Genomic DNA, 72,089 nt, shown 5'->3' on the forward strand with positions numbered 1-72,089 from the left:
CTTCATTCATCAATGCTCCTTTTGACAGCAAATCCTTGTTTGGCCGTAAAGTTAAAGACACATTGACCAGGTGTGAGAAAGATGGGAAAAACCCTTTCTGCTGTGCTGTATGTTTTTCCACTCCGCAAAGATCCTTTTCAAGGAATCAACACAGCGGTGGAAGAATGAGGTTCAGGAAATCCCAGGGATCTTCTCAGAGCTCACATGGTGGTGGTTCCCCCAGGGGCATATGAGGGAACTCTAATGGGAGACACCACCCTCACAGCACAATGGACCCACAAAACAAAGGGTACAGAGATTCTTTCTTTGGTAAACCCTTTCAGTGCTCTTGAAAGGAGGCCCAATTATCCTCCTCTGGAGATGGTCGGTGGTTGCTGGTTCCTGCATTAGACAGCCTGGCTACATATAACTTACAATACATGGGTGCAGAGGATAATATTTGGAGGTTATATTATACCATTTTCCCTTCCTCTGTCCACTTACAAAAAATCCCAGATATTCCACACAGTCAAAGGGAACAAGCAGCACTACAAATTCAAAAGCTGCTAGAAAAAAAGAGTCATCCAGGAGGTCCGACCAGACTAGAGAGAATCTGAAATTTACTCAAGGTTCTTTTTAGTGCCAAAAAAGACAGGGGACTGGAGACCAATTTTTGGATCTCAGCAATCTAAAAACTTCAGTTTGGTGAACCAAATTCTGGATGGTCACAGTTCAGTCCATTCTTCCTTTTTTTTGGAACAGAGTAACTTGTGCTCAATAGACCTCCAGGATGTGTACTATCACACAAAGATGCACAGACACTCCAGAAGGTTCTTGTGCCTCTGGCTAGGAGCTAGGGTACTGCCCTTTGGCCTCACCACAACCCCCAGAGTGTTTACCAAGTGCATGGCAGTAGTAGTAGCTCACTTGAGGCTGCAAAAATTCTAGGTGTTTCCATATTTGGATGACTAGCTCATCACCACCACAACCATACATTGACTGCTAGAAGCAAGAGAAAAAGTTCTCCAAACATGCTCTTTCCTGGGCATAACCATGAATTACGAAAAATCTCCCCTAGAACCAACACAAACACTGGATTTCATAGGGGCTTCTTTAAACACAAAGACTGGATTTGCCTCTCTTTCCCCACAAAGGCTGGAGACAATCCGACTTCAAGTCAGGAGAATAATCAACAACAATGAAGTACCAGCAAGATTAGTTCTTCAGGTGCTGGGATCCATGGCAGCATCAGTAACACTTGATCCCTTGGCCAGATTTCACATGAGAATTTTACAATGGCTGCTTGCAACAAAATGGTCCATCCTTTATCTACCATTGGCAATTCCAATTATAATAAGCAGTGTCTGCAAAAGAGATCTTACTTGGTGGATTCAATCAGATCAAATTTTCCAGCGACATCCTTTCATTCCCCCTCAGCCTAAGGCCACGGTGTCTATGGACAATTCTCAGTTAGGCTGGGGGGGCATTGTCTGGGGAGGATGGTCCAAGGCACTTGGTCCCTAGTAGAGGCTAATTTCACATCAACATCCTAGAGATGAGAGCAGTGATTTTAGCATTGCAGGCCTTCCAAGATCCTCTTCCTTTGGGGATAATCGTAATTCAAACAGACAACATGTCATTAGTTTGGCACATCGACAAACAAGGAGGAACCAGATCCTACCCATTGTGTCGAGAAGCTGTCAGAGTGTGGCAGTGGGAGATCTCATCTAACCATTTTCTCATTAGCAATGCACATTCTGGCAAAGTCCAGTGTGATAGCAGACAAATTGAGCAGGCACATACTTTAACCTCATGAATGGTCCCTCAATCAGAAAGTGTCGGAAAGGATATTCTGAAGATGGGGCCAGCCAGGCTGTGACCTATTTGCTTCTCCCCTAAACAAGTGCAGCAACTTTTTTACCCTGATCCCCCCCAGAGGGGGAGTTACAAGGGATGCTCTTCTTCACAATTGCCCCCCCTGGTCTCTTATATGCCTTTCTACCAATTCCATTAATTCCCAAGTTCCTACAGAATGCAATCAGGTTGAAGAGCACAGTCATCCTCAATGCACTTTATTGGCCTTGACAGATTTGGTTCCCTTTTCTTTGGCCTCACCTAATTCAACAACCTTGGATTCTGGATCCAGCTCCAAATCTCCTGTCTCACCCAATGGGCATGGTTCATCTGGATATTCCAAATCTCAAGCTGACAGTTTGGTTTCTCCAATTCCATTAGTAGCCAGACAACCTATGCTCTCTTCCCCTGTCCGATACATACTGTTATCTTCTCATAAACCTTCTACACAATAGCTTTACTCTAGTAAATGAAAGACATTTGATACAGGGCACTCCAGAATGACATTGAGCCTTTTTTGGCTCTAGTTCATGATATTCTACTGTTTTTAGCTTCACTTTTCATTGAAGGGGCTTCAGCTTCCACAATGAGTACAATTAACAGCTATATCCAATTTTTACATCGACTTTCAAGGCTCCTCGGTTGCTTCTCACAAGCTTTTTAAAGCTTTTTTGAAGGGTACTCTTCTTTTAAAGCATCATTACAAAGATCCTACTCCTCCTTAGGACCTGAATTTGGTTTTACAAGCAATCACTCAGTCTACCTTTGAACCAGCTAATAAGGGTGATATTAAGTGCCTGTCTTGCAAAACTATTTTCTTAGTGGCAGTAACTTATGCAGGAAGGATTTCAGAGATTCAAGCTTCATCTTCTAAACATCCACACTTAATTTTTCACAAAGATAGAGTTTCATTCAGAAGCAACCCCGCTTTTCTACCTAAGGTGGTTTCAGAGAATAATTTTAACCAATGTATTAACCTGCTAGGGTTCTTCCCCAGCTTCTTTAACAAAAGGTGAATATTGCTTACATTTGCTAGATGTCCACAGACAGTTAAGATTCTGTCTTCACAGAACAAAAGATTTCAGGAAGGTCAAACCAATTATTTCTTTCCTTCTCACATACCAAATTGGGAAAACCAGTGACCAAAGTAACCTTAGCCAGATGGCTCACAAATTGTATCTGATTCATGTATATTAAGTTGGGAATTTCCTTGTCAAAACCCTTGTGAGCCCATTCAACCAGGGCCATAGCAACGGCAGTTGTATTCCACTCTAGAGCTTGCATGTATGATATCTGTGCAGCGGCAAATTGGGCTACTCTCCATACCTTTATTACATTACAAATTGGATCTGATCTCCAGGGGTAGAGCATCTTTCAGCTCAATGGTGCTTAGGAGCATCCTTCCTTAAGTCCACCTAGAATATAAAGTAGTCAGCAACTCTTTCCTGTAGGTTAAGGATAGAATGAAAATTGACAACATCAGATAAGTTATGGCTCATCATAACATTCCATCTGTGTTGTCCATTTTCATTCTTCCTCAAGTCCCCACCCTTGACTTCTGGAAGAATGGGTGATATATGAATTATTACTTTTTGGGTATATTTTTACAGTTCCAGATATAGTCACCATGAAAGCATTTGTCTTTTTCTATCAGCAAACTTGATCTGAGGTAATTGGGATAGGTGTAATGTGGGTAAGGGATGAGTTGAGAGTTTTTGGTTCCCACGAGCTATTGTAGCAGCCAAGTCAGTTCCGAGGATCGGAACCGAATCCCACAGGTTGAGAAAAAATGAAAATGGACTTCACAGATGGAACATTATGGTGAGTATATAACCTTTTTTTACCCTCATCCATGGCTTAGTGACTTTCTCAAAGAAATCCATTAGATTCAGTAGGCATGACCTGCCCTTGACAAAGCTGAATTGGGTCAAGTCCAGTGTTTGGAGGTTTCCTATTTCATCATTTACCAGATCCATGATTATTCTTTTCATGACCTTACATATCAGACTAGTCAAGTTTTTGGGTCTATTTCCCGGTTCAGTAAATGGTCCCCCTTTATGCAAAGGGATGTCTGCTGCTGTTCCCTACTGTGTCAAGACAAAGCCAGTCTAGAGCCTGTGGTTAAATAGAGATCCTAATGGGCCTGATACGTCCTGATTTAAGCTGTTTAAGAGGCAACCTGGTATATCATCAGGCCCCATTGAAGCCGTGTTTTAAGTTTTGAGAGCAAAGTGGTAACCTGTTCTTTGGTGATAATTTTCAGTGGAGTGGTAGAGGATATTTCTTGGGGAAGAAGTGGGGCTGAAATCTGAACTGAATTTGTGGTCCCACAGATCTGCTATATCTTCTGGCTGAGCATAGGTGATGCCATCTACAACTAATTCCACACATTGTTGGGTGTTGCCCTTAAGATTGCGGACATAACTGAAAAATGCCTTATGGTTATCCTTGCTTTGGAGGCTTTTTTTACCTGAAAGTCTGCATTTAAAGACTTGATTATTTCCCTCTTCACTTGTTTAAACTAATGAGGAACTTTCTGCTTTGTTGTGCACATTCCCTCTTACTTCTAGACAGGATTTTCTTTCTTTTGTTGTACAACCTATTAATACCAGGGGTCCACCAGGGTAGCTTGTTTTTACAGTTTGACCTGCATTTATTTTGGTATGGTACTTCTGTTATTATGCAATTGTTTATGTGGTCATGCAGGGTTTTTTTGTATGCCTTTGCATAACTTTGTGTTTTGTAGATTTGGGGGAGCTTGGAAACTAGCTACTCCATCCCTTTATAGGGGGTAATTTACCTTAGCTAAGTTCCTAAAGTTTTGGGGTTAGGTGGGGGGACTAGTTTTACCTTTATTTCATGGGAGACCTCTTTGTGATCTGATTTTACTAGTATGAGCATCACACTTGGGTGTTTCAGCACTCTCCTATATTTGTGAGTACCAGATCTAGGATATTTGTTCCATTAGTGTTAGTGCAGACTAGCTACACCAAGGCATTTGAATTTACCAAGTCAAAAAATCTTTGAGCCTGCATGTTGGTGGTTGTGTATGCCTCCCAATTAAAGGAGGAGTAGTTAAAAATCACCCACGAGTGTGGAATTCCACTGGATGGTGAGTAATTCTAGTAACTTCAGGTATGATGCATGGGTTTCCTGGTTCATGGTTGGGGACCTGTAGCTAGCAATAATATGATAATGGATTTTTCCCATGGTTATTTGGACATGGAGTAGCTCTAGCCTGCCATACTGTTTTTTCCAGCCTTGAGGTGTGCGTATCCTTTATGTAAATAAATGCACCTTTGCCTTTTGCTCTTTGATGTTCAGTGCAAAGTCACAATGTGTGAAAGACACTATAGCTATGCACTGCTGGACTGCTTTCCATGGCTTTGAACCATGTTTCAGTAACTGTAGAGACATCAGCATTCTGCAACGTGAGAACTTCCAGGGAGTGCAGTTTCTTGTTGAGACTCCTACCACTGAGCAGTACAGCATTAACTCATCCAGAGTAGATTTTGTTATGTTGGAAGATTGGTCTATTTAGCAATTCCTAAAAAAAGGCACTATAGGGGTGGATAATGTTTTGGCCAATATCCAAAAGCCTAGAGTTGTCAGGTAAAGACCATCCATGACAAACCAGCATGGCTTGTCAACCATGTTCTCCAAGGCTAATAAGTGTTGGACCCCTGTGGAATGACACCAGTAGATAAGCCAATTGCTAAAGTCGATAGTTTTCTGCTGGTATTGCAGCATCATCCTTAGAGATGGTATAATGCTGCTCAGTGCTAGGCTCATACCTGCCTGTGACACACATTCTGTGAGATCAATCACGTCTCTCTTCATATAGGCCAAGGAAGTACATCTCAGGTCATTCATATCCACATGGATTATGACTGAGCCATACTGGTACTTAGGGGTAACTGACCTGAACTTCTGGTGATTGTGTGTATACTAGGTAGCAGTAATTACTCTGCATGAGAGAAGTTCCTTGAAACATGAGGCTTATAAACGATCAGAAAAAGGCAAATTATACAATAGCTATGCTCTAAGGCCAATCACATAAGCACACAATGAGCTTTCCACCAGCAATTCTCAGCTCCAACAGGTGAAATCAGACCTCTCCTGCCACAAGAGTGCAGACTTGACCATCATAATGTAAAATAACTGTTTTAGAGCCCAAGTGTTAAGAAATCTCAAACAAATGCCTAATACTAAAAACTAGTTACAGTGTATTTCAGTGTAGAACAGCAGCCCTGGTGATCCCACCTGCAGAACGCTTAATTAAGTTGGCTATCAGGAGTGCAACATATGTGGCTCTGTAAAAAAAAAAAAACACTGGGCTAAGCGTCCCTTGTCTATTCTATTATTGTAATAGTGGCTAATAAGAAAGAGCTGATTGAGGATAAAGCTTCAGTTCATCTGCCCAATAAGGAATTTGGGGGGCCATGGACAGATTACAGAAGTGGGGGCATGCTTCAGGGCCATTCACACTTAGGGCCTTTAACTTCATCACTCAGAGGAATCACTTGCAGAGGGATTTAGCACAGCAGGCACTTACCACTCTGAAAATATTGCCTACATTAGACTCCAGGAAACAATTGGAAACTACACTGAATACAATGCCAAATATTGCTAAACTCTTCAAGTGGCTCATGCATAATGCAGCTGATAGAGTGCACAGGCTGAAGGAGCAAGCATTATAATCAGATGTCAAGCCTGGCTACACCTTTGTGATTTTACAGACAACTTTGTGAATGCTGTCTATGATGGATAATTCTTGTTTGGTTCTGTAAAAGAGAAAATGCAGAAGCCTGTACATGATGGAAAAATACTTTCGCCGTAGAGGTTAAATTTGAGATCTCTCAAAGATCATATGGCAGGAACCAAACAGGCCCCAAATCACCATGGTTTAAGAGAACCAAGCATCAGCCATTTGTGTCTGCTTCTTACAGGGGTTGCCAAGGCAGAGGTGGCCCCATTAATGGATGCAGACCCAGAGACTGAGAGGATATGAATAACCATGGTTATCACAAGCCCTTCTCCAACAGGCAAAGCCCCCATCCCTGAAGGGCTGCCTGACTGCTCTATTCTGGAGGCAGTTAGGGGGTCATTTATCCTTCTGCTCCCCTGCATGGATGTCTATCACACAGGATAAATGGGTATGAAGATGGTACTGATCATAGAATTGTTCTGCTAACAATGACCATCTAACTTTGATCAATTAGGGTACATGGGTTTTTACATGGCTAGACTTGCAAAGGCCCTAGGGCCATTAGCCTAGTAACCTCCTATGAACCTATATCTAAAGGTTATACAAGTCCCCTTTCCAGCCCCCCCCCAAATTAAAATATCCACCTCCAGATGTACCACCCCACCAGCTAAAGGTGTCCAAATGAGAACTTATCTCTTTGATCAAAAAAAGCGATTCAAGAGGTCCCCCAAATCAGACAAGCTCAGGATTTTACTTGATATTCTTTTTGGTTCTGAAGAAAAACAAAGAACTCAGGCCCATTCTGGACTTCAGTCATCTAAACAATTATGTGAAGAAGAACCATTTCTGGATGTTCAAAGTGCAGTGGATTTTGCCTTGTCTGCAGGCAAATGATTGCATGTGCTGTATAGATCAACAGGATGCCTTTCTGTTCATAAAAGTAGCCAAAGCATCTCCAAAATTCCTTTGATTCCACCTGGGAACTAGTCACCTCCAGTTCAGGTCACTGACGTTTAGTCTCACCACAGCTCCCCAGGTGTTCAGCATGTGCATGGCAATTTTAGCAGAACACCTGTAGCTACAAAGGATCCAAGTGCTTCCCTATATAGATGGCTGGGTCATAAGTGCCCCAACAAGGAATCATTGGCCAATGCCAAAGACTTATTGCATCAGGTCAGTCTGTCCTTGGGAATATCCATAAACTACAAAAAAAATCAATTCTTCAACCAATGTAGACCATTCAGTTCATCAGATGTCTCCTAGATACAACTACCTCCATAATGTCCCTTCATTAAGACTGAATTCAGACATTCAGGAGCTCCGTCCAAATTCTCCTCTACTCTAATTATCCTACAGCTGCCGTTGTCCTCAGATTTCTGGGACTAATGACATCATCTATTTTGATGGTGCACTTTGCTCATTTTCACACGAGAATCTGCAATGGCTTCTAAAGGCTCAATGTTCTCAGGTTTTTCAACTTCTTTCTATCCCAGTTATCATAAACAACCTCTGCAAGGAACAATCCATGTGAATCAGAGTGCTTCCCTATCCCTTTTTAAGAGCAACTTGGACCTATGGATGAATGATTATAAATTCACCCCAGCTTGGCTCCTATGTCTCTGATGGATAGAGGCAGTCAGTAAATCATCCCCTATAAATCAAATAGAAATTAAATCTGTGGGTTGTATTTGGGTTGCATGGCTAGGCTTTTAAGGGCCCTAGTGGCTATTATCCTAGTATACATCTATGAACCTATGTTGGCTAACAACTCCCTGCATTTCATCTGGGAGACCCTTTGTTCTACAGTCACCTGCAGCAAGAGTGACCACTGACACATTCTCCTTGGAGAGTGTGGCCATTGCAATGGGAAGATGATCCAAAGATTTTGCAGTTCAGAAGAGGCCACTCTTCACATCAATGGTTTAGAGATGTGGGCAGTCTTCCTTATGTTCTAGGAGCTACAACACTACCTTTTTGCAGGGGTAATTTATGTCCAAATGGACAATATGACAGTCACTTGGTACATCAAGAGGCAAGGAAGATCCAGTCTCACTTCTTATGCTGGGAAACTATGAGGATATGGCAGTAGGCAATTGCTTTGCATTGCTTTCTAATTGCATTGCACATTACTGGGAAGACAATTTGCTTTTCCAACTGGCTCAAATTTTCATGCAGGTTATAAAGCCCATTCTTTGGCTTTTCATAAACTCTGCAAAGCCTTTCCTATTGGAGTTTTCCTATTCCGGCAGAATCATTACCTCCATGGGCTCTCACTTTTGTACTGGAAGCATAAAATAAATCACCATTTCAGCCAGCATCCTCTGCACTCTTGAGGTTTTTGTTCTGCAAACATTATTCTTTTTCTTTTCCAAACACCTTTATTGAATTATCACTTGTGACATAGGGGCATTTACATTCATATAAAGATAATCAAACTATATTAACATAACAAACATTTTACTTCACATATATTGCTATATATCATATAACCTAAGCAATATTACATAAATTATTCAATTCCTGCCTTTTTTAAAACAAGAAACATATTTATTAAAATATCACTTACTACATAAGCAATCATACATTTATATTAATGAAAACAAACCACATGGACACAATCCTAGTTGCAAACATTTTACATCTCAAACCGTACTGACACACTCCCAGTTGCAAAGATTATACATCACTTATAATCTACCCAATCATTTTCAGTCAGACATTACATAGCTCATTAAGTCCTGCCTTCTTTTAATACTTATTCCTCCCCTGTATGTATTGTTCCCACAATTCTCATTTTTTCATATGTAGTTTGCTCCTACTCTTTTCTGAAGATCTCAGTTCTAGTTGTTTTATCTGTGTTACTATATTCACTACTTCTAATATAGTTGGTTTAGATTTTGATTTCCATTTTCCAGTAATTGTTTTTTGCAGCCTCATTATTAGACACAGCAAGGCCTTACCATGTCTAGGCAATTCAGATTCTGTATCATAGTTCAGAAAAATCATTTCTCTCGTTAGACCAATCTGACTACACAGTATCTCTGACAGTGCATCATGCAGGGAATCCTTAAAGTCTGCCAACCCACCATTCTCCCAGAACATATGTTCCCAATTACTTCTTTCTTCTCCTTCACACCTCCAACACTTATTGCCTGCCTGAGGAAAAATTCACTGGAGTCTACTTGGGGTATACAAATATCTATGTAAACATTTCCAGGCAAAGATCCTAAATCTTCTAGACTTTGTTCCATATTTTGGAGTCATACATATATCCTCCCATTGTTTCTTGCTGGATTGCTTATCTGATCTCTCTTCCCAATGTTTTCTAACCTCCTCTGATTGATTCTTATAGTTATCATGCAATATTTTATATGCTCTACTAATTATTCCTGTTTTCATGGTAGCTTCTGTTCTGGATTCTATTAAAAACTCTACCAGTGCTGATCTTTCCCCCATTTCTTTTTCTTTGCCTATACTCTGATATCAATCCCTGATAGGGAAGGCAATTTCTAACTTGCAGTACAAATATATTCTTGGCATCTTCCCATTCTATCATCTTTCCCTCTCTAATTATTTGCTCCCAATACCTTGATTCCTTTGCCAGTTTTTCCCAATAAATTCTGGCCCCCCTCTTGCCTATTGTCTGTATCCCTAATTGCAATTATCGCCTTTCTCCATTCCTGTGTTGGTTCAGTTCATAGAATACTTTCTGCTACTTTATGGATGACTATTCTGCATGATTATTGTTATTCTCTTTAAAGGCCTGTATCCAAAATCCCAGTCTCTCCTTGTTTCTTGAGCTTTCCCCATGTTTCATCATCATCCCTTTCCACTTTGAATTATAGTTTTCTGCTTGTGCTGTGTATAGGAGTCTTAACTGTATAGCTCTGAAATACCCCTTCAAATTAGGTAATCCCAATCCACCCTGTTCTACTGGATGAATCAGCTTATCCCACTTGACTCTTGCCATCTTCCCCTCCCGGATAAAGTCCTTCAGCGCTTTATTAATTGTTTCCCACAACTTCTCATCTGGTTGATAAAAAATACCTGACCTAATACAGAAGACTAAAGGGACTAAAAACATTTTAGCTGCTTGTATTTTACTATATATGTCCATACCTCTCAACTGTGCAGACTTTTGCATAATGTCCAGCTTTTGCCTCATATTTTTGGTCTATTTCTCATAAAATTTTGGTTTTTAGGCAAATCATTGATAAATCATTGAGGATTGTAGTCAGAAAACAATGACAGACATTTGAATTTCAGGCTTCATACCCTTCAGAAAACGTATGTTAATGCAATACCTGTTCTATCAACTTTTTAAGTTTGTAAGAGCAATATTTAAAAACTGTCTCTATTTTTGGGCCTTTGTCCCTCCATTATGTATGGCTTTGTCCAGATTTCTTGCTCTAAGAGGTTGAGAGGCATGTCCATATCCATATAACAAAGCTTCCATTTTTTCAGTTTTTGTATTATCTTTTTTGTCTCTTCTCACATATTCTTAGCTGTCACACTAGAATCATTTTTAATCCATACTCCTAAATATTTCATTTTATCATGTCCCCATAAATATGGGTATTCCTGAACCAGTTCATGTGTGGGTATATAATTTACCGATATTGCCTTTATTTTAACGTCATTAATTTTGTATCCCAAAAAGATTTGAAATTGTCTCAATATATTCCACAACACTGTAATGTCTTTTTCTGGATTTGTCAAGTACAAAATAATATCATCTGCAAATAAAGCCAGCTTTTCTTGACTAACATATCAATTATATCCTTGAATTTCTGAGTCCCTTATATTTCTTTGCCAGTGCTTCTAAATATGATGCAAATAATAAAGGGGAAAGAGGACACGCGTCTGTTTCCTCTTCTCAAGCAGAAATTATCAGAGATGACCCGACCCACTTTAATTTTCACCTCCAATCCCTCATATATTCTCCTAATCAACCTTATATATTTTTTAGGAAATGCAAATGCTTCCATTGCCCTGCTCATAAAGTTCCAGCTTACTCTGCCAAATACTTTCTCTACATCAAGAGTCACCAACAATAATGGTATTTTCTTACATTCTGCTTCCCTCTGGATCATCAATGTACTGTTAATGTTGTCAAATGTTTGCCTCCCCACCCCAAACCAGATTGATCCACATCTGTCAGTTTTGGCATTACTTTTGCCATTCTTTTAGCCATTATAGACATGACCACTTTATAATCATGGTTTAGTATTGAAATGGGGCTGTATGAAGCTTGATCTAATAGATCTTTACCCTCTTTAGGTATTAAAGCTACCACTGCTTTCTTCCAGGACGGTGGTACTTCTCTTCCTCTTAAGATAATGTTAAACAAAACCTTCCAGATTTTTATCATTTTTTTCCTCCTAGCTTCCAAACTTCCACATGAATACCATCTATTCCTGGGGACTTTCCTGCAGATTGGTTATACATTGCAATTTTTATCTCATCTCCTCCTAACTTAACTGTTAGTAATTGAGCATCATCTACCTCTAACCCTGGCATATGTAATTCTTCCATAAACATTTACATTTGTATCTTTTCTTGATTTTTATATTTCTCTGCTTTATAGAAACTCTCATAGAATTTCCAAACTATTTCTAATAACCCTACAGGATCTCTTGTTACCTTCTTTATTATAGGCTGCCTAAGTTTTTCGACACCCCTTTCTACTTTCTGATGCCTGAGTTGTTGTGCTAAAAGTTTTTGTTCTTTAGTGTTTCTATCAAAAAAACAGTTGCTTAACAGCAGTCTTTCTAAGCTAGTGCATATTATCAAGATAATCCCTTATTTTCTGCCTAGCATTCTGCAGTTGATCCTGTTCTTGTTCTGTTAGATTCCCCCTATTCTGCAATACTTTAACATTTGTCAGTTCCTCTAAGTAATTCTTAACCATAGTGTCCTTTCTTATATTTCCACCCTATTTTTAAACTCCACCTTATTTTTTTCCACTCCCTAGCTATATTTTCAGAAGAAATTTCTGTCTTCTCTACCTGCTCCTGAATAATCTCTACTACCCATTCTTTAAATTCCTCTCTTTTCAACAGATAGATGGGAAGCACCAATGTCTCATTTTTATTTCATGACCCTGTGTTTTTATATTAGCTATTATCAGCGTGTGATCTGAAATAGTTATTGGGTGGGTATCAAGACCTTCAATTAAATGCACATGTTCCTGTGAAATGTAAATTCTGTCTAGCTTATCCCAGTTTTTATATCTTGGGGAACAATGCGTAAATTCACTCTGAACTCCTATTAATGAATTCACATCTTCTGTGCCAAATATTTTCATAATTGTCTTCAAAGATCTACCCTCATGTTTTATATTTTCCTTTCTGGGCCCCCTAGACACATCTTCATTGCTGCAAATCAGTAATATTCCTTGCTAAAAACTGATTATTTCTCCCAGAATTTTCTTAAGTTCCATTATAGCAGTTTTAGGTGGAATGTAAATGCATGCCAGTGTAATCCTACTCCCTTGCCATTAGCCTTTTAGCACTACAAATCTGCCATTGTTATCTTTTTTATCTTCTTCTATCAGCATTGGAGCTCCTCTTGCAATTATTATAAGTACTTCTCTTTTGCTTTGCCTCAGGAATTCCGCTGAACAACCATCCTGAAAACATTTCTTTATCAAATTCAGTGTGTCTACTGTAACATAGCTATTTGTACTCTAAATTTGTTTAATATAGTTCACTACTCTTTCTTATTTGTATTTATCTGTGAGGCCATTTACATTTAAAGACATTAAAGAAAGCATCATTGTATTAAAAAGGTATTATTCCCACCTTTTATGTATAGCACTTTTTTGTGAAATGTCTAGTTTCAGCTTTTATGTCACATGCATACACTGTTTGGCAGGTTGAACTTTTATACAGCTGTTTCTTGTCATATACATTTAAACCTATGTCACATCTTGTAAAACTTTTTTTATTGAAAGCCCTCAAACAAACAAAACACATTCACACCTCCAATACCCAATAAAAACCTATTAATTTAATTTAATACTAAAATGCAAAATTATGTACATCTTCAAATATGAAGTTTCACCCTTGTAATAGGAACAAAAGTCTCAAACTTACAGCCACACTCACAAACTTGAGTTAACCTAAAAAAAGGTCATTCATGCTAAGACGCATGGTGCAGCCTGTGCTTCTAAGTGCTGATTGGTTTGTCTTATCTTTATAGCTCTCCCAGTTGGAAAACCCCTGAATGTTTGCAGATAACATTAACTACCTTGGGAAAGCCTCTGAATGCTTTCAGAGAACATTATCTCCTAGCCAATTTCCCTTTCTTGTTTTTTTTTTTCCTCTGCCAATAACTCTCCCGCAGACTGTAGTCAGTTTCTCTTTGTCAGATTGTCTCCATGTAGACATGAGAACCAGGTAGCTAGTATCTCTTTATCAGATTGTTTAAATGAAGACCAGCTGCAGAATGTTACTCAGCATACATGTATTTACTAGAAAAAAAGCCTCATAGTATTCAATGTTCTTTTTCATTTACTTGCTTTCTCTTAAAATGTGTTACTGTACTAAATCTAATGTCTTTAATCCAGTCATTTCCCCATGGAAAAATGAGAAAAAGCACATTATTTTTTTTTCTTCTGCTTTTTAACCAGGCTTTTTATATACACTGCAGTGCCTACATTTCTTAAAATTGAACAAGAAGAGAGAGAGAGAGGGATGAAGGGCGAAAGAAAAAAAACAGCAGCACCTGTTTACAATTCCCATTACACTTAGAAATAATGGAATAAAATATATTTTATAGCATGTAAAGAAAACCACATGGCACAAAATTGGGACTATTTAAAAAAAAATTACTTACAATACAAAACAGTACATATTTTCAGTTTATATGAAGCAAGGAGTTGGAGTGGATACCACTATATTTGTTCTCCAACAAGAGCTGACAGCATCTATTGAGAACTTGTCAGCACTGATTGAAGTGTTGACTGCACAGATTTCTGGATTGGGGAGGAATTTATCAGCTGTCCCTACTACCTTTGGGCAAAATAATTCTATAACACAAGGTTCGAATGCAAATCAAACTGCTTCCATCCCCCCCCAGGGCAGGGAAGCCCTATTTCCACATCAACATGAGTGAGCGGCTCTTCCATTGGCTGCAACTCTGCAGGAGGCGGGAATAACAATGGTGGTGGCAATGCAATGGAGACGGCTACAGCTTGTTCATTTTCCGAGTGGTTTAGGAATGGTATTCAGTGCAATTTTGGGGTGGAAAACAGCAGGCAAGTCCGAGGAACTTTTGATGAACAACTAAAAAAGGTTTGAGAAAGAAGTGACTAAGCTGTGGAAGCTTCAAATGGAAAACTGCTATCTTAGGGAATGTGTTCACAGGCAACAAATGCCCAAAGGATTTAGAACCTGAAATTTCAACAGGTACTGTTTATGGGTCTGATTTATATAATGAATTACTTGCCATGTTTAACAGGCATGGATGTGAGCTACTGGAAGTGCTCATCAGAGACAATGACAAGAAAATGGACAGTTTAAAAACTAGAATTGATGTTTTGAATGAAGCATTGCACAATGACTTGTTTCAAACTAAAGTGAATGAGTATAATGCTGTGTTGGTCAATAAAGATAAAGTTATGACTGGGTTAAAAAATAAAAAAGGAAAAAAAAAGAGAGAGATAAACTTGAATATGAGGAGGGTAGAGCCTACCCATTGCTTAACAGTAATATTACAAGAACGCTCAGAGAAGTGGACAATTACACTATGGGAGAACCTGGTATGGGTGAAGAAAATACAAATGAGGTAATCAAACAAACAGCCCCTTTAGATGTTCCTTTGAGGAGGTTGGAGTGCCTCCAGAACCGGCAACAGAATTACTACAACCAGGAGAGTATGGGGGAGGTGGCAATTCCCAGAATTTTTATTCCAACAGGGGCAGACCATACAGGGGGAGGGGGAGAGGGATGCCAAACAGATGGTAGGTGAGGATGCAGGACATGTTTGCACTATAGTTACGAATGAGTTTGGTGATTTTAAAATATATAACTATAGTGACACAGACATTAGTACATCATGGGTCAATCTATTTCAAAAAGGTTTGAATTTCATACCTACTAGAACATCTAGAATAGAAAGTTCTCTACTTGAATTAAAGTTGTTTGTTAGGAAACTTAACTTTAAGATGTACTTTAACAATGATAACAGATATATTAATACAGGTGAATGCAAAAAATCCAGTACATTTAACCCACCCCTGCACCCAACATTACATGTTTTTGAGAGTCTCTGCATGGAACAAATAAGAAGGTTACACTCCGATAAAAATAGGTAGGTTTTATATAACCTCTCTAATAGTGAAGTTGACTTATTAAATGAAATAGTCAATAATAATTTTATAAGGGTGATGAAACCATACAAGGGTGGGGGACTGGTTATAATGAATCAAAGCATGTATATAGACAAAATGCAACTACACCTGTTTATTGATTCCTATGAGGGAATATCAAGAAATTAATATTTCTTATAGGAATATTGATATTTGTTTAAATTACTTGTTACTAAACAATCAAATTTCTGTTGGTGAACATGGATTTTTAATACAAATATATCCACGCATCCCCACGATTTTTGGCATCCCAAAGATACATAAGAGTATGGAGGACCCCCCCTCCCCTTAGGCCAATGTGGATGCCAAAGCTTCAAAAACTTTTAATTTTGCAAAATTCATTGGCCATAATTTAAAACATGTTTTAGACCAACATTCACATGTACTAAAAGATTCCTGGGATTGTTTAAAAAAGGTACAAGGAGACATATATACGGATAACTTTATATTCGTCACCATGGACATAACGGATCTTTTTACAGTGATATCCCATGAGGAGGGTATCAATATGTTCTATGACTATCTGTGATAACTTCCCAGGCTGCATCCTACATGAACTCAGGCAGGAGCTAGCAGCACCATTAGGCACACTATTTAACAAAAGCCTGAGTAACAGCTTCTTCCCAGCTGAGTGGAGGACAGCTACTGTCATCCCTTTGCACAAAGGTGGAGCATCCACAGATCCAGGAAATTATAGACCCATCAGCCTAACTAGCCTGAATTGCAAGGCCATGGAGGGGGTTATCATGAACCTCATTAACACTGACATTGGCAACCTCCAGACACTTGATCCCACACAGTTTGGTTTTGTCAAGAGGAGGTCATGCCTGTTAAATTTGGTTGACTTCTTTGAGACAGTCACCAAGGCCATAGATGAGGGGAAGATGGTGCACACCACCTACCTTGACCTGGCCAAGGCCTTTGATACTATCCCCCCACTCAGGTATAATAGATAAACTCTCTCAACTAGGCATCAATCCATTATATTACCAGAAGGGTAGCAAACTGGCTCATTGATAGAACCCACCTAGTCGAAATAGGGGTAGCACCTCAAGTAGGAGACCCGTAACTAGTGGTGTACCCCAGGGATCGGTCTTGGGGCCTCTGCTGTTTGGGATATACTTCTCAGAGGTGCAGGCCAAATCTATTGGGCTATGGCTGACCAAGGTTGCAGATGACTGCAAACTGGGTGCTGTCATCAATTACTCTAGTGATGTGGACATCCTCCAAGAGGGTCTCACCCAAACAAATGATTGGTGCCAGAAACATGACCTCAGACTTAATGCCAAAAAATGCATCATAATCTCTTTTGGAGAGAATGACATCCACACAAATTATCACATTGATAATAAGGCACTAAGCATGCAATCAGCTGTGAGGGACTTGGGGAACCCAGGTTGATAGCAAACTGACTTTTAACCACCATATTGCTTCTGTTGTACTGAAAGCTTTCTACATGACCCACCTCATTAGTAAGGGTAACTCATCCAGGGACAAGGTAGTCATAACATCCCTATATTCTTCCCTTATAAGACTGATTATTGAATACAATGCCCTTTTCAGCATGTACCTCACAAAGCACATGCAGCAGCTAGAGAGACCACAGAGATTCCTCACCCAGAGAATCTAGGGCCTCAAACATCTATCCTACACAGATAGGCTGAAAACCCTGTTCCTCTACTCAATCTCCTACACACTCCTCAGAGGTGACGTCTGTCTGGCATACAAAGCAATCTCAGACCCCCACCCTGATGGGACTGCTGCATATCCACAAATCAAGCTCCACTTGAGTAACCTGGTCTGTGACATCAGTAGGACTTGGCAGGACAGATTTGTGTCTCAGAGACTTCCCCTTACGTGGAATAGACTCCCTCTCTCCACATAAAGCAGAGTTCCTCATTAAACCTTTTTAAGTGCAACCTGGATTACTGGATGGGGAACAGAAAATACACACTTGGGGTTCCATCTATGTCCCTGCTAGACAGTGGCATAGGGTACTGACTTGTTGGAACATGGGCTACATTCTTGGGTTGGCTTGTAAGAGCCCCAGGACCAATAGCCTAGTAACTCCCTATGATCCTATATCTTCTTTTTCTCTTTATGATTGTTCTAGCCATTTTTGCCCACTATCAGTCCCTTTGCTGTAAGCCTTGAGCCCTTATAAAGACCACCAGAAGGAGTGTGATCATACCAGAGGAAGACAGGTCCCCAGGCAGCCATGGAGGTTTCTTTCCCCCCTGCACCGTGTCTTCCCTTCAGCTTCTATTAGTTTTTTGGGGAACCACAGTTCCATCAGAGAAGACTTAGGCCCGACCAGATCAGTTTCACCCACCTATAAGGGTGGACCCTAAGTTTTCTCAGGTCAAAAAAACTATATGGTGTGCTCCTCTTTACCTGATGTTGCATCATGTTTAATGAGATGCATTAAGAATTTTTCTAATAATTTGATATCTCATACTGCCTTGATGACATAATGTCAATGGAACTTTCACAGCATTGTTGCAGTTTCTCATGCCCGATTCTATGTCTCAGCCTAAAACTAGTTGTTGTGTTGATGCACAGCTTGTTGTGTGTGTATATGTTAAATTTTCCTAATTTATGCCAGCACACTTGATTTCACTTGGTGCCAGCCACACTGTGGAGGACTGTTGATGCTTGAAGTGAACAGTTGTTTGAATTATATTGTGCCATCACTGGATGCTTCCAAGGCAATATCTGAGTAGCACAAGTACAAACCTTTAACTTTTTTGCTAACTCATATTTGTACATATTTTTCTATCTAGTGACTCCTTTAAAAAAATAAATAAATAAAGAACACATACTCTTGTTGGAGACAAATCCCTCCTAAAGAAAGTATCTTAAGTGCTTGTTCTTTATGGAGGAGAGTCAAAATGTAGATTGTTGCGAACATTCTGCAACTTTTATTTAAAAAAAATATATTTGTAAGCATGCAAGCAGTTTAATTTTTAGAGTATTTTAAGTTGGTTGCATTACTTGAGGGATACCCATGGCCAGTTCAGTGTGGAATGATTTTAAATATCTAAACATTTATACTTTGATAAAGCCTAAGGAAGCAAAGAGTTATATTTCCCAAATATGCCTTAAATTCCATGGAATTAAAAAAAATAAATAAAAGAATTATGAAGCCAACTCTTTCTGCCAGTAAGGGGAAAGTAGCAGAGACTGAGGTATGCCCAGCCTGTTATGGGGTCTGTATCCTCTGTTACTGGAGGCACTGCAGTTCATTACTCAAACACTGGAGGTATTCCCAGTTACTTCCTTCAATGGACCACATATTTTTGAGTGAAACTTTGGGAGATGAAGTACTCATGGATAATGCCCAGTCTTTCACAAGTATGGTTATTTTCATGGTGTCTGCAAATCCATCCATAATCCATTTTTTCCCATTTGACAATCATCTAGAGCCAGTGTTCACACTGCTAGGGGGCTACCAAATCAGAACTGAAATTTGGATTTCCAAACCTCAGACACCTCCTTCCCCAGTCAAGCATCAGTTTTCAGTTATCCTCAGAAGTAATCAAATAAGTACTTTACTTGTTTTTGTTTCTCCCCGTTTATGACCTTCCCAGTTTTGTGCTGGAGCCATGCAAGGATCAGATGAGCATACAAGTGAATGTTAAAGATAAGCCAACAACTGTGTAATGAGGACAAACACCAAGCTTGCGCTTCTTGGGAAAGGACACCAGTGGGTCAGATGCCAGGCACCAAAAGTTCAGCCTGCAGTTTGGCTACATGAGATGTGTAGAGGAATACTTTATTGCACTGCAGTAATGTACCCAGGCCATCTTAGCAGATCCTAAACCATCACCTAAGAGTAATGTGGGCCAAAAAGGGAAAGGGCATCCCACTTCTTCAATTTTTTGCAGGATCTAGTATATTCCAATCAAATTGGTGAACCACTAGAGATTAACATATGAAGAAGTTTTCTTTCACCAGGCTTATCCTCCCAAGAATGTAATATAATTACAAATCCTGCAGTAATCTGAATGTTACTTTTGACAAATTCTGTATTCTGCCTTTACTGACTTCTCCCAAGTCTGCCCACATATGCACACTTTACCAGCCTCTGTTATTGTTATGCAACTGGTTTTACATCAAACTCATCCTTTGGGGCTACATACCCATACTATTTATATTCAGTGGCATCCTTCCATGAGCAAGTCTTAGAGGTTATGCTAAAACAGAAATCAATACTCACAGGGTACCCAAACACAGAAATGGATCAAGCTGGATTAGTAAGACCTGTGCTGCATGACACAATGCATGTCCATCTGTATAAAAATAAGTATTCCAAAAATCCACTTGCAAATCTAATTTAATACTTCCATAACTTTCACTTGAATGAAAAAATATAGGGTGAAAAATACAAATTGTATTCCTAGGTCAGTTACCTCGACCGTGCCATTTACAAAGTAGTCAAAATAAATGGTATGGTAACTTTCACATTCTGTAGAGTTGCTGTTTCCTTGATTATTTTTTTAATATAGCAATCTAACTATAATGCATTGTTATAGGGTTTGAGTGGGTTAAGGAGACAGTATCTGTATTGTGTGTCAAGGTTGCATGAGGTTATCTGTGTGTAATATGTCATTGTGAGTGACTGCAGAATAGATTTTAAGGATGATTTCCCCTTACATTCAGTCGTGTGATCTTGGAGTTAGTGGGTGGGTTTAGACTGGGACAAATAGAGGGATAGCATATCCGAAGAACTCAAAGATCTCTTGGAAAATAAGGTAAATGGTCCTGCAAGCCACCTTCATGAAAACACTTAGCTTATGTGACTTGATGGATCAGTAACCAATGTATGACTTTCAATGCATCAGCCCCAATGAGTGACTGTCGATAGCGTACAGACACAGTTCTGGAAACAACTATGAGTAAGAGAACTATCTTACAATTGACCAGTCCTGTGATATTACTACAGCCTCTAAGGAAGTACAACTGTGATGTTGGTATATTTATGTAAGGTGGTGTGTGGGTGTAAAGCATTCCATGGGTGGGCTAGGGGTTGCAGAGGGCTTGCTCTCTGATAGAAACAGCTTTCTTAAGAAAGTCATCTGTGGGTTCAGTAGATGTATTTTTTTATGCATTTAAGTCTTGGGAGTTTACTGTCACTGGGGTGCTTATCAGCGTTTCATGGGGATTTGTTTGAGCTGTGCTCTTTTTAAGCTTTTGCATATTGATTCATTGTGTATCTATATGTTGTGAGTCTTGAGTTATCCTGACACTCAGCTTTGCACAAATTCATGATTAAGTATTTTGTTTTCTGTATATTTTATAGCTGACATTTTGTTCTGCATCTGGATTAGAAACTGTACTTGTGTACCAGTTTATTCATGAGTATGTTACACGTTATACCATTAGTGATAACAGGGTAACACAAGGTATCACACAAGTGCTCTGATGACTGATATCAGTTTGTTCCCTGGTTTGAATAAAAGCCTTGCTATATTTGGTGAAGCATTGCATGTTGTGGTTTCCTCCCACATTTCAGAGAAATGCAGATAGGTAATTTGTTGTTTTCCCAAATTGCAGATAGGTATATATGTGTGTGTTATTGCATGCATGTGTGTGTGTGTGTGTGTGTGTGTGTGTGTGTGTGTGTGTGTGTGTGTGTGTGTGTGTGTGTGTGTGTGTGTGTTTGAGAGAGATAGTATTTATAGTACATATGGAATTACTACTTTTAGCCTATAATTTGTACATTTTAGTGCTATTTTTCATGTCTTAACATTGCTTAATTGTCCAATGTATGGGTCAGATATTAAATGCAGTAAAATCTGTGCTTATTGAGAAAGATGTCTTAACCGTGTACTATAGCATTCATCAGAGAAAATCAATTCTAAATATAAAAGTAATGTAGTCAGAACAACATTACTTATTTTTCTGTTATGCATACAATTAGTAACTCTACACCAAAGGGTATAATTTATCTCCTTAATTAGATCTGTGAAAATAAAATATTAAGCTTGTGAATAATTGCTTGAAGTGAATATCTTATTTCATTGTTCAAAGCTAGTGTATTGAAAAATGCTGGTTTTCATTAAGAATTATACTAACCCTATGATTCAGAGAATTTATCATCACCAGTACTAACTGGTCTATGCAGGCCTGCCAGTTAGCATGACACCAATAAACTTTGATTTAGAGATGAGGTAAAGCTGCACCCAAGTAGCCCTGACCACTCTCACTTTCCTAATTACTTTACTTCAGAATTTTAAGATCTACAAGAAAAACCTAGCCAGAGCTAGAATTTTCACTGTGTGGTACCTTAAACCTCCTGTAATAGAGGCCCATAGGATGTATGCAAATTAACCCTTAAGGACATCAAGTGGTTTAGCTATATGGCTTTTGAATGTCCATGCCTTTTTACTTTTTCTTTTTAAGTCTTTATGGATACATTCAGACAAATAAAGCCAAACCACACATGTATGTATCCATAAAGACTTAAAAAGAAAAAGTAAAATGTCATAGTCATTCAAAAGCCATATAGCTGAAACACTTTATATCCTTAAGGGGTCATTTGCATACATCCCATGGGCCTCTATTAAAGGAGGTTTAAGCTACCACACACTAAAAACTCTAGCTTTGGCTAGGTTTTTCTTGTAGTTTTCCTAATTGGTTTGTCACTGTGATCTTTTTACTATTTGGTTCACAATCTTAAAATGTAATGATACTTTCTTAGTTGTTCTACTGCTAACATATACCATATTTCATTCATTATCAACCACTTTTCCTACTTCTAATATTTCCATAGTTAAGTTGCTTCTTTTTTCCATGACATTAATTGCTAGAAATCACAGGTAATATTACAGTATATCTTTGCTTCTTCTTTCCATGACATTAATTGCTAGAAATCGCAGGTAATATTACAGTATCTTTTGCAATGCTAAATCAGTCTTTGCTATATACAAGCCTGTGTCTGTTTCTAATTAATATTTAGCATTGCATATACCTATGCAGTCTATGATTTGCTTGGGGTTACTGCACTGGTGGAAACCATTAATGTTACGGATTTTGCAGTATGGTAGCTATATGGGCTAAGCTTCATCAGAATAAATACAATCTACTTTAAGGATTTGGACTCTGTTACCCTTTGAAAAAACTGAACACATAATACTTTTGATGATCATGGAATTAAAGACAGCTTTTATAAAACATTTTGTCAAGACTGGCTTTGTACAAATATATTATGATCAGGTTTCTGATATGGATGCCAAGAAATTCATATCAGCAGTGAACTTTGAGAGGTGAATTTTGGCATTCATGTTAAGAACATATAATAAGTGTTATGATCAATGAGACACAATCATAATTCCTTGTAATGCATGGAACTTTATCTCTTCCATGTACTACAAGTTACAGAAAAAATAGTAGAAGCACAACGTGTTTTACTGGTTTTCAAGGACTGAATGTCAGTAAATCACTTACAGCTGGCAAGCAGAGAGCAGACAGAAATAAAGTGTCCCTATGAAAAATGAATGGCTTTATAAGCTATTAGGTACGTTGTTCTGCCACAGATTTTGTTCGTAATTGTGACAAAGTGAAGTATTTAATAGCTTTAAAGGCTGTTTTGCCATCTGCTGCAGTTCTTTGCCAGTCAGCACTGTCAACTGTAAGCCCATAGCATGATACTCAGTCTTAACAGCTTGTATGGGTGCTTAACAAAAAATTGTTTAAGCACCTTTTTGATGACTGAAAGGTGCTTAACACAAAATTGGTTAAGTATGTTTTTGATGACTGAAAGGTGCTTAACAAAAAGTTGGTTAAGCACTTTTTGACGACTGAAAGGTGCTTAACAAGTTTGTCTTTCTCCTGTTTTTTGAGCACAGTCTTGGAGCTCTGTATACTGCGTTTGTTATGTTTCATTAATGGAGCTAGTTTCATCAAGTCACTGGCCCATCTATACACACACACAAACTTGAGGGGGTAGTTTGACACTTCATATTAACGACTTATAGACATATTATTTTATGACAGTATTAGACCAACTAAACCATGTCTTTGACGTGTGTAAGGATACCAGAGTGCCAAATGAAAAAAAAAAAAAAAAACTTGAGGGGCGTACCCCGATTTCTTTTTTCTCAATAAACTTTTTATTAATTTTGAAAGAACATTTATAAAGCAGTACAAAGAGTCATTGAACAATAATGTACAGACTTACATATTATAACAACTTTTATACATGAAGAAAAGAAAAAAAAACCTAGATTAAAACTGCAAATATCTAAAACATGAACAAAATATTACACAAACTACTACAACTACTATAAAATATGAACAAAATCAAAAATGTGTTGTATAAATGATAGTTTAAAAAAATAAAACATGTAACACAATGGGTAAAGGTTCACCAAAGTCTTCTTGCAAGTTGCATTTATAAATGAAATTATTTATCGGATAATAAATCCATAAGGTCTTCCCAGAGTTTTTTAAAATAAACTTTTTTCTTAGTTCCAATAATTATAAGTTTATGTACTGCAATGTAATTCAATGCCATTGCTCTAAAACCATTCCATGAAAGACTGGAGCGATCTAACCAGTTTAATGTAATATAAAGTTTAATAAGTGAGCAAATAAAAATGAGAACATGAAATTTTATTTTAGGTATTCTTAAATTAGATATATGGAGTAACGCCACTTCCCAGGAAAGGGTTGATTTCTGATATCCCATCTTTTCCAAACGTACTTTTAAAGAACACCATAATTTGTGGGTCTGGTTACAAAACCAGAATATATGTATAATATCAGCCTTAGAAGAAGAGCAACAGTTACATAAAGAAGAATTTTTAGGGTTAAATTCATTCAGTCTGGAGGGTGTATAATAGGCGTTATTAAAGATCATCAATTGAGTATATAAAAGTTTCTTAAAAGGAGATAACTCTAAAGTCCTTTTTATGGCAGACATTTTATCTTCGATAGTTAATGAGTTTATTTGCTTGTCCCAATACTTTGAGAAGAGACAGACCGAATCATGTAACCTACAATTTATCAGAACGTACGATTTAGATAACATTTTATCCGAACTAGAGATCGTATTCAAGATCTCCATTAGTATTTTAATGTCCTGGGACTTATCAGTAGTATTTGAAAATTTTATATATGTTATTTCTCTCAATTGACGCAACATAGCTGTATATCTACAGTTTGCTTTGTACAATTTCCTTGTATTTACTAATGACATATCTCTATATTTAATAATATCCCATACCAGAATATCTTTAATCAATGGAAAATTAGAAAGATCTATTAATAGATTATCAATGTTAAAATTTGGATTAAGATGTAAAGGTTGAAGATAGAGTAAAGCATCCTGTAGATTAATGGATTTTATTAAACTTTGAAAAATCATTATCTTAAAGTTGATGAAATCTTATACTTATTACAAGTTATTACAGAGAGAAATGGAAGAGACTTTGGATTAATTCCTTTAGTAAACATGTTGATGCCATATTCTCAACCAAATTGGAGAAACGTTGTATGTTTCTAAAGTTAAATTAGAAATCATTAAAAGTCTATTAGCACATATAATCTTGTAGTAAAGGTGTAAGTTAGGTAAGTTTAGGCCTCCTCTAGATTTAGGATAAGAAAGTTTTGTATAAGAGATTCTAACTGATTTTGGAAACCACATAAATTTAGCTAATTCCTTATCTATCCTAGAAAACATATTATTTGGAATATTGAGATCTGAAGCATAGAAATGATACAAAAGTCTAGGCAGCACATTCATCTTAATCACAGCAGCTTTAGAAAGCAAGGATAAGTTTAAGAGCTTCCATCTATGCAAATCTTGAATAATATTAGACCCAGCTTTTAGAAAATTATTCTGTAACATAGAATCATGGTTGTGATCAAAATGTATACCCAAATATTTAAGATTAAAGGAAATTCCAAAAGATGAATATGGAAAGAAGGTAGATTTATGATATGTCGGATTGATGGGAAAAATACTTGATTTTTCATGATTAACCTGATAATTGGAAGAATTAGAGAAGGCCTCAATTGCATTTATAATTTTAGAAAGATCTGTATTAGGACATTGAAAATATAAATTAACATCATCTGCAAAAGCTGAAAGCAATATATTATTCTTTAAAATTCTTGGTATAGAGTGATACGTATTTTGAGCTAGATACAAAAATAATGGTTCGATAAAAATATTAAATAAAAAGGGAGAAAGAGGACACCCTTGTCTTGTTCCATTTGTAATTTTAATTGTCTTGGACATCTTTTTGTTTACATATATGAAAGTAGATGAATTCCCATATAGTTTCATAATCATATCAATATAAAATATGGGAATATTAAAGTGGGATAATGTAAGAAATAAAAAGTCCCAGTTAACCCTATCAAATGCTTTAGAAGCATCTAATGATAAAGCATACATTGGATTACGTTCTTTCTTTGTCAATTGAAGAAGTGCATCCAGAGTTAAAGTGTTATCCCAAGCATGTCTATGACTCATAAAGCCAGCTTGATCTGATGAAATTATAAATGGCGTAACTTTTTTAAGTCTGTTGGCAAGTACTCCTGCAAAGATCTTTATATCTACATTAATTAAAGATATGGGTCTATAGTTATGTGGGTCAGCTTTATCATGCTTATTTTTTGAAATCAAAATTGTTTTTGAAGTGTTCCAATGCAAATCAGTAATACCATTGACAATTATGAAATTAAATTTTTTTAAAAGGATAGGAGAAATTATTAATTTCAAAGCTTTAAAGAAATTTGTAGTATATCCATCTGGGCCAGGAGACTTATCAGCCTTGAGATTAGAAATAACCTGATGAATCTCCTGAATTTTCAAGGGAGATGATAACATCTCTATTTGATCATCATTTAGGGAAGGAAATGTAATAGACTCTAAAAATTTAGCCATATGCAATTTAGATGGTCCAGATTCATTACTACAATATATTTCAGAGTAAAGGGAGTAAAACAACTGCATTATTTCTGCATCAGAATTATAAATATTGTTTTGATATTGTAACATAGGAATTCTCAAGGAATCTTGTTTAGTTTTAATGATTCTTGCTAGAGTTTTAGAAGGAATTTGGGCCCACTCTGAATATATAGCAATAAGTCTCTGTTCGTGTAAAGAGTGGTTTTGCTGATGTAGATCCAAAAGTTCTTTTTGAGTGTCCATTAATAGTTTTTCTAAATCTGAATCCGGTTTTAATCTCTGTTGTCTCTCCAACATCAAAAGTTTTGATTTTAAAGTAAGTTCTTTTGACTTATAGGATTTTTTAAAAAAAGAAGCTTTACTAATTAAATAGCCTCTCAGCTTGGCTTTAAAAGCCACCCATTGAATATCAAATGGTAAGTCTATAAGATGAAGATTAAAGTCAAAATCCACCAACATCTCCTTTGTATCTTTAATTATATCACTATTATTTAATAAGTTATTGTTCAATGACCAGTTGTTGCATGTAGATTTTAAAATCCTCTCTGAAGTAAATGTAATAGATAGAGAAATTTTAGCATGGCCAGAGAAAAATCTAGGATCTATAGAAAATTTGATATCAAAATTTGTGAAGGATTCAGATATCAGGAATAAATCTAACCGTGACCAGGATTTGTAACCTTTTGAATAATATGTATATATTTTCTCCTTAGACGAAATCTTACTGAAAGCTATTGTGTCTATAAGATTAAAATCAGCTATTAATTCACCAAGAGCCAGTGAGGCTTGAGTATTATACACCAAAGACTTACTTGTGCGATCTATTACCGGATCTAAAATTACATTCCAACCCCCCCCCCACAATAAAGTGATAATTTTGAAATGTATTAAGAATATTGTGCAATTCCATTATAAAAATTTGTTGTTTTGAACATGGTCCATAAATATTTAAAAATAAAACTGGTCTGTTAGAATATGGAAGAGTAGAAGTAAAATAACACCATCTGCCATTTAGGTCTGACTTAACCTCATTTATAGCCCCTTGAAAATCTTTTTTGATTAATATGGCTACACCCCTGGAGTTGCTACTATTCCCAGCAGCAATAATATTTCTTATCCAACTTTTTTTCAAATGTTTCGACCAATCTTCCACGTGTAAATGAGTTTCCTGCAAGAAATAGACATTTGCTTGTGCTTTAAACAAAAGATGCATCAGAAGTTTCATTTTCGCTGTATTGCGTATGCCTCTAACATTCCATGAATCTATATACCATGACATTTCGTTAAATTTAACATTGTATTATTATAAATCAAAAAGAAATAAGATTTTTAATATTTTCATGAGACCTCTGGGACTATTATATAAATAAAAAACATTAGAAATACAAAAAAGACATACATTGAATATAGAAAGGAAATGTGCATAACTTACATGTATGGTGAACCCATTTTGTTTTTTACATAAGACAATCAAATTTACCCAAGTATGAAATAAAGAGTATTCTCTCAGCCAAACCCCAGTGCCTAACCACCAATACCCCTTAAGTGAGAGAAACCCAATTACTAATAGTTCTGTAAATATTAAAATTCGTAGAAGAGATAAGTAAACCCCTAAATTTAATACCTTCCACAGTACTACATCTAACACTATTTTACATATATACAAAAAAAGAATTCCAACATTCAGTCATACCAGGCCCCTATCACACTGCACTAAAGCTCTCATATATAGTTGGGATAGAACATAAATAAATATGATGTATAGAAACTAATCTAAGATAGAGTCTATTTGACAAAATATATATGAATAGATTACATTAATTAAAAACAATTCTAACTAAAGAATATTTTAAGCAATTAAATATATAAGCTAACTGAATAGATTAATTACAATATTTCAGTAGTGTGATCTCTGGTTTAGTTCAAAAAAAGTTTCTGAAACATTACTTCTTTTTTAAAGCCCAAAACATGTAAATTCTAATTTTCATCATGACTAAAAAAATAACAGACTATATTAGACAGCATTACATAATACCCAGACGTAAAATGCTGGAATAATATTAATATTAAACAAAATACAATACATCGTAGCCGTCCTCAACAGTTAACTTCGTCTTAGGTCATATATTAAAATTACACAACTGACCCAATCCGCCATAAAAATTTTGAGAAAGTCATATCCTATGTTATTTAAAATTAAAAGTTGCATATATATTGGTAAATCAGTTTTAAAAGTGTTCAGTGATACAAGTAACTACAATATTTATTAATTTTTAGACAAACACTAAATAGATTTTCCCCACCAATACACCTAGATATTAAACCTTTTACCTTGTCTTTACCATTTATATCATGCACAAAAATCACCACAAGCATGTCACTCCATTACTCATTGCTTGAAAATACCATGTTATCAAATGTTTCATGTTTACCTTAAGGGTCTGTGAGAAGTAGCTCCAGGAAGCGTCCATCAAATCACACCTCCTATTAGGCAATAATCTGAGAAATCTTGCTAGCTAATGGCACGAGATATAGACCATCGAATAATCTAATATTAGTATATAAATTATATATGTTCTAGTGCAGATGCACAAACATCAAATCGCTCCTTTACAGAGGGATATGAACATGAAATAATGCGAACATAATGCGCTTCGCATATCTGTTATTAGATCAGCAAAAAAAAAAAGTACCTTAACTAGCTTCAGAACATATTATTAATAAAAGAAAAACAGTAAGCATGTCTAACTCACTATGTAACAAACCTACATATGACATGGCATTCGATGTTTCATGTTGCAGTGAGAACCAATGATTCACCCTCCGGAAAGAAAAAAAAAAAGTCATTTACTATGAATCCTGTATCCAGAGATGTACGAATAGTTCCATCTCAAGCTTGCATCCATTTTCTGTCTGTAGTATATATTATTTTAATTATTGTAAGATAACCATATTGCATTTTGTATGAATGAATTTACTGTGTCTTAGTGTTTTAGTATTTGGTAATTCTGCTTTAAGTTTAATTATGAATGATTAATTGAATGTAATTAAGATTAATTGATGGGTATATATATAAGCATATTGTTGGATGCACTGGTCTTTTCTGATGTAGTCTATTGGGAACGAAAACGCAATGTGTTGGTTTTAACAAAGGCGTTAATGTTTGGAGGACTGGTTGCTTTTGAATAAACACGTTTGTGCTGAACCTGGTCTCGAGCATTGGATTACACTGTGGTGTGGGCTACATCCGTTTTTTATCTGCTGGTAAAGTTCTGTCTGTAGTATAGATTGGCTACCTTTAATTTCAATGGTAAATAGCCACCAACAATGTCATTCGCTCAATAAGTCCCACCACCATGTTTTATCACGAACATCTTATATTTTATATCTTCGGAGTGTAGTTAAAAGCTTTGATAAAAGCTATTTTGGCTTCACTTGTAGAATTTAATGAGTATCTTGCCCCATTATGAAGAAAGATGAGAGTATTTGGGTACCTCATCTGAAATTTGATGCCTTTCTTAATTAATTCTGCACAAAAGGGAGCAAGTTTCTGTCTTTGTAACTTTATAGATAAGGGTAAGTCCTGAGCAAAAGTTAGTTTATTTTTATTCCAGATAAAATATTTGATCTTTTTTGCTATTTGAAGAATTTTGTAGGTATGTTGGTAGTTTAATAGCCTTACATATACTTGACGAGGCACTGTAACATCTTGTCTTTTATGTAAGGCATGATGTGCTCTCTCTATAATAAGGATAGATGTATCACCTTCTGACTGTAATACCTGTTCCAGTATTTGTTTTGCAACTTTAATTAAATCTTGGTTTTCAATAGACTCTGGAATACCTCTAATTAAAATGTTATTTCTTTGGCTTCTTGCTTCAAGATCAATTAATTTGGCCTGAAGTTCTTTAATTAGATCTGACTTGGCATTTAGATCTTCCGATACATTTTTAATGAGAAATTCATTTGACTGGGTTTTTTGTTCCAAGATATCCACTCTTTCCACAATTTGATCAATACTGGTACCAAATTTAACAAGTTGTTCAGAAAAATCTTGTATGGCTGTCTGAATAGGCTGCAGCGCTTGTCTCAGCTCATCCATATGGAAATTAGTTTCTTCTTTAGTTTTGGAGCCAGATTTTGTATTGTCTACAGACTGTTTATTTGTTCTCAGACTCTTTGAAGCTGTCTCTTTTTCTGGAGAAAAAGCAGATGACAGTTTTGCTTTTGTGGTTTGTGTTTCCATGGAATCTAATTCTTTTGCCATTTTCAAGCAGGTCTCCCTTCACGTAGAATTTAGGCATTGTTTTTTGTGAAAAATCAGAAGATATTCTCCACTTTAGTCCAAAAGAAAGGAAAGGAGACTGAATTTTACTACAAACAAACCACCAATTCCAGGCAAAGCAATATTCTGAGATTATTTATATTCCTCTTTCTTCAGAAAGACAAATTTCTGTATTTTTATCAGGAGAATCTTTGAAAGTAATAACTGAGGTAAGGAGCTCTGTGCAGTAGGTGCTTACCAGTCGGCCGCCATCTTGGAATCACGTACCCCGATTTCTCTTTAGAATGCATGCATCTTTCACTGTTTTCTAAAAAAAAAACAACTTATAAACAATGGGACAAAATATACACAGATGGTATCCAGATCTCAAGAACCAATGTCTGGATTCTGGAACTCAGGGAAAGCAACAGTAATCATCATGGCTATATAAGTCTCCAGTCTTTCTGATATATCACACGCTGCATAATGCCTGCATGTCTGACCCTGCCAAGAGTGAGATTTAGTTCCCTGAGAGTTAACTCACTAAAATCTTAGGTACTTATGTATTATTACAACCAGATTTGTGCGGTAATGCTTGTCGCTTCTCTTTGTGTCAAGTAGTACCAAGAAAGTATTAAAAAGCTCAGAAGCATGTTTTCTTTAATGTTTTGTGTTTTTAGGAAGGTTTATCAGTTAAATGGCTGAAAAAATAAGGTTTGAAAATAGGTTTCCCCTTTACCGCCAGCATCTCATATCAGTTAAGCAAGTCCCATTTACTTCAAATGCGTTAACAAATCCACATTTTCTGAGCTTCCTACATAGAAAAAATGTACAACAGTGACTGAGCAATCTATATCTTCTGAGCTTTCTACACAGAAAAACATTACAAGAGGGACTTAGCAATCCATATCTGTTGAGCCATAACACATAGGAAATTCAATGACATTCAATCAGCCTTTGCCCTGAGAATAGAAGCACCACAACATAAAAGCAAAGCAGCACTGTCTACTTCTTACAAACATTTGCAAACCTTTTCTTATTTTTCCTGACAAGCTTCTTTTCTAAAGTTTCTTCAGAACTGTTTGTAAAGCTATAAGAAATAAAGAGTTTACCTAACATAAATTGCATGGGTCCCGTTTCTTTTCACCAATACATCCAAAGAGAACAGGGTAAAGCTGAAAAACAATCCTTTCCACACAAGAACAGCACTAAAAGTAATCCTTTCCACAGTATGAAAGCAGCTAATCCATTTGAACTATGCATGTGTATAACATCGTACTCTAACTCCACACTCCTTTCAGGCCAGCATATGTATGCACGCAACCACTGTGATCGCTGAATTCAACGCCTGACATCTTTAAAGCAAGCTACCCACAAATCCTAAACTTTTAACCCTTAATCATTTTACAAACCCACCACTAATATCCTAGCAGACTTTTTAATAGTTTACCCTTCCCGATTACACTTATTTGTTGTTGCTTTAGAAAAAGATAAGAAAGCAAACCATGTCGCAAAATCTGGTTGCAATAATACGTAAGTGCCAAATCTTATTCTGAAAATTACACTCACTGAAACCAAATCTGGATGAACTTTAAAACTGCTTCCATGGTTTATTGCAGTCCCAAAGCACTTGATACTAATAATTACCATACCTATTAGCATACCTAAATTTGTGTAACTTATTTCACTATTCTGGAACTTAGAGATCCCAGCAAAATGACATTTAAATTTCATCATAATCTGTTTACAATGGCTCCCATGAACTTAGATTTCATAGTATACAGCTTTTGGAGTAAAGTTTAAGGTCATTTTACCAGATGTTAAATAAAGTGGAAGTGAAGGCATATAGAACAGGTCATTTCTTGGAAGATAAATGGTTTATTGGTTCTTACTCATGGAACTGTGCAGCTTAAAAATGTGAAGAGGAATACTAAAATATGTGTATACTTGCTGAAGGATAAATGAGTACATAACAGGAGTACATATGGTATGGTCAACCAAAACGCATACTTAGCTCTTGACCTGGGCATTGCTATGACAGACATATGACCTGGACTTGCCCCTATGGCTTTTTGTCCAAAGAAACTACAAGTCAGATGATAATTAAAATACTGGACAAATGAGGTAATTTATTCTTTAATCCAGCTTCTTGCATCAACATTGGAGCAAGTTAGATCTGAAGAGCACAGAGATTAAAGAAAAGACATTGTACTGAAGGAAAGATTAATTATCTGTAGGTTGACTATAGAATTCCATCTAAAGGAAGGACACACACAGCAGGATGACAGATGTGCAGTATCCCCTACAGAGCAGCTATTCATTAATCTGTTATTAAGCAGATAAATTAAGAGAATATTTGGTTCTTCATAGAACCAAACTATGAGGGGAAAAAAACAGATTCAACAGACTATTTCAGTCAAAGAGCTGCCATTTTATATGACATAATAAGATACGTGCAATAGAATATATATGTTCTGATAACTGATGCAGTGTAGTAGTAGCTGTTGTGACCAAAATTAGATAGTAATCACATAGTATAAACAATATGTGAATCAATGTTGTTACCTCTTTAGGAGTACATACCTAAGTACACCAGTGCCCTTGTGATGCACCAAGGCTATAGTGTTCTTATGAACAAACATTTTGTCTGCATGTTAATTGATACTTCACTATATAACTGAAATCTGTAATTTATATATATATATATATATATAGAGAGAGAGAGAGAGAGATGTGTGTGTGTGTGTGTGTGTGTGTGTGTGTGTGTGTGTGTGTGCGTGTGCGTGTATGTATCCTTTTCTGTGTAGCACTTTGGACTATCACAACAATTATATTACATATTTCTGTGCAGCTCACTTGAATTTTGTCCTTAAATGTTTTACGATGTGTAATGGGGCTATGACAGATCAGTCTTTAGAAGAGTGTCTGGTGTGAATTGGGTTGTTGGTATCATTACTTTGCTGAAAGACACTACTATTTTAAGGAAGCATGATATATTGCCATCCTTTCATTATTTTTATTCTTCAGTTTGGGTAGGCTGCTTGATGTATGATGAGGTTTAGACAAGGTGGAAATGCAGGCATATAGCAGAACTCTTGCTTTCAGCACATAATCTTGAAATTGGAAAACTTATTGCAAATCTGTCAAATACTTTAATTATTATACAGATTTAAATCACATACCACTGAAGACGAAAGAAATTTGTACAATTAAATTACAGATGCTTGTTTTTCTGTTTGGATTTGACTGTTGTGATTACTAAATAGGAATTGATAAGATGAGACATGTTTACTAAAAACGTCCAAAAACTAATAGGCACAAGACAAGACGAGCGTACACTGCAAAGTCCAACAAGGTTTAATAGCCGAGTAAAAAAATCTTACAGCAATCAGTAGTCCAGTAACTGCCAAGCAATAAAAAGTTAAAAACGATCTGGCTGCACAGAATCCAAGTCACAAAGTGTAAAGCGCTTTTCGTTAGGAAACACTTCTCCTAACTTCTTCAGACAATAGTGCTCAGAAAGAAAAAAATAAGTGTAAGTACTATCCTATTGACTCATACTTGTTAATACAATTAAGCCAATTAAGCACAGTCACATAATTTAAAGGTATAATCCTAAAATACTGAAGTCAAACAGTTTGTTTTTGTTAAGTCATTAGGTAAAATGAGTGCCTTAGCTTTATAAAAAAAACAAAGTTCTGTTGTCTTGTAATGGAACATGTATTAAATTAAAATCGTAGTTAGTTCACTTTACTTGTAAGACTGAAGACGAAAGAAATTTGTACAGTTAAATTACAGATGCTTGTTTTTCTGTTTGGATTTGACTGTTGTGATTACTAAATAGGAAGTCCATTAATTTGGCAATTAAGAGACATTGTAGTAGACTTAGTGTGATCCTGTGGGCATACTTCTACATTACAAGGTCCACAAGGTACCTGTTTCTTTTGGGTAAGTTTAAGTTTTGAAGTCAGTATAACACAGACATGTCTAGCTTTGCAAAGTGACTATAGTGCTGCTAAATAACTGACTTGTGCAGCTAAAATGAAAAAAAAAAAACACGAAGGTACTGTGTGAGCATGTAAGAAAATAAGGCAAGATGACTGTGTTTGAAAGCATATTTATCATGAGATGCGGGGTGTCAGTATCATGAATATTGTAAGGGCAGCAGTTTTCATGAGGAATTAACAGTGACATGGTTGTTTGCTATTTTTGTGTGTTAATATGGATGGACTGCCAGATGTGGAAGGTGTGTTAGAGATGGTTAGAGCACAGTCATGAACTAAAGTTCTTAATTGGAGATTAAAAGTACATACTACTTATGACATAAGCCTTTTAATAAATAAGTACATGACAACAGCTTGCGTTTTTCTTTGCATCAGAGAGTATGACAACTATACAGACAGATCTATTGATAAGATGAGACAGAACTGGGTAGTTAACATAGTTTTTGATAAGTTTTATTTATTTGAACTGAATTATAAGAATGAATTACCTGGAAGGATTTGAGACATCTCTCTTCCAATAACGTTTCTGCTTTTGCTACAATTGTTATTTGGAAGATTACTTGGAGCATGTGATCCCACCTACTCTGCTCTTCAGTCTAGCTTAATCTTTTCTGTCATAGCTTTCTTTTTTTTTTTTGCTTTCTGTTCTACATCATGACCATCAGCATTCCCTCTGTTGCTCAGCTGACCCATCTGATTACCTTGAAGTAGAATCCTATAGTCCATTTGTGCTCTTCAGAGTGGAATATGAATACAGAAACTGGCACAGTTCTCTATAATGGGGTTAGTGTTTTTCTCTTGTATCCCTGATGTTGCTCCTGAGGGATTTCCAGTTAATATTTCTAGATTTGGAAGTGCAATGGAAATAGCACTGAATTGCCACTTACTTTCACAGATGCCCCACCCTATTTGAAAACATACACCTCCTTTGGCTTTCTGTTTCCACAGAGGAGCTTTAATGGAACATGTGTTCCTGTACACATGCATCCATTTCCTGATCTGTGATAATCAAGTTAGCTTAACCCCTTTACTGTGCTTCTGCCCACAGTCAGCTCCTCCAGTGCTAGGACCATTAATCATTTCCAGGTTGTCTAGGTCACAGTCAGGGCCACATCACTTTACATCACAGAACCATTATCTTTTTCATTATAGATAATATTTCCTGACATTATGTCTCATAATAAATGATGAAAGAATATCCTTGATCTATTGAATTAACCGAGGTGAAGCAATTAGTCTTTATGCAAGTTATCTACTCCCCTCCCACTGTCCTACATCTTCTCCCAGCTATGCTAGACATATTATTTCACCCCTCACTTGGCCTGCATGCTACTAGACTCTCTATCGTTATCAATTTTATTTTGTTAATGTAGTTGTCCAGCTTGTCCAGGCCATTTTTCATCTGAGTCCTTAAGAGGAAAGCTCCAACACTGCAATGAGTTAGCAAGAGTGTAATACAACAGCAAAGTGCAGTACATTCAACATAATTAAGTTAGGTTAAGCAAAGGAGAAATACATAATCACAGTGTCGGTCATTTAAAATGGCAGATAACTGCATTAAAATCAATAATATAATTGTAAATGAGTTCAACAACTGTAATGGAATTCATCATGCTAGTAACTGCTTTAGATCTTCACATGGTGACTGAAGTGATATAAGGTAAGAATTAGGAAAGGAGAGAGTGTGTTAGTCAGGGACTATCCTGTTATAGGGTTCTTCATCCATTCAGTGAACTAATATTTTCTGCTTGAGCAATCCACCTTCCTGGAGCCATCTCACCTGTTTTCATTCCCCATCACTTTCTCTTATCTTCAATCTTACCAACCTGTCTTAATATAAACTGGTATGTGCATAATGTATATCTGCTTCCTGTTCACTCTCCCATTGTGCAGTTATCATGCACTTTGAGCTATTCTCATGTTACAGGCCTTCTGTTTCCCCTCACCATTTTGACAGCTATGTGCTATATGCCCTCCAGATCAGACTAACTGCTTTTTCTTTGCATGGTTGCCAGATATTAACAAATGTAAATTTTCAGTTTTCCCATACAATGGCAGGATTGCAGCTTCTGTGAAACCTGGCTATTCTACCATCCTGGTTATTTCTTTTCTTATTTTATTTATTTATTTATTTTCTTACTTTATTTTCTGCATAATAAACCCTATTAGTACTGCTATTTTACACATTACTTAATACTTTATCCTACAGTGACTGTATGTGTGAACTCGCTCACCTACTCTGCCTTCAACAATATTCTGAAACTAAATCATACAGATCTCTGTGACATTATTCTTTCTTAGTTTAGCCTTTGATCAAAATTTCTTCACAAACTCTAACATTTCATTAAAATAACAATTACCATGGTAATTGAATCTGAATATCTAGTCCACTATACCCATTTGCCAGCTTTTGTAATAACACATAGATCCTGCTAAGTAGCAGCTTATTTCAAGCCCACCCCTTTTAAGACTTGTCTTATATTTGTATTATAAACTTGAGTTCTATTCATGAAAATATTTATAATATGAATCTATTGCAGAGTTAATGAAATTGGATTGGTCAGACTAGTAGTAAATATAAATCAGAACCTCAGATTTTATTGCCTGAACAAACTATTTTGCTACAGAGAGAGTGGAGAAAGAAAACAAAATAGATTTCCTAGTAATATCCTTAGTTTCTTGTGCAAAAAAAGGGGAGGTGAAATCTTGACAATTTAGGCCTTTGCTATGGGTTGAGCTTAGGAATACTTCCTAATTATGTTAGAAAGACAGACTTCATTTAAGTGAGTCAAGGATAAAAGCACTAGAAATAATACATGATGCAGGGATTTGCTGATAAGATATGACTTTATGCTAAAGTAAGCACTTCATAGGTTCATAGGATGATACTAGGCTATTGGCCCGGAAGCCCTAATAAGCCTAGCCAAGAATTTTGCTCATGTTCCCTCAATGTCAGCACCTGTTTTCCCTGTCCAGCAGGGACACAGGTGGGATCCCACGGGTATATTTTCTGTTTCCCATCCAGTCGTCCAGGTTCCTCTTAAAGAGGGCTAGAGAGGTACTCTGCTTGACATGGAGAGGGACACTATTCCACAGATGGTGAAGTCTTTGGGACACAAATCATCTATCCCAACAACAAGTTATATTAATGTCACAGACCAGGTTAAGGCCTTGTGTGCGGGTTGCATGAGTGGAGTTTGTCTTACGGATATGCAGCAACTCCATCAAGGCTGGGTCTGAAATGGCCTTATATGCCAGACACAGGTCACCTCTGAGCAGTCTGTATGAGACTGAGTAGAGAACCTCTGTGGTCTATCCAGCTGCTGCATGTGCTTGGCAAGGTACATGCCAAAGGGGGCATTGTACTCGATAATGGGTCTGATAAGGGAGAAGTACAGGGATGTTATGACCTCCTTGTTCTTGGATGAAATCTCCTTATTTATGAGGTGGGCCATGTAGAAAGCCTTCCATACAAAGAAGGCAATGTGGTGGTCAAAAGTCAAGTTGCTATCAACCTCGGTACCCAAGTCCCTAATGATTGATTGCATACTTAGTATGTTGTTATTAATGTGATAATTAGTGGGAATAACATTTTCCCCAAAGGGGATAATGATGCATTTCTTGGCATTCAGTTTGAGGCCATGCTTTTGGTGCCAATCATTAATTTGGGTAAGGCCCTCTTGGAGGATGTTCACATAACTAGGGGAAATTTAAGACAGCACTCAGCTTGCAGGCATCTGCAAACTTGGTCAGCCACAGACCACTGGTTTTGGCTTGCACCTCAGAAAAGTATATCCCAAACAGTAGAGGAACCAAGACCGATTCTTGGGGTGCACCACTCATTATGGGTTTACTACTAGAGGTGGCTTCCTCTACTTTGAGTGGGTTCTATCAGTGAGCCAGTTAGCAACCCATCTGGTAACATATGGGTTGAGCTGGGATAGTTTATCTATTATGCCCGAGTGGGGAATAGTGTCAAAGGCTTTGGCTAGGTCAAGGTTGGTGGTGTGCACCATCTTCCCCTCATCCATGGCCTTTGTGACTATTTTAAAGAAGTCGACCAAGTTCATAAGGCATGATCTCCCCTTGACAAAACAAAACTGTGTGGGATCAAGTGTTTGGAGGCTGCCAATGTACCTGTTTATAAGGTCCATAATAATGCATTCCATGGCCTTACAGATTAGGCTAGTTAGGTTGATGGGCCTATAATTACCTGGGTCAGTGGACACTCCACCTTTGTGTAGAGGGATGACAGTGGCTGTCCTCCATTCAGCTGGGATGAAGATGGTGCTTAGGCTTTGGTGGAATAGGAAGAGTGTGAGGATAGCACCAAGGATTAAATGCTGGAAACTGAAAAAGGGTAATTGAGAGGTGGAGTTCAGGGAAGAGTTAAGACAGGCACTGGGTGGCAGTGAAGAGTTACCAAATAGCTGGGTAACTACAGCAGAGCTAGTAAGGGAGATGGCTAGAAAGGTGCTTGGTGTGACATCTGGAAAGAGGAAGGAGGACAAAGAGACCTGGTGGTGGAATGAGGAAGTACAGGAGAGTATACAGAGAAAGAAGTTGGCGAAGAAGAAGTGGGATTGTCAGAGAGATGAAGAATGTAGACAGGAGTATAAGGAGATGAGGTGCATGGCAAAGAGAGAGGTGGTGAAGGCTAAGGATAAGGCATATGAAGAGTTGTATGAAAGGCTGGACACTAAGGAGGGAAAAAAGGACCTGTATCAACTGGCTAGACAGAGGGACCGAGCTAGTAAAGATGTGCAGCAGGTAAGAGTGATAAAGGATAATGAGAGGAACATACTCACAAGTGAGGAGAGTGTGTTGAGCAGATGGAAAGAGTACTTTGAGGGGCTGATGAATGAAGAGAATGAGAGAAAGAGAAGGTTGGATGATGTGGTGATAGTGAATCAGGAAGTGCAATGGATTAGCAAGCAGGAAGTAAGAACAGGTATGAAGAGGATGAAGAATGGAAAGGCTGTTTGTCCAGATGTCATACCTGTGGAAGCATGGAGGTGTTTAGGTGAAATGCAGTGGAGTTTTTAACTAGATTGTTTAATGAAATCTTGGAAAGTGAGAGGATGCCTGAGGAATGGAGAAAAAGGGTTTTGGTACAGATTTGTAAGAATAAGGGTGATGTGCAGAGCTGTAGTAACTACAGAGGGATTCAATTGATCAGTCACAGCATGAAGTTATAGGAAAGAGTAATGGAAGCTAGGTTAAGAAGGGAGGTGATGATTAGTGACCAGCAGTATGGTTCCATGCCAGGAAAGAGCATTACAGATGTGATGTTTGCTCTGAGAGTGTTGATGAAGAAGTACAGAGAAGGTCAGAAGGAGTTGCATTGTGTCTTTGTGGACTTAGAGAAAACATATGACAGGGTGCCTAGAGAGGAATTGTGGTATTGTATGAGGAAGTCGGGAGTGTCAGAGAAGTATGTAAGAATGGTACAGGATATGTACAAGGGTAGTGTGACAGTGGTGAGGTCTGTGGTGGGAGTGACGGATGCGTTTAAGGTGGAGGTGGGATTACATCACGGATCTGCTCTGAGCCCTTTCTTATTTGCAGTGGTGATGGACAGGTTGACAGAAGAGATCAGACAGGAGTCACTGTGGACTATGATGATTGCAGATGACATTATGATCTGTAGTGAGAGTAGGGAATAGTTGCAGGAGACCCTGGAGAGGTGGAGATATGCTCTAGAGAGAAGATGAATGAAGGTCAGCAGGACTAAGACAGAATATGTGTGTGTGAATGAGAGGGAGGATAGAGGAATGGTGAGGATGCAGGGAGTAGAGGTGGTGAAGGTGGATGAGTTTAAATACTTGGGATCAACAGTTCAGAGTAATGGTGAGTGTGGAAGAGAGGTAAAGAAGAGAGTACAGGCAGGATGGAGTGGGTGGAGAAGAGTGTCAGGAGTGATTTGTGACAGATGAGTACCAGTAAGAGTGAAAGGGAAGGTCTACAAGAGGGTAGTGAGACCAGCTGTGTTATATGGGTTGGAGACAGTGGCACTGACAAAAAGGCTGGAGTCAGAGCTGGACGTGGCAGAGTTAAAGATGTTAAGATTTGCACTGGGTGTGATGAGGGTGGACAGGATTAGGAATAAGTATATTAGAGGGTCTGCCCAGGTTGGAAGGTTTGGAGACAAAGCCAGATAGGCAAGATTACATTGGTTTGGACATGTGCTGAGGAGGGATGCAGAGTATATTGGGAAAAAGATGCTAAGGATGAAGCTGCCAGGTGACAGGAAAAGAGGAAGGCCTAAGATAAGGTTTATGGATCTGGTGAGAGAGGACATGCAGGTGGTTGGTGTGACAGAGCAAGATGCAGAGGACAGGAAGAAATGGAAACAGATGACCTGCTGTGGTGATCCCTAACGGGAGCAGCCAAAAGAAGAAGAAGAAGTCTAGTAGCATATACATATATACATACTAGATATATAGGAATAGATATTTGTTAGTTCATTGGTTCATAGGAGATTTTTAGGCTTATGGCTTAAAGGACAAGCACACCCAGAGACTCAAAACACATGTTTATTTCATCATGGTTTGGTGTTTCCTACATTTTAACACCACTCTGGGACTATTTAGAGCATTTTAGATATTGTTATATGCAATTTCTGACTCTGACCACATGGGGTCTGGCATCTTGAAATAATTTTGACTGTTTAGTCTACCTCTAAGTATCCCAGAATGCATTGTTTTTCTATAAAAACTTGCATCGGATCTGCCACATTTTCCCTAAAGCTCCTGTCAGTGCACTGATTTTACAGGCATTCACTGCTCTGTTATAGTCACCTACTTTTGGTTAAAATGTTATCCTTTTTCAATGACTACTTCAAACACAAGCAGTGCAAATGCTACTGAACCGAACTGAAAAGTGCATTTTATTGCTCTTTCTTCTTAGAAATGCTAACTTGATTTCTTTTGTGAAGACTGAAATCTAGTTCATCAAGGTATCTCCCCTCCCCTTTCACACTTACCTTCCCTAGCTGTCAAAGAGCTAAGGGTAATTTGACACATAGCTGGCCTTAGGCATAGGCCAACTAGGTGGCTGCCTAGGGCACCGCTGCAACAGGGGCATTTTTCCAGTATTTATTTGGTGTAGGTAGACCAGGATGGGGTCACCAGATGGTGTGGTAGTGGGTGCCATGGAGCCCTTTTGCCTAGGGCACCAGTTGACCTAAGGTCGGTCCTGATTTGACCCATTATCTGCATGTGATTGACAGCTCAGTGCAGGTGACCAGACTAATGTACTGTTTTCTTGTCAACCTTTCCTTCCTTACAGTGGGAGACTTTTTTGTTGCACTCATCCTGACAAATTTAGAACCAAGCTCCATAGCACTGGGAATAATCACTGTTTTGCAAAACATCAAACTCCCATTTATTTTTCCTTCCTGTTTGGTTAAATAGCTAACAAATGATGCACTATAAACACAAAATATTTCACAGACTTGCATGACAGCACCTACATACTTTTTTAAGTGGTAATTTAAGAAAATTACGGTATTGCATACTTCTTGTAATCTGATGTAGTGTTGTCGATTAATTGTGACAGACATCTGATTCTTATGTAAAAACATGCAATTAATGTCTACGCATGGTCATTGCAAATTTATGTTCTTAGTTTTTGCAGCTGTTACTGTGCTTCTGCTGCACTTTGTCACATATCGGTAGGGCTCTTCAGAAAAGTGAGATTATAGTTTGACATTTTTGATAGGTTAAGAGTGGGCTGGCAAGGCAGCTCTGACATCACAATGTGGCAGGTCCACTGGCTCTTCTATACAGCAGGCAAATCAGACAGGGATTACATCACTTTGGGGGAGGAAACTTCCCGGTAGCTAGAGCAAGAGCTTTGGCAAATGTGACGTCATCATTTCAGAGCCAACTAGAGGTTTTTCAACTTGGTTTTCAAAGTGATAGTAAAACAGTACGGAAAGGTAGGAAGCCTAACAGGGAAAACAGTTGAGTGGATTAGTTTTTAAAGCTGCATGGGTGATTTTTCAAGGCTGTATTAACGAACAGGGACTAAAAGAGACAGCAGGTTGAGCAATTTGCTTTAATATCCCGTTATTGTCCTTTAACAGCCTTACAAGCCTAGCCAATACAACCCAATTCTACCCAATATTTGGCCCCTAGGGGCAAAAGAATGGCATGGGTTTGTATCTATGCCTTGTGTATGTTACAGATTGCCTCTGAATAAGGGACATAGGCACTACCTCAGGTGTGAAATTGTGATTTCTCCATCCAATCATCTAAACTACATTTGAAGAGAGCCAGGGAAGGGCTCTACTTAACTCATTCCCTCCAGTACAGCTCTTTTGAGTGTGTACCATTAACTCCCGGTGGGTGTGGCTTGAGCCTTTAAAAAATTAAGTTATCACCTTACAGTTCTAACAAATACTCATCGACAGAGGTCAACTATCAATGCAGTTGTGTTTGCCATCATGTATGCTTCAAGATAAAATATTCTGATACCTTGTATGTAGCATAATTTTGGAATTATTAATGCAAATATGAACATTCATTATTTGATGCCTAGAGGCACAGTAGGAGGTAACTGGGGAAATGCCTGGAGGAATCCTGTTCCAAAGAAGGAGCGATTTCTGAGACAAATATCTGTCTCTACAGCATGTTTTGTTTGAATGACTGACTAATTTTAGATCACTAGATCAGGTGACACACATGCTGTTTGACTTGCAGATATGTAGCAGCTCTATCAGCGCTGGATTTGTGAGTGCATTGTAGTTCAGGCATAGGTAATTCTTTAATAGTCAGTAGGAGACAAAGTAAAAGGCTAGAGATATTAGTCTGTCCACATAGAACATGTTGCTTACACCCTGTATTTTCTTTGTGATGAACCTCTTAGGGCATTTCAGCTGCTGTAAGTACTTAGTCAAGTATATGCCAAATGGTGCATTGTACTCGATTATTGGTCTAATGAGGGCTAAGTACAGCGGGACTATAATTTTCTTGACTTCCTCACCACTGTGGACACACGGTGGTCAAAATACAGGCGACTATCTATCTGTGTACCTAGATCTCTTACCTCTGAGTCTATTGTTAACAGTGGGTGTGCTATTGATGTTGTAATTTGCAGGGGTATTTGACTTCACAAACTACATGATAATGCATTTTTTGCATTTAGTTTTAGGTCATGTTTAATGTTGCAATTTGCAGGGCTATTTGACTTTACAAAGTGTATGATAATACTTTTTTGCATTTAGTTTTAGGTCATGGTTCTGGCACCAAACATTTCTTCTGACCTATATCCTCCTGAAGGATATCAACATTGTTGGGGGATTCTATGATTGCCCCCCAGCCTGCAGTCGTCAAAAAACTTTATCATCCAGAGGCCTTCCACATTAGTCTTGACGTCAAAGAAGTATATTCTGAACAGGAGTGGTCCCAGCACTGGGCTCTGTGGCACACCACTAGTAACTGGCCTCTTGCTGTATATAGATTCACCCACTTTAGCCACATGTGTCCTGTCCATGAGCCAACTGGCTATCCACCTGGTGATGTAGGTATTTATGCTCAGTCTTATGAGTTCATTTATAATACTGGAGTGCGGAATTGTGTTAAATGCCATGGCCACGTTGAGGTAGATGGTATGTACTGTTTTACCATCATCCAGGGCCTTAATGACTTTCTCAAAGAAATTCACCAGATTCAGTAAGCATGACCTGCCCTTGGCAAAGCCAGATTGGGTCAGGTCCAGTGTTTGGAGGTTTTCTATGTTATTATTTATCAGGTCCATAATTATTCTTTACATGGCTTTACATATTAGACCTGTCAAACTTATGGGTCTGTAATTTCCCAAGTCAATAGATAATCCATGCATATGCAAAAGGGATGAATGTTGCTGTTTTCCACTCTATTGGGACAAAACTAGTCTAGAGGCTGTGTTTAAGTAGATATCCTAATGGGCCTGATAAGTCCTGATTTAAGCTGTTTAAGAAGCAACCTGGTATTTCATCAAGCCCCATTGAAGCCATGTTTTTAGCTTTAGAGACTGCATTGACAACCTGTTCTTTGATGATATTTGGCGGTGGAGTGGCGGAGGGTATTTCTTGTCAGAGAAACAGGGGTGATGGGGAGGTGAAATTTGAGCTGAATGTGTTGGCCAGCAGATTTGCTATATCTTCTGGTTGAGTATAGGTAAGTTTTTATGGTTACTTTGAGTATAGGTGATGCCATCAACAACTAATTCTGTACATTGTTAGATGATGCCCTTAAAATTGCAGACATAACTGGAGAATGCCTTATGGTTATCCTTAGCTTTGGAGGCTAGTTTTATCTCACTGCTTTCAGAGATTTGACTAGTTCCCTGATTCACTTGTTTAGACTAATGAGGGACTTTTTGATCTGTTCTGCACATTCCTTCTTACTTTTAGACAGGATTTTCTTTCTTTTGTTGTACAGCCTATTAATATCAGGGGCCTGTCAGGGTGGTTTGCTTTTGCAGTTTGATCTAAGTTTATTTCGGTCTACTACTGCTGTTTCTATGCAGTTGTTTATATGGTCATACAGGGCTTTTGTGTACATCTTTGCATAGGTTTCTGTGTTTTCTGGATTTGTGGGAGCTTGGAAACTACCTATTCTGTCCTTAATAGGGAGTAGTCAGTAATTACCTTAGAGAAGTTTTTAAAGTTTTTGTGGTTAAGTGTGGGGAATAGTTTTACCTTTATTTTAAGGGAGACCACTTTGTGATCTGATCTTAACAGTGAGGGCATTATACTAGGTGGGTGCAGCACTCTTCCATTTTTTTTGGTACCAGATCTAGGATATTGGCTCCACTAGTGAAGTCAAGAAATCTTTGGACCTGCATGTTAGTGGTCATGTATGCCTCCCAACTAATAGAAGAGTAGTTAAAATCACCTATGAGTACAATATTGGGCTGGATGGAGAGGAATCCACCTCCAAAAGCTGACCTGTAACTAGTGGGGTTCCACAGGGATCAGTCCTGGGACATCTACTGTTCAGAATCTATATCTCCGAAGTACAAGCAAAAACTAAAGATCTGTGGCTGACAAAGTTTGCTAATGACTGCAAACTGAGAGCGGTCATAGAATCTCCAAATGATGTCAACATCCTACAAGAAGGTCTTACACAAGCAAATGATTGCTGCTAAAGTCACAACCTTAAACACAATGCAAAAAAAAATGTATTATCACCCCTTTCAGTAAGGGCTATGTTTCTGATAACTACCACATCAATAGCAATACCCTAAGTACGCACTCAGTGGTGAGAAACCTGGGCACACAGGTTGACAGCAACCTTACCTTTGATCACCATGTCTCCACAGTGGTAAGAAGGGCATTCCATATTGGTCATCTTATAAGTAAAGGTATTGTTCCAGAAAAAAAGAAGTTATAACCTCCCTGTACTCTTCTCTCATCAGGCCAGTAATTGAGCACAATGCCCCTTTTGGTATGTACCTATCCAAGCACCTGCAGCAATTGGAGAAACCACAATGGTTCCTCACAAGGAAAATTCAAGGTCTTCAGCATCTCTCTTATGTGGATTGGCTGAAATCAGTGTCACTTTATTCTGTTTCTGCCTTATGTATAGGCAATTACTGACCCTGCTTTATTGAAGATGCTGCATATTTGCAAGTCAAATGCCACACAGGTTACTTGCTCTAAAGACCTTAACTTGGTATGTGACATTAATAGAACCTGCTGGAGGAACAGATTTGTCTTCCAGAGGCTACTACACTTTTGGAACAGACTCCCACTTTATGTCAAACAGAGCACCTCATTAGTCCTCTTCAAACGCAGTCTGGATGATTTCATGGGTAACCATAAATTCACCCCAGGGGTTCTACCTGTGTCTATCTTGGACAGGGGCAATAGGTGCTGATTGTGGAAACAAGGGTAACTTGACTAGACTTATAAGGGCCCTAGGGCCATTAGTCTAGTAATTTCCTATGATCCTATGAACTTCAGGTATGATGCATGGGTTACATGCTTCATGTTGAGGGACCTCTAGCTTGCAAGAATATTGTCTTAGATTTTTCCCATGTTTAGTTGGACATGGAGTAGCTCAAGCATGTCATATTGTTTGACCAGCCTTGAGGTGTGCTTATCCTTTACATAGATAGACACACCTCCTCCTTTTACTCCTGTATGTTTAGTGGGTGGTCGGAACGTATGAAAGGTGTTGTAGCCATGCACTGCCAGAGTGCTTTCCGTGCTTTGAACCATGTTTCAGTAACTACACAGATGTCAGCATTCTTCACAGTGAAGCGAGCTTCTAGGGTGTGCATTTTCTTGTTGAGACATCTAGCATTGGGCTATAGCACCTTTAGATTGTCCTGAGTAGCTTTTGTTATGTTGGAAAGTTTGTCTGTTTGGCAATGCCTAAAAAAGGCACTATAGGAGTGGATAATGTTTTGACCAATACCTGAAAGTCTAGAGGTGACAGGTAAAGACCATCCCCGACAAAGCAGTGTGGCCTGTCAACCATGTCCTCCCAGGCTGACAAGTATCAGAATCCTTTGGAATGACACCAGTACCTAAGCCACTTGTTAAAGTCTATCATTTTTTGATGGTATTGTGGTATCATCCTTGGAGATGGTAGAATGCTGCTCAATGCTAGGTTTATACCTGCATGTGACAAATATTCTGAGAGCTCAATCACATTTCTCTTCATATAGTCCAACGAGGCACATCTCAGGTCATGAGTCATACTGGTACTTAAGGGTAAATGTCCTGAGTGTTTGTATATTCTGGTGGATCCTGGCCTTTAACAGACAGCTAACAGTATCCTTCTTATTAGCCTAGTAAAAAGGACAGCAGTGTGTCTCACAATGGAATCTCCTATGACCACAATATTGGGGTGTGGGTTTTTCTGCCTTATGTGCTTGGTAGATGAGACACAATAAGATGTGGCTTTATGTGTTGTGATGGGAATTGTCTTGTTTGTCTGCATGTGGAGTTTCTGAGTACTGCCCTTGAGAGGCTGTTGATGTTTGGTTAGGTACACATGAGCACCTTTGCATATGTGGGTCTTTGTGTATGGTCTTTTGTGGGCATGGTGAGTGATGTGTGTGAGATGCTGACAACCTGTTTGTTGCTTTTGGTGTCTGTGTGTGAGGGTCTAATCTCCAGTGTCAATGTGCAACTACATCTCTCATATACTGTATTTGTCTGTTCAAGAATTAAGTGGTTGCCAGTGTACACAAGGCAATTGCTACATTGCCTCAGGATTCCGATGTCCACCAAGCTGGAAGGAGAGATAGCAGGAAAGTGCCCATCTATGGTTGCAGGTCCTAATGTGTGCTTGCAAGGAATAGGAATGGATGGTGTTTGTAACCAGATGAGGGAAGGGTGCTTAGATGGTGTAAGCTGCAGCTAACCTAACCAGCGATGCTGCCCAATTCCCAAACCAGATGCTCTCTGAGCAGCAGTAGTCCTGGGTGCTATAAAAAGATAAGGAAGAATAGTCCTAACTAAATGTGCAAATGTTGCTCACCATGCAAACGAGTTGCCCCTTGAGTAACGTAGGACTGAGGTAAAGTTCAGAGTTGTTTTTTTATAGGCAATTTCAACTTCTGGTGATTGCATATCTACAAGACACCAGTACCACTGTACAAAAAGCAGCTTCACACAAACCAAAGGCTTATATATGATTAGAAAAAGGCAGGTTTTACACTAACTATGCCCTAAGACCAATCAGGTAAGCACACAATGAACTCTCTACTAGAAATTCCCAGCTTAGACAGGTGAAATCAGTCCTCTCCAGCCACAACAGTGCAGAACACCCTTAATGTAAAATGACTAGTTTTGAGCCCAAGTGTTAGGGAACCACAAAAAGGTGCCTAATACTAACTAAAAATACTAGATACAATGTATTTCAGTGCAGCACAGCAGCCCTTACAGCAGTTTGAAAATGCAATTTTAAACTTTAAAAAAGTGCAAGGAAAGAAACAATAAATAGCACAGTAAACATTCAAAGTATAATGAAAATAAACAATGTTTCTACATATTTGCATCTGTACAGGACACTGGCATGGCAGACAGCTAGGTGCAAATGTGCCAGATGTATACCAGCACTGGAAATACAAAAAGATAACTACTGAGCTTTATGGCCAGTAAAACAACTACACTTAAGAGCCATTTTGTGTGCTTCCCAACTCAGACCAGGCAAACACCTATTGCCACTAGATGAATAATTCCAGTCTTCCTAATGTAAAAGCACAGTAAAAGAGTTCATAGGTTCATAGCTTCATAGAAGGTTACTAGGCTATTGGCCCTAGGGCCTTTATAAGCCTAGCCATGTTATACCCTTGTTTCTGTATTGACCAAGTTGTATGGTCTATATTTACAGCATGAGTCTATGATCAGCACCGACTGTCCTTATCCAAAAGGGGCATAAGTGACACCTCAGGGGTAAATTTATGGTCTCCTGTCCAGTTGTTTAAGTTACACTTAAATATGGTCATTGAGGAGCTCTGTTTTATGTGAATTGGGAGTTTGTTCCAGATGAGTGGCAATCTCTGGGAGACATATCTGTCTTTCCAGCATGTCCTGTTAATGTTGTAGGCTAGGTTAGGATCCCTAGAGTGAACGAATCTTGTCCCATTAGACTTGCAGACGTGCAGCATTTCCATTAGGGTAGGATCCAAGACTGGTCTATAGGCCAGGCACAAGTCACCTCTCAGCAGCCTGTAACATACAGAGTACAGTGACAGGGCCTTCAGTCTGTTCATGCAGGTCATGTATTGAAGGCCCTAAATTTTCTTGGTGAAAAACCTATGAGGTGTCTTCAGCTACTGCAGGTGTCTGGTGAGGTACATACAGAAGGAAGCATTGCACTTTGTTAGTGGTCTAATGAGGGATGAGTACAGGGGAATTATCCTTAGCTCTGGATATGATGCCCTTACTTATGAGATGTGCAATATGGAAAGTCTTCCTTAACACTGTGGACACATGGTGATAGAAGTTAAGGTTGCTATCAACCTGTGTTCTCAAATCTCTCACCATCGGGTGTGAGATAAGGGTGCAATATTAATACTGTAATTTGCAGGGACTTCCCCTTTGCCTAAAGGGATGATATATTTTTTTGTATTTAGTTTAAGTCTATGCCTTTGTTACTAATCATTTGTCTGTGTAAGCCCTTTTTGTATGTGAACATTATTGGGGGACTCAATGATTGCACCCAGTTTGCAGTCATCAGCAAACTTGGTAAGCCACAGGCTATCTATTTTCATCTGGACTTTTGAGAAATAGATTCCAAACAGTAGGGGGCCCAGCACAGACCCTTGTAGTACACCACTGGTAACTGGTCTGCTGGTAGAGGTGGAATCCCCAACTTTGACTGTATGCATTCTGTCGGTGAACTAACTGGCCACTCATCTAATGATATGGATTAATTCCTAGCTGGGTGAGTTTCTCAATGATGCCTGAGTGGGTGACTGTATCAAAAGCCGTGGCTAAGTCAAAATAGGCTGCATGTACTGTTTTGCCTTCATCCAGGGTTTTGGCGACATTCTCAAAGAAGTCCACCAGATTTACTAAGCATGATCTACCCTTAATGAAGCCAAATTGAGCTTGGTCAAGAGTTTGAAGGTCACCTATGTCTTTGTTGATAAGGTCCATAATGATTCTCTCCATGGCCTTGCAGATAAGGTTGGTTAGGCATATGGGTTTATAGTTACCAGGGTCGGTTGATGGACCCACTGTGTGCAAGGGAATTATTGTTGGTGTTTTACACTTTACTGGTACAAAGCCAGTACTTAGACTGTGGTTGAAGGGAGTGCCAAGTGGTTCTACTAGGTCCTGTTTTAGACCATTTAGTAGGCAGCCTGAGATGTTATCCAGTCCCATAGCGGCTGTGTTTCTGGCCATGAAGAGTGTGGTTATGACCTGCTCTTTGGAGATATTAGGTAGAAGACTGGTGACAGGTATGCTTTGGGGTATGTCTGGTGGGGGCAGGGAGGTGAAATTTGCCCCAAATCTGTCTGCTAGCAGGTTGGTGATGTCCTCAGGATCAGTATAAGTATTCTACAACTAATTCAGCAGAAAGCTGGGCCTTCCCTTTTAGATTTCTGTCATAGCTAAAGAATGCCTTGTGATTATCCTTAGCTAGGGATGATAGTTTAGCTTCATAATTGGATTTTGAGGACTTTACAAGATATCTGATTTGCATGTTCAAGCTGTGGAGGGTGTCCTTCCTCTGCTGAGTCAGTTCCCCCTTGCTTTTAGACATTAGTTTCTTCCTCTTGTTGTATAACCTATTTATGCTTGATGTCCACCAGGGTGGGCTGTTTTTTTTTTTTTTTTTTTTTTGTGAGGAACTTGTTTTGATCCGTTCAGGTACAGCTGAGTCTATACATTTATATAGGTGTTTATACAGGACATTTGTGTACAGCTGTGTATAGGAGTCATTGCTGACAGTGGTAGCAGGGGGTTTTAAACAATTTATGCCATCACTTAGGTGGCTATAGTTTGCTTGGAAAATTTTTTCTTCCTTTTTGCTCTTGAGGGGGGTCGGGTATGATCATTACTTTGAACAAAACTGATTTATGCTCAGACCTTACCAAGGAGGGCAACAGACAGGGCATAATACAGAGACCCCCTATGTTGGTGAGTACTAAGTCAAGGACAGTCGAGCCCCTAGTGGGGCTGCAGACTATCTGTTCCAGAGGGTTTGTATTAACAAAATCCAGGAACCTTAGGCGAGCATGTTTGTGCTCATATATGACTCCCAATCGATGGAAGGATAGTTGAAATCATCTATGGCCAAGGCTGTACAGTGAGTGATTAAAGTAGGTCCAAGTAGGCAGATTGGTTCTCGTGGCTCATGGTGGTGGACCTATAGCTAACAATGATATAGAAGGGGTTTTACCTACAGTTAGTATGACTTGGAGTAGTTTTAAGGAGTTGTACTGTTTGACCATTCTTGAAGTGTGTTTGTCTTTAATGAAGAAGGATACACCTCCTCCTTTGATTCTTTCATTCTGATTTTGAGGTATGAATGTGTGGAAGGCATTACAGCCTTGCTTGGCTGGGGTGCTCTCTATGGCCTTGAACCATGTCTCTGTGACTGCACAGACATCGGCATCTTCAAAGGTAAGGAGTGCTTCCAGTGAGTGCAGTCTCCGATTTAGACTCCTAGATTTAAGCAGCATAACTTTGAGTTTGTCTCTAGTGGAATTTTTATGTTGGGAATTTTGACATTGCCTAAAAAAAGCACTATGGGAGAGGCAAGTAACTTTGCCAGTAACTGAAGCCAAGAGGCGACAGGTGAAGACCATTACTGGCAAAGCAGAGTGGTCTGTTGACCATATCTTCCCAAGCTGACAGATATTAGATCCCCTCTGGATTGACACCAGAAGCTAAGCCAATTGTTGAATCAATCATTTTTTGTTTATACTGAGGCATCATCCTGAGTGAAGGTAGAATGCTGCTTAGGGTTAGGGACATACCAGCATGGGACACATAATCTGAGAGCTCAGTTGTGTCTCTCTTCATATAGTCCAGTGAGTTGCATCTCAAGTCATTCACTCCAACATGGACTATGATAGAGTCATAATGGTACTTGTTGAGAGACCTGAGTGCATGTGTGATCTGATGGATCATGGCACCTGACAGGCAACTGACTGTGACATTCTCCTTGTCCAATCTAGTGAGGGGGGCATCTCTGTGTCTCACTATGGAGTCGTCTATGACCAAGAAGTTTGGTTTTGAGGTGTTTTGCCTTAGGGGTTTATTGGCTGAGGCACTGCTGTGTGTATTATTATGTGTAGTGGATTCTGCAGTGTGTGCAGCAGATTTGCGCTTGGGAGGTCTCTGATCTTTAAGTAGGCTTCTAGCAAGTATCTCCAAGTATGTGGGATTATGTGTTGTGAGTGTGTTATGTGCAAGAGGTGAAGTGCGTGTGTGCTGACAACCTGTTTGATATCTGGTTTGTTGTTATGCTACCACAAACCAACTTAAACTTAATGAAAGGGAATAAGTAATTCAGATAACAGCAGTGTACTTTAAACAGCTTATAAAAGTGTGACTATTCAATAAAAGTACTTCATTTTGTAGAAATGAGCCAAGAGCCACTCAATTGTGCAGAATTTATAATGGTACTAAAAACAAGGTAAGCTGATTAATATGCCCTCCAACCAATACAACAACTACATGCAGGAATCTGTAGTGTGTTTCCCCAGCCTATACAGACCAGACTACCACCTGCTGCCACAAGATGGAAAATCCTCTGTCCACTTATAACAATACAGAAGAGATCTTGGTAGAGTGTAAAACTATGCTACTTTAACCAGCTAGACAGATAATGAATTCAGAGGAAGTAAATCAGAAGAACAGACAATGAGAGGCAAAAATAAGCACAAGGAACGGCAAATAAATAATTCAAGATATCAAAAGCAATGTAGAAAGAGTGGAGCTAATAAATATTAGTTTACAGTAAGGGTGGGCAGCTTAAAAATCACCAACTTTAAAAAGCAGATCAAGCAATGGGAGAGTGGGTAGGGAAAAATAATCAGAATGGAGTCACTAACAGTGCTAGTAGTTTTTGCAGGCTTTGAGTCTTATCAGAAAAAAACAAGGCCACAGATATACTCTGTGTATATACGTATCACTGAAGAAACAAATTACCTAATGTAAAAAGTATGTGAAATGCACAGCCTGGGTAATTTAAGTGTCTGTATCTCCAAATAGCAAAAAAAAAAAAAACACCAGGCCAAGCAGATTTCTCAAAACAGAAAACAAAATGGAACAGTTAAAACAGAAAGTAGCTCTATCAGTTTAAGCAAATCATAGAAAAAAGGAGATTACTTTCTCACAAGCAGGAAGTCACCAATAGTGTGCTTGCAGTTTTTACAGGCCTTGAGTCTTATCAGAAAAGACATCAGTCATTAGAGTAACATGACATTACAACAAGTTAAGTACATTATTTGAATTATTGAATAATTTGCCATTATTTGATGTATATATTCATCATATAACTAACTTTGCTGCATCTTAAAAATGTCATTAGTGTGTTCTCTGGGGTCTGTGTTACATTACCAAAAGTTCAAATCAGCAAAAATCAATCCAGAGAGACGACAACACCAAAACTGCATAAAACCAAACATTTACTTTCTTGAAGTTTAAAATATTGCAACAGCGGCTGCGCATGTTTCGCAGTGCTTGGAGTTTCTGAATGGAGATCGCAGTACAGCGAGGATCAGGAAATGTACCCTTTTACTCACTGTAGTGCAATCTCGGAGCTGGTGTATATAATTTGCAGGGAGAGTTGGGGGCAGGGGGCTTGCCCTGCTGCAAAAATGTAAGAGAAGTTGTATTTTTGTTTTTTGTTGAAGCAATTGCTGTTTTAATATTTTAAACTTTGGGAAAGTAAACATTTTGTTTTATGCAATTTTTGTGTTGCCATCTCACTGGATTGATTTTTGCTGATTTGAACTTTCAGTAATGTAACATAGATCCGTTCTCTGAGACTACCTTGCTCATAGCAGCAACATGGTCACTACAATCAGGCCACAAAGGGCAAACACATCAAAGGGCAATTTCATGTCATCATTGAAATGTACAGTAAAGGGGGAGATAAGACAGCCTGAAGAGGGTTGTAAGCAAGCTAAGGAAATGGACAATTTCTTCAGGGACGGCACTCATTTTACATTTTTTTTCCAAGAAGGATAGAAAGGAAGAGTAGCAAGAAGAATGTGAGGGAATGAACAAAGGAATAGGGAAGGTACTAGTGAAAGACAACTTATATAAAACAAAGAACAAGATAAACATGAAATATAGACACAAAAGGTAGGGTAACACTGGAGAGACACAGACAGGCTGAGGAAAGACAACTGGGGATGGGGATGGCTGGACTACAAACAGGGTATTGGATTGAGACTCAAGAAAAGGGGTCATCATGACAGGGCATTGCAAAGGGTATGGTAAGCCTGTTAGACTGGCTGAGAGTAGAAATAATTCAAAGGTCAGTGGTATCTCTGTGCGGGTCCTGCCTCTTGTGACCCAATAAACAGGTTAGACTGGCAGTACAAATCTGTTAGTTACACAAAGGGATGCTCCAAGGTGCCAGTGTGAACAATGAGCTATCATACCATCACTACCTTCAACACTTGATAATGGTTGATCCAGGGGAGCCCTTCTTGAAGCTTCCAGCTGAGACCCATCTGTTCCCCTCCTCAAAGGTACTTGCTGATGGCTCCAGCAGCCCCTTCAGGTCACCTTCTACAGGGGGACCTTCATCTTCCTATTGAAAAGTAGGCCTAAGAACAGGAATGTGGGCTGGTGTTGACCCAGGTGTCCAATGTCTCACCTCTTCCTGCACTACTGTTTACCCTGTAGAAAGTGAAAAATATGAAGACAGGAAAAACAACACACTGGTACACATTTTTATGACACATTCATCCATACCTTAACTCATTACAGCCGGGTGATGCCTGTAGGTGCTTTTGCAGTTACATCCTACTAACGTCTAGGCATCAAATATTGCTTGTTAATATTTGCATTAATAATTTTAAAACCATGCTATATACAAAGTATTAAAATGTTTCATCTTAAACACTACACAAAGGCAAACACAACAGTATTGATATTTGACTTTTGTCTAGTGCAGGTAAAGAGATATTAATTGCTGTTCATGTAATATTCATTTATATTGTCAGAAATATGTTTTTTCAAAATATCTTGACAACTAAGTAGCAAAGACAGAACTGCTTAGCCTCATATGAAAGCTGTCAACTATATCAGCAAAATGCTACTAACAATATATGTGTAACGAGTGATTGCTGATATATTGTAAGTTGTTTACAAAATATTATAATAATAGTAAGTATAGTTATTGTAAGTTATAAAATCCAGTTTAAAAAAGAGAACCTGAAGAATATTACCACTATAAAAATATTTTGTTCATAGGTTCATAGGTAGGTACTAGGCTATTGGCCCTAGGACCTATACAAGCCTAGCCAAAAAGGTACCCTGGCTTTCGCCACCCAAGAAAATTATTTTCCTGTGCCCTTGTCAAGCAGAGCCACAGAAGTGATCCCCAGGGTGAATTTCCTATTACCTATCCAATCATCAAGATTTTTCTTGAAGAGTGCTAATGAGGAGCTCTGTTTGACATAGATAGGTAGCCTGTTTCAGAGTATGGGAAGTCTCTGGGACAGGAATCTATCCCTCCAGCATATTCTGTTTATTGTGGTGACGAGGTTTAGGTCCCTAGAGCATGTAGCTTGGAGGGATTGGGATTTCTTTAAGTGGAGCATGTCCAACAGCTCTGGGTTTGATCACCTCAGAGTAGGCGATATGCGACAGAGTAAAGCTGGAGTTTTTTGAGACGGTCTGCATTGGGCATCTGTTTGAGGCCAGTAATCCTCTTTGTAAGGTATTTCTGCAGCCTTTCCAGTTGTTGTAGATGTCTTGTGAGGTACATACCAAAAGGGGCATTGTACTCTATAATGGGTCTAATGAGTGATGAGTAGAGTGGAACAATGACCTCTTTTTTTCTGGATGAGAACCCTTTTATGATGAGGTGTGCCATGTAGAAGGATTTCCTGACCACTGTGGTGATGTGATTATCAAAGGAGAGACTACTGTCTACCTGTGTCCCAAGGTCTCTTATCACACTTTCCCTGTTAAGTAGACTACTGCCTATGTGGTAGTTCATGGGTACAGAGTTTTTACCAAAGGGGATGACAATGCACTTTTTGGCATTGAGCTTGAGGCCATGGCTTTGACACCAGGCATCTGTCTCAGTGAGGCCCTTTTGTAGGATGTCCACATCATTAGAAGTTTTGATTATGGCTCCTAGTTTGCAGTCATCTGTGAACTTAGTTAGCCAAAGATCTTCTGTATTAGCCTGTACTTCAGAGAAGTAGATAGCAAACAGGAGAGGACCCAGGACTGAACCCTGTGGTACTCCACTTGTCACTGGTCTGACGTCTGATTTGGAGTCTGCTACTTTCATGGTGTACATTCTGTCAGTAAGCCAGTTGGCAACCCATCTTGTGACATAGGGATTAATACCTAGTTTAGTGAGTTTATCTATAATTCCAGAGTAAGGGGTGGTGTTGAACGCCTTGGCGATATCTAGATAGGCTGTGTGAACCACCTTGCCCTCATCTATGGCTTTGGTGACTGCTTCAAAGAAGTCTATCAGGTTTAGGAGACATGATCTGCCTTTTACAAGCCCGAACTGTGTGGGGTCCAGAGTTTGGAGATCTCCAATGTCTTTGTTTATGAGTTCCATGGCCTTGCAGACCAGGCTCGTCAGGCTAATGGGGTGGTAGTTCCCGGGGTCTGTCATGGCTCCCCCTTTGTGGAGTGGGATAACCGTCGCAGTGTGCCATTCAATTGGCACAAAGCCTGAGGTGAGGCTATGACTGAACATGGTACTTAGGTGGGGTGCCAGTTCATTCTGTGGTTTGTGTAGAAAGCAGCCTGGGATGTTGTCATGTCACATAGATGCTGTGTTCTTGGCTTTGGAGAGTGAGGTTTTTACCTGTGCAGCCGTGATTTGTGCTGAAGAGTTTACCATTTAAACTTCTTTAGTAACACCTATGGTTCCAGAGGTATGAGCATTTTTTTGAAATGTGAGGACATAACATGATTCCATCAAAAAGCTTGGGCTGTGTCCATTGGAAGTTACAGTACAAACTTCTAGAGCTGCATTGGAGGGAATGAATTAAGTAAAACATAAGTACCTACAGCATCCCAAGATCCTGTTCCGCCTTTATGGCATGCCTCATGATTTCATGCTATCTCTGTCAGTCTGTAAGACACAAAATAAACAATAGTCAGTACAATACATCACTGCTAACAGAAGGCAAGAAGAGAAAAGTACAGAAAGAACAATGCAGTGTAAACCAATAACAAAATGCTTACAAGAGAATTATGTTTTTTTTTCCTCAAGCTGTGCTATCCACAGGTGAAGCAGGCCAGGTTGGAAATTCTGAAGGCCACTGTACCTATGCTGGTACTGCTCATCAGAACAGGTGATACAAGTGGTGCTGCTCACTGCTCTGCCAAGCTGGTATCAGGCATTGATCTTATACTTGGTGGCATCATAAACTCCTAGCAGGTGCTCGCTATAGATCCATGTAGCAGGTACAGAAACATGTTCATTTACCTGCTGCAACAGATGGGAGCCCTGCTATTACTAGTGACTGAAAAGGTCATGTTTACTCTACAGGTCAGAACAAACTGGAAAATTGTAGCCTAATGCATGTGGCGTCATGTCAGGACACTGTGATGTACAGCACTGGGCAGTGCAGGTTCATAATCCAGTGAATTTGTAGCACTTACAGGCAGAGCTGTCTGCTACATAGTGTCTGTATATGAGCAAACCACACACATGACATTCTAGCCAAGGAATGGGCATGGAGGCATGGTGGTGTTGACTGTGACTGATAGTGCATTAAGTTACAGCAGTGATTCAGAAGTGATCATGCAAATCTCCTCATTAGCAATGATGGGCAATGTAGGTATTGGAATACAGAAGTGGATAACAGTCTATACTGCCACCTAGGCATACTGACAGCAGACAAGAGAACTAATAATGGATCACAAAGACTGCAGGGTGCATACAAGCAAAAGGCTCATATACTAGGAGTGGAGTGGGTGGGGTTTTAGAGTACACTTGTGTGACTTTACTGTTCTTCTTGTGGGCAGGACTTATCCTGACACACTGCACCATCTGTACACAGACCTCCACTCCTGCAACAGAGGGTATAAGGCCTTCTGCAACAGCGTATCCCCATACACTGCCACAAGGGTGCTGAAAACATGTGGGCAGTGGTACTGTTCCCATTGCTGCCTGCTGTATAGCACAGCATGCAAAGGCTGACAGCATAGTTGCACATGGGTTTGTGGCAATCTAACAGAAGCTGGCTGACAACACTGACATCACTGGTGTCTGCCAACGACAGCTATGTATACGTATGCTGTAATGTACTTGTGCTTCCCACAGGTGCACAGGTCTTGTTATGAGAATGAAGGAATGGCAACATATGTAAAAGTTCACCACAACTGAAACAGAGGTGTTAGTACAGGCCCTATGCACACATGGCACATATGTCCTTCACAAGGACAAAGCAGGCAAGCTATTCTGGTACCAAGTGTGACAGGGAGTTGTGCAAGACATCAGTGCTGTTGTAGGCCAGAATAGGACTACAGTGTTGGTGCATTACAGGGTCACCAGCGTGATACTGATTGCAAAGGCCAAAGCAGGATATTGCTAGAGAAATGTCCACCTCAGGAGGACACATAGGGAACTCACAGAGGTAGAGGAATTCCTGGCCTCCCAATCTGGGGCAGGAGACAGACCACCTCACATCAAGAAGTGTCTTGGATGTGGGATTTGTGCTTGTAATGACTCCATGAGTGTTCATGGAAGATGTACCAGATTAGTACTAACCTGCTGCAGTACTATTATACAATGTCCTGTTAGTGTGAATGTTGTATTCAGCACAACACACATGCTTATGTGTCTGCCAGGTATACTGTGTTTGCAACTATTACAACCTACACCATAAGATATATATGTGTTCATGGGCTGATCATATTATTAACATGTAGCTGTATGTGTGCCATGTTTTGATGGAAGTGTCTCAAAGGTTTCAACAGCGCAACATGTATATTATCTTTAAGTCTTCACAAATCCCAATGGAGGAGGGTCTAGCACAATGAATAGTTACATGCCTGAAGTTAACAGGTCACCGGAGGATAATGATGATAATGATGATGAAATCCAGCATATGGAATAGTTAGGTAGGACAATGACACTGTCAGCAACACTAACATGGGGGGGGTGGGTGCACATACATTCACGTTGCAGGAGGGGGAAGTATCATTGGCATGTGCTGTTTTAACACCGGACACCTTATCCATTTCAGCCCCACATAAGATACATATAAAGCACAACTGCAGATGACATGTATGAAGCATATAGCCTCTGAAGTGCACGTTCCCACCACAGGGGAGTGGCATGTTAGTGGCCATCATCACCATAACTCCAATACATTCTCTGATCAGGTTTTCACCTTTGGCATCGGTCAGTAGATATACAGGTCAATGTTCCAGGCAGAGAAAGCCACTACATACACCACAATGTAGATGATGAGTGTGCTGCATGGTCTGAGTAAGAATTAGTAACTATTGCAGTAGTTGTGTGACATCCTGCAATGCATTCAGAAATGTATGGCATATATAGACTTGGTGAAGCATATTTGTTGAAGTCACTGGAGGGCATATTCACATATATTGCTGCCTGTATGAGGAGGTTGGAAAGCACACAGCCAGGCTGTGCAAGGCCTGGATGCATTAAGCACAGCCACAAGCTACCCCTACACAAATAGCAGACTGCATCAGTGTGACTTCTGGCTATGGCTGCTATCTCCCTTCATGTGGCACTCAAACATGTGACATGGCTGACACTCTTCCAGTTTCATTGCAGGGACACCCCAGCAAGCCAGCAGCTCTGAGTTTTGCAGTACCATAACATCCATATCCCCTGCTGGTCTACTGAGAATATTGCCTAGACATGGCTGCTCATGGGACATACTGATCATTTATTGCCTGCTCAGAATGAGGGCCAGTGTGGAATTCCCACAGATTCTCCTACAGTACTACAACATCAGACAGGATGCTTCCAGGAAGTTCCAGTCCTAATGCCATAGGGTCACATGGTACACCTGCTCAGACTCTAGAAGATGTGATCTCTGATTCCTTCCAGCCACATAGCCATATGCAAAGCTGTGATATCCACCCCCCCAAATTAGCATTGCTATCCCCTGTCACTTTGCTTCACCCCAGCCATGCAAATGATAACTGTGTCCTCCCAACCCCTTTGGAATTTGTGGGTATGTTAATGTGTGATGGACAGCATGGTCAGTCAATATATGGAATGCGTAGTGTTGGTGTGTGAATACATGCATCAGTTTTTAGTTTGCGTTCTCAATGTCATGGCCCATAGTTGGGGGTGACACTTTTTTCTCACTGCCACTATGTATTGAATCCCTCTACTTTGCATGGGGTACCATCATAGTCAATTCCTCTGATGATTCCTTACCCAACTCTTCCTCCATCACTGTCTGGCAGTAGCTTGATGGTCCCACTCTATAAATGTTTTCATAGCACCATATTCTGTAGAATGGTGCAGACCATAAATATCTTACCGCAGGCCTCTGAAGCAGTATGTGTGATCAGATGTTTATAGGCATTAGAAGCCAGCCATGATATGTCCAAACACATGATCAATTATGTTCCATATCTGCAACAGTGCTATATTGTATGCCATTTCCACCATGGTCTGGAAGCTAGTGGATGGGGTCACCAGCCATGATTCTTGGGCAAAAACGGCATCACCTGCGACACACAACAATGAACATATGTATGAGTGGCTTGCTGCCTATGACCATGGAAACAGTATTTCCAGGCCTCTTTGGCTGGCACTGTGTGTATGTAAAAACTAGAAAACCCATTGGAAACTGACCCCCCCCCAACAAAACACAGGTATGGACAACATATGCCACATGTTTGAATCATGGGAAGCACCCAGGCGATATCCAGACACATTATATACAATACCCAGTACATTGCACATCACCTGGAAGTTAATGGAGTGGAAAGCCTTCCATCATGTAGTGTACGGGGAAAATGACAGAAATGTGGGATCAGTCAGAGGGCCCTGGGACCTAAGGGAAATTGGCTATGGAACTCAAATATGTTCCTCCACAGGCTGTAGCATCAGATCAGGGAACTGGTGTAGAATTTATGAGGCCAATGTCTGTGAAACTCTTAACATATCAAATTGAAATCCACAAAAGGAATTCTTAGGGTGTAAAAACAAGACTGAAATATAGGCAAAACATAACACTACTCTTGCCTTGTATACCAAATAAAGCAATTACATAATCAATTAACAACAACCCCCTCCTACCATATTAAAAGCAGCTCTTGCTGTTCCATTCTCTTCTTAAAACACTTTTAATTAATAGCTCAGTTAAGTCCAGGAAATATAAGAGCATTTGATAAAATTTGCCATTTCATCTCACAAAAATTCAATTTATCTGACTTGTTTCCATTAAAATCATCAGCACATAATCAGACACAGGACATACAAATGTCTTAAAACCAATACATTATAGAATGCTTACCTAAAGCATTGATTACATATTTAGTTTTCATCGCATAATGATGTTCATAAACTCACTTCCTGAAAGTACTGTTAGTTTTACTTATGTAATTGGCATCACATGTCACACACTAAGTTAACTGCACAATGTAAGTGGAACCACATGTAAAAAAAAAAACAGGAGTGGCATATGTTATCTGAGCTGACACAAAAAAAGTTGGATCTGTTTGAAATGTATTTACAGATGGACCATCCAAAACTTTTGAATGCACCTTTTTTGCCAACCAGCAATGTCTAATCCCTTTGGGTTGATATTCTAAAATGTCTATGATGAAATAAGGTGTGTTTTCATCTACTTTAAAAAGAGCCTTGTCCACAAACTTAGAAATAAGTCCCAGTTTGGAGGCCAGGAAGGACACTATAGGTCTAAGGGGGGCAGTCAATGTTTTTGTGAATTCTGGGTATAACAAATAACCTTCCTATTCTAAGTTTGTCAACAACCACAAATCCACATATCTATATGCTTTTATAGTGCATTTCTTTTGAACCTTCTAATAAAAAGAAATGTCATCTAACATTTGAAGAAGACGTTTTTATAATCAATGGTATTCATAACCACAGTGGATCTCCCCCTTTCATCTTTCATAATGTGAATTTTATTATTAAGGGAAAGTGCTTTTAAACACTGTATTTGTTCCAAAGTCATATTGAAATATTTCTTACTCAGTCTGTCCATCATAATGAAAGACATTATGGAAACATATAGATATGTGCATTCATGACTATTGGACACGTGTACAAATAGTATTATTTCTGAGATGATGTATGAATCTTTCAGTGTTGTCAAATCTAGAATATTGTCTCCTATCATCATAATGTGAGTGAATAACCTGTATATCCTGTTAATCAGAATAGCTAATGACTATCTCCATGACAAATGTATGTATTTATGAATCATACCATCATGTTTGGTTTTGTCATTTGCGTGCATAATGGTTGTCAATAAGATGGCACATCTCATTTGCATGCCATTATGCAATCACTAGCATAGCAAGCATACCACTCTATTTCTTCTGTAATGGAGTCATGCTGTGTGTGTGTTTGTGTGTGTGTGTGTGTGTGTGTGTGTGTGTGTGTGTGTGTGTGTGACTTATACTCTCCCTGCATTGCATTTTGCTGCTCACCCCATTATTGTGCATAATACTGTGTGTTTCTGAATTTCTCCATACTATCAAGGGTGACTGTTTATTTGTTTAATTGGAGTTTTTTAGTGGTGCTAAACTTGTTACCACTGAAAAGAATGGCCCATTCAACAGACAGCTGAAAGAATTTGTGGAGCATCTGTGTATTGTTTCAATTCGAGCAAATAGTATTAGACCATGCCTTTTCCTTACTAGCTCACAATCTTTTCACTTTTCTTGAATTTGCTTCCTACATTAAAATGTTTATGGCATGTTTTTAAAAACAAATTTAAGACAAAAAAATCCAGTTCCAAACTAAAGCAGCCCATATACCAAAGCAAACTTATATCCTTTATTCCCAATTAAAATATAAATAAATAAAAACAAAGCCACAATTGCATAATGTCACAATGTCAGTGGAAAAAGCTACAAATCCATACATTTACTGTAAAACCTGTGAAGGCTCACTGTACAGAGAGGACTTGAGAACTTATTTTTTTCCTTAGTATATGCAGAGATATCTGCCAAGCAAAAACAGAACTACTTTACAGTGTAGTCAAGGACAGAACCATGCCAACAGTGGGTAAATCTTGCTTTACCCATTTTTGGCTGTAATTATAAATGTATTATTTCCAGTCTGATCATGGAGCAGTATGACTGACATCTCACATACCTGATATTCTAAATACATGATACTAATTCTGATAGGGAGAATAAGAAATTGTTTTTTGAAACTGTTAGCCACTCAGATGAATTGGCAAAATTGTTTAATAACTTTGCTAAAGATGTTTAATTCCTATCTGCTAATGCAGTGAAGACTAATTATTTTACTTTTTCACAAGACTACAAAAAGCTCTGAATGCACAGTCACTAGATTTGTTTCAAAATGCATTTCACAAAGAAGCAAATATCTAGATGTCACATATTTTAAACACATTTCTATGGCTGCTTATCATTGTGCACTATATCTTCCTTTATTCCTTTTTTGCTGTAAGAGATAATCACGTCTAAAAGGTCAACCATAAACAGACAATGTTTAGGCTATAATTAGGACTATGTCTGTTGTAATAGGTTACTTGTTCTGTCATGGGCTAATGGCACTTCTTTCAAACTTAGGAAAAGAGTAGCGTTAAAAATCCAAAGATCATGTGTCTATGTTGCTACCTTCTATACAAGATCCTAAAGGAATCTCTATCTCATTTTATAAGAGCAAAATGTTTTTTCTGGTTTATTTATATCAGAAGTCAAGTTTTTAAGATGGGGAGAAGGGGACTTCCTCACCATTTGTGTGGGTATTTCTAGTCTGCTTCTTATTATAAAAAGAGTGGTCCTTGGAAACTAATCACTACATAAGTCAAAGAAAATTGCTACAAAAAGATGGAAGAAAGGCAACTATGGTTCCCTGAGACTAAAGATTCCCAGAGTAAGAATAAGCACTTTCCTGCAACAACTTACCCTGTTTCAGACCATCCATTCACATCTGGGTCTGGGAAAAGTATTTGCTTGATTACTACATCAAGGGCACCATTTTTTTCAGGGTGCAAAACTAAAATTTGCCACAGACTTCTTTCTCAACCACCTACTAGAATGTTTTGCTTGTGATTTGACACAAGGTGATATACAGAAGCTCTCTTCTGTTTTTAAATTAGTGGGTTTTTGTTTTCTGATTCATTACATATTCCATACAGAAACTATGGAACTTGAAAGCACATTCTGCACTTTTCCAAGGCCATGAACCTGAGAGTTGGAAAATTTGAAATAAGGTTGCAAAATATTTTACCACTCCTGCTCTGGTTGCTTAGATGGCTACTTTAGATTCAAAAATTCTTATTGGCATTACTGGCACATACCAGAACTCAATAAAGGCATTTATGTCTTCACTTGGGAAGACAATATGTTCAGTTCAGTTTAGAGTATTTCCTTTCATTCAGGCTAAAACACCTAAATTTCTTGTAAAGTACTTAGCTTGAGTCATAGCATAGGTAAGGTTAAATGCATCCATATTGCTGGCTGCATGCCACTGAAGGATATAATACCAGCCATACTGCTGGCTGCATGCCACTGAAGGAGATAATAGCAGCCATATTGCTGGCTGCATGCCACTGAAGGATATAATAGCAGCCATATTACTGGCTACATGCCACTGAAGGATATAATAGCAGCCATATTGCTGGCTGCATGCCACTGAAGGATGTAATAGCAGCCATATTGCTGGCTGCATGCCACTGAAGGATATAAAAGCAGCCATATTGCTGGCTGCATATCGCCAAAGAATACAATAGCAGCCATATTGCTAGCTGCATGCCACAGAAGGATATAATAGCAGCCATATTGCTGGCTGCATGCCACAGAAGGATATAATAACAGCCATATTGCTGGCTGCATGCCACAGAAGGATGTAAAAGCAGCCATATTACTGGCTGCATGCCACACTGAAAGATAAAACTCTTGACTGCAACCCAAACAACTCAGGATTAGTAAGTGGGTAATGTGGATCCAGCAGAGAAGGTGGGACTGTGAAGCAAATGCTTGCTTACCCATTCTAGGATTGAGTGAATGAAATTGTGCATCATGCATATCTAAGCAGACTTAAGTAGCTAATTTCATTCAAAATATCAAATAATTCAAAAAGTAATATCTCAGGCTAAAAGTACTCCTACTACTGCTGTGCATTGGGTCATGCTGCACTGGTACATGTTTGCCTCTGCAGAGAATGCTGAGTGGGTGAGATTTTACATCAAAACTGTCTTGAGCTGTCAGATATTTGTTATTTTTCTCTTTTTCATCTTATTCAGTGTTCTAATAAAGAGCAGGATATCCTATAAGTTCCAGCTTGGCTTCAATAATACTGCTTCTCTATCATTTGTAAGCTGTAGCTGTAATATCCCTCCCTTTGTGTCTTGAGCTACATTTTCTAATTCAGCATTGGATCTCTGATTTTCTCTGAGATGTTTGATATCTGCATCACAGCACATGACAGCATCCACAAAGATATATATTTTCACAGCACATTTTTCAAATTTTACAAAAGGCTGGAAAATCATACTCGCAGTTGTAACATTGATGGCTGCTTGTATGAGACTAACTTCTGGGACCTTCTTTCGTCAATTACATTTAATTTTTTTACCTGAGCTCAATGCTTTCGTGTTCTATGGCACCTATGTTGCTAAAGTCTGTAATAGTATTTAGGGAATTCCTAAGTGGTCCCCATCCATTAGAAAGTTCTTGAATGGCACTAATTTTAAAATGCAGTTTGTTGTGGGAGATAAGTGCTTGTCAAACCTCTCAACTGTCTAGATTTTTGTTGCTTATTTTAGGTCTGTTCCTCATAAAATTTGTAACTTATTGGAAAATCAGAGGATTGAAGTCACTAAACAATGACAATCATTTGAGTTTGAGACTTCATATCCTTCAGAAAATACATGCTAAGACAAATTCTGTTATTCTAGCAACTTTCTACGTATATCTAGAAGTCAGGTTTTTAAGATGGGGGGGCGAACTTCCTCACTGTTTGTGTGGGTGTTTCCAGTGTTTTTCATTAAATAAAAAAAAACATATATGGAAGGTAACTGTTTATGTTTATCTGTGTACTGTTATACTTATTTTAGTTCTATTTTTAATGTCCCTATTTTTGGGTCTTTGCACTCCATTATTTCATGCTTTGTCCAGATTTCTTATGCTAAGAGGTTGAGAAGGATGATGCTTATTTGTTGCACAAGCTCAGAAGTCACTTGTTCTGCGATACCCCAGCTATAGAACACTGCATCAGCAACATGTAAGACATTCCTAAGTATGTCCCACTCCATTAGAAGGATCTTGATTTTAAAATACTTTTCCCTCTAGAGATTAGTTATTGTCTGCTGCATTCACTCAGTGCTCTCTTGTATGGAGATACCTTCATTAAGTAAGACTGCAGCAACATTTAGGAAATTCCTAAATGTACACCCTCCCCCATTAGCAGGACCTGGCTGACACTTATTTTAAAACAATTTTTGCCTCAGGAGATAAGCTGTTGTTTGTAGAGTTAGTTCAGTACTCCCTTGTTTGGTGACACCTTGGTAGAAGACACTACGGCATAATTTAAAACATTCCTAAACATGTCCAACATTAGAAGGAGCTTGGCTAACACTGATTTTAAAATAACTTTTGTCTCTGGAGACTAGCTGTTGTTGGGTGCATTAGCTCAGCACTTCCTTGATTGGTGACACCTCTGCTATGCAGGACTGCAGAAGCATATAAACAATTCAAAAGTATGATAATGCCCCTCCCCCCCAACCCACTCATTAGAAGGACGTTGCCTGTTACTGATTTTAAAATAATCAGGAAACCAACTTTTATTTGTTCCATGAGCTCTTTGTTCATTTGTTTCGTGTTACCGTCACTAAAGTAAGCCTCACTTTTGGGATACTGACTATCAGAAACTAGTTATTCCTGATTTCAATTCCATGTCTTTTGTTGGTAAATCTTACCTGCTTGTAAGTCTTAATGTAATGGTCTAAGGGTAAATTTAACAGCTTGCACATCTAGGCCTGGTCTTGCCCATTTCCTCCTGAAAACTTTGGAGGTGGCTGTAAACTTTCCTTACTCTTACATCCTTAACTCTAAATACAATATCTTGGGTATATAGAACATGCTGGCTCTCTAAGCCAAAGCAGTAGTAGGCTTTCACAACACATTTCACTTTTGGGTATATTTACACCCTTGATTTCCATTTCAGCACTCAGACATGCCTGATACTTTTATTTGTGATAAAAAGCAGGACCAGTGTTTTGCAGACTTGAAAACCTTCATTCTCAATGAAACCTTCACCATGCATTTGTCGCTTTCACTCTTTTAATTGAGTCTACTGCAAAACAGAGATGTTCTCAGGTGATGCTGATATTTTGTTCACAGCTGTTAATTGCAGTCTTTTGATCCATTTGAGTTCCTGTAAAGCCCTCTCCCAGAAATAATGTTTCACCTATTCTATTACAATGCCTGCTAACATGTCAGAATAATTAGACTTCTCTTTGTTCAGGTATTTTCACCTCCTCTGAACCAAATCATTTGACTTGGAAAATTTCCTATTTCTACACTTTTTGGATTTGTGTTTGCTTTTGATGGAATTCTTCCTGATCTTGCGTATTTGGAAGGTAAATATTTCTTTATTATCTGTGCTGTTATGCTTATTTTATTTTTCTTTGTAATGACTAGCATTGTCTGGTAGTTGTATTTCACTAGTGTTGTAGTTGATTTTGTGTACAGAATTGTTGCTTTTACTAGTTCTGTGCCTGAACTATTTGCAGTGTAATTCTTCACATCTATACTGCTTACCCCTGTTAACTCTTTGTGCTACAGTTATTATTGCTGTCAGGAAGCCAATGATTATAAAGTAAACTGCATATTAGTAGGATTTTATATTGCACTTTTTACTTTTAAAATTGTATGCTAAATCGTAATTACCGAGCTGAACAAATTACTAAAGTGGAAGCTATATGACTGCACAATTCTGCTTTGTTTAGTATTTATGTTAACTTACTCAAACCTCAGAACACCTAGTACATCTAGTATCTGTTAGTGTTCTCCTTTTGATGCACCCTTGATTTTTATGTTTTGACTTGCTCACTGCAATGATTAATACTGTAGTAAAGCTTACTCATTTAATACTTTAGTCGGGTCAGCTTAGTTTACATCTGAATAGTCGTAATCCTTTATTGTTTACCATTCTTTCTTGTTAAATAAAGCTGCAGTTTGGTTACATCCTGGCAATTTTGTGGTTAAATATTATTTTACTTTTTGCACTGAGTGGTTAGTGCTCAACCCACTTTGTAATACTAGAGATCATAATAGGTTATTATAAGCTAACTGGATTTATATATTTCAATTTGTGCATTGAATAATTTATTTCTTAGAGACTGTATTAAATAGTTGTTCTACTCACTGTTAAGATTTATTGATTTCAGGGCTGCATGGGGGGGGGGGGGGCACATGAAGCATTTGCCCTGGCCTTTCTCTCAAAGGGTGCTTCCTAGCTCAGCAGATTTTCTTTACTTTCTTAGGGACTCCAATCTCTGCATTTTTTTATTTATTTAAATTACAATCCAGAAAAAAAATAAAACTCTTTGTATTTTAAGTTTTGATGAATGCTGGTGCCTGTGTGCTCCCTGTCACCTTTGGGTGTTCCTTTAAAAAAAAAATCTGCTCTCCATCTCCTTTGTATGCTCTAAAAAAGTTTGCAGATCCATAAGGTGTGTGTGTGTGTGTGTATGTATTAAGTTGAGGCAGCTCCCTAAACTTGCTGGTTACTTTCAAGTTGGGCCATTGTCGTAGTGATGTTCTCTTGCAGTAGGAGGTACAGCACACAGCAGAGCTGAACCCAATTTTTTTATTTTATAACACTGATTCTAAGCAAAAGTCTGATGTGTGATTTTTGCTAACGGTGAAGTGATTGATAAAAAGAGACAGACGTTTGTATAGCTGTTTTACACTTGAGGTGGATTTGAGAAATGGCTTGCTATGGAATTGCTGTTCAGTTAAGATTTACTCTCCATCTTTTTCCAGTAAAACCATGACTGGTTGCAAAGTTACTATGTTCTAATCTAGTGTATGTAAAATCATACTGTGTTTTGAGAGGCATGCCTGCATAATACTTTTTAGGTTCTATTGTTACCATATAACTTTCAAAGACTGATTTGTTTGTCTCCCTGTATTTAAATGGAAGCTGGATCACTTGTTTGCTAACCAGGAGACTAATATTACTCCTTTTTTGACATATGCTCTTAAACTAGACAATAGAAACAGACTAGTAAATGCTCTTTTCTGGAGGCTTGATCTGGGTGGTAGCATGTTCTAATTTGCTGAATTTCTTACACAGCAGGAAGGAAATCTTGAACCTGCACAGGGACAGCTAATTAAGGAAGTATTGGTATAGGACTGCAACAGAAAGTGTTATGTTGCATGAGGTAGCGACTTTACCTGTCGGCTAAAGCTAATTTATAAAGCAATAAAAGTTACATTTTCTTATTGTATGGTGGTGTTTACAGATGGCATATTTTTTTTTCTGAGAAGGTGCCCTTTCCTTTGTTTGTAAATTAAATAAACATGGAGACTTTTACAGTTTCTGGGGTAGTTATACACCTAGTCAAACTCACTAAATAGTCCAGCACCAAGGAGAATTGTAGAATATAAAATTCTTTAATGTGGCAAACAGCAAACTGGTTTTGGCAAAAAATACAGCCTTCTTCATTGCATTAATTGACATAAATTAATTTCCCATTTAAATGGTACAATACTAGACCAGAATTAAAAATGATTGGTACATACCAAAATTAGCTCAGTTCATTTAGGCCAGGCTTAAACAAAGCCCCCAGCCTGACAATCCAACTGGATTCCTTATTTAAAATAGAATGCCATCCTGTTTTATTAAATGTATTTCATCGATAATGGTAAATTAAAATTTAGCAGTACAATGGGTTATTGTATGTTTATAAAGAGTTTTAGATGTTCTTTTGTTTCTTACATCACTTAGATGTTCACTAATTATATGTTTTAGTGGTCTAGATGTTTGCCCTACATAGAAAGCAGAGCAAAAACAAGTAGCCAAATAGATGACCCAGTCACTGCTGCAGTTGCTGAAGCATCTTGTCTGGAATATCGCTGCTGCTAAATTCTTTTGTTTGCAAACATGTATGCAAGCACTACAATGGCCACAGGGAATACTGCCAATTAACTTATCCCCAAATAAAGTGACCTGTTGTGTAGTAGTAGGGTTGGAATATTTATAATGAGTTAAGGGAGAGTTGATTGTGCGATCTCTTATGTAAGAGAAAAGACATTGTGGGGAAAGCATTCCAGCTAATTTTTCATTAGCCAACAGGATGTCCCAATGGTTAATAATATGTTTGAAGCCATCCATATTGCTTCCAAATGTTGTGACCAGATGGATGGGTTGGAGAGATTGTCTATCCCTTTTCTTAGATCCCTTGCCATCTTGTTCAGTAGCAAATGAGCATGCCCTTTTGATGTCTACATGATAGCCCCTATTTAGAAACCTTTGGGATAAATCATTTTTGCTGGTATTATAGGCTACATCTGAAGAACATATGCACTTAATGCGTAAAAATTGGGATTTTGAGATGTTTTGGATGATGTGGAAGGGGTGATGACTGGAGGCATAAAGTAAGGTGTTGAATTAGGGAAAATTTCTATAGACCTCCATTTGTAATCCATGGTCATCCTGATGTAAGATGTGAACATCCAGGAATGTAATTTTCTTGTAATCATAATTGTGTAAAATGTATCCCCCGCTTATTTTCATTTAGATATTCTACAAACTCCTGTGCATATCCAGCATCACCCCTCCACACCATCCAGAAATCATCCAGATAACGACTCCAGATGTCCATATTCTCCAGAAATATGTTATGTCTCTGATCATATATCAATTGTTCTTCGATGTAGCCCATAAAAAGATCTGCATAAATGGGAGTGAAAGACACTCCCATAGTCGTGCCTCTTAACTGCCAGTAGCATCTCCCATGAAAGTAGAAAACATTTTTAGTAAGAACATGTTCAGCTAAACAAACACGCAGATTGGTGAAACCAGGAGTATAAAGATCAGCTTTATTCAGCCATAATTGAATGGCTTCCAATCCTGCCCAATGTGGGATATTGGTGTAGAGGGAGGTAACGTCCAATGTGCATAAAAGCCAACCTG

The sequence above is a fragment of the Protopterus annectens genome, chromosome 14.part0 (genome assembly GCF_019279795.1).
Source record: "Protopterus annectens isolate FY-2018-M chromosome 14.part0, PAN1.0, whole genome shotgun sequence".
Classification (NCBI taxonomy): domain Eukaryota; kingdom Metazoa; phylum Chordata; order Ceratodontiformes; family Protopteridae; genus Protopterus; species Protopterus annectens.